At 35.6% G+C, this 60,948-nt stretch overlaps 1 protein-coding gene and 3 non-coding genes across 6 annotated transcripts; 2 read left to right on the top strand and 2 right to left on the bottom strand.

Annotated features, from left to right (window-relative positions):
- Nucleotides 1-485: 485 nt before the first annotated feature.
- On the top strand, nt 486-34,236 carry LOC115442184 (titin). 3 transcript variants are annotated; one of them, XM_037447133.1, is made up of 4 exons: nt 486-763; nt 27,175-27,214; nt 30,356-33,354; nt 33,668-34,236. In XM_037447133.1, exons 2-4 carry the CDS (start codon nt 27,176-27,178, stop codon nt 33,777-33,779), a joined length of 3,150 nt encoding a protein of 1,049 aa, XP_037303030.1. In that variant the 5' UTR covers nt 486-763; nt 27,175; the 3' UTR covers nt 33,780-34,236. The 3 variants fall into 3 exon arrangements, with proteins under 3 accessions (XP_037303030.1, XP_037303036.1, XP_030023046.2); XM_037447139.1 differs by lacking the exon at nt 486-763 and adding an exon at nt 822-931; XM_030167186.2 differs by lacking the exons at nt 486-763; nt 27,175-27,214 and adding exons at nt 28,434-29,143; nt 29,291-30,077.
- A 15,546-nt stretch (nt 34,237-49,782) lies between these two features.
- Nucleotides 49,783-49,855, bottom strand: Trnaf-gaa. The gene has a single exon. It is a non-coding gene; the product is annotated as a tRNA-Phe (tRNA).
- Nucleotides 49,856-52,190: 2,335 nt separating this feature from the next.
- On the bottom strand, nt 52,191-52,263 carry Trnaf-gaa. The gene has a single exon. It is a non-coding gene; the product is annotated as a tRNA-Phe (tRNA).
- A 593-nt stretch (nt 52,264-52,856) lies between these two features.
- Nucleotides 52,857-52,929, top strand: Trnaf-gaa. The gene has a single exon. It is a non-coding gene; the product is annotated as a tRNA-Phe (tRNA).
- Nucleotides 52,930-60,948: the final 8,019 nt, after the last annotated feature.

The following is a 60,948-nucleotide window of genomic DNA, read 5'->3' as shown; positions in this document are numbered from 1 at the left end:
TAATATTGTGGTTTTTATTAATATATTTTTTATGTACTTTATTACATACTGATTTGTGTATATAAAAGTAACTCGTTCAAGTAAGTAACGGGTGTGTATCCAAAGCAACGGTTTTTGACTTGCCTACTGTCTTATAGATATATATTCTAAAGTTGGCAAGTTGAGTACCTTGCAATCTGAAAGCAGTATATCTTCAGACAAAACGGATTGGCAACCAATAATTTTGAAAAACCAGGACTTATGAGTATTATAGGGTTGAAATTTGCGTATTACAGTGTTTCCAATGTATCTCATTCTGTTTACTGATACGGCGACATATTGCACATCGCGACTGCGACAAAATGTCTTTGCCATTGACTTTCATCTCCCTGATGGCGTGTTTTGACACGACATCTGATGGATTGCGAACGTGTGTAGATGCCTTTAATTCGCTCATCAACATCCCTGTTGGACAAATGAAGGTTGGCACGCTTGGATCGCTTTCAGTGTTACTTCAATTCTGAACTGCATCGGGTGGCGACGCTGGAACCGTACTTTAGGGAATGCGAAGAGCCTGGAAATACCGCCATTGGCATTAGAAGTGTTCCGACCGCCGCGCGCACTTGTCGCCTTCGCTGGGTTTTCGCTCAAACAATAAAATTATAAGCGATTCGTTTATAAATAGCCGCCGAGCGCCGACTTGGTTCGTGAAAACTGCGTAGTGGCAGTCTGGAGGATTGGAGGCGTGCGGTGCGCCGGCGCTGCTACGATCGACTGCTCCCAGGTTAGTACACCTGTCCCACGTAAAGCAATGTCATTATCACTATTATTATAATACAGATAACAAAGCTTCATTCATCGGTCGACGTCGCGCCGCGCCCGGCTGCCCACCGACCGCTTGGCACCGCGTGCGCGAAAAAAATCCGTGTTAAAGTTAATTCCGTAGTTTAACGTAAGTAACCGGGAAGCAATTAACGGTCTAATGTGTTGATGGAAGTGACGTGTGTACTTTTCTGTTTAACTCATTCATTTATAAGTGCCAACTCTCGTCTGTCAGGATTCTGAAGTTTAGTGCTCGGAGACACCGTTACATACAAAGACGATTAGTGTAATTAGAACGTTGAATAATACACTAGAGTGTCTCCCGTGATACATTAGATTCACATCGGAATGCTTTAGAATAGCGCTTGATAATAATATTCATTACTATGTAATAGCACTTACTTGAAATTATACGTGCAAATTGGAATTAATTGCGTCCAAGAATGTTAGTTAAGAAAGATTATCGTTTATTTTTATGATAAAGCGTGGGCGCGGGGACAATTTCTAACGTTTCTAGAATGGTACGGGTGTAGTGTAATATCAAATCTATTTCTGTTAAACTGTGACGTTGGTAATGAAGCACTTTAAAAAATTGTTTACGGACCGCATCGCGATAAATCAACCCGAGAGCAGATGGACAAGTGATCGATAGCTCGTTAGAATATTTTGCGGCTTAATTTTTGACATATCAGCATAAAATTCGTTTATATTGTTTTTTTTTTAAATAGTTTCTAATATCGATTAACCAAGATGTCATAATGTGGAGTATTTTTATTAAAACTGAATTAATTTTATTTGGAATTTAGGTTTTCTGTTTCTTGCTGCTTGATCAGCGTGTAATCTAAAGTAGATGAAAACATAACATGAATTTATTAGCTCTTAGAATGTATAAATTCAAGTTAACCTCGAAGTGGAAAGTATTCCCTCAAATAATTATCATAATTAATTGCAATACGTTTGAGAACAGCTGCTATTGGTTAACATTATTTTTCGAAGAAAATCAGTGGTTAATTAATATGTATTAAATATCTATCAACACGTCGAAACTGTAACATATTTCCGAGAATATAAAATTAGATTTCAATCAAGAATTGTTAGAGATTGATAGTTTGTAAACAAGTGAAAATTGGTAAGATTTTTGGCGTAGAACATAGAAAAAATAAACAGCCAACGTCTGTTTCAAAACTTGGACGTACCGACCCACATCTGTAAATATCAAACGAAATCACATGTATATTCTTCAGATTTACTTGTTTGTTTAACTTTGGTTCGGTTAAAAACAGATTACCAACTGTAATTATAAATAATGTTTGATACAATATGTTAATTTTCAGATATTATTTGCGTATAATGGTTTCTGGTTTGTAGTATTGTGATATCTTGCGGTGTTCGTATACACTAAGAGATAAGTAAAGCCTTGTTGGCTAGATATAATACAATTTTTATTGTATAAAAATATAGTCTTTATTATTTTACTTTTTATCAGATTGAAAATTGTTACCATTACATATAATATACCGATTAGTGAAAGGTAAAATATCTTAATAATATTAGGTTTTTACGTTGCATTTTACTTTGCAAACTAACCCTGTTTTAAATGAATTTTAGCGTTACCCAATTCCTGGATATTATGAGATTCATTCATTCGTTAACGTCATGCAAAACTGAATCATTTGCATGATGCTATTGTTTCTGATCGGTCATGACGCTTACCATCTGGAAGCAGCTTGCTTGTCTTGGCGTTCAATAAGAAAAAAATATTTCAGTGGAGCTATGTAGCAGTTTTTACAATCCTTTAAACTTCCCCCACTACATTTATTCTAGATATTTTTTCTTATGCAAAAAACACATTTCGTCTTTACTCCCTATGGGATAGGCAGAGGTGCAAGCAGTGCACCCGCTTTTCGCCATTGGTCTTTCGTCTCATAATGGGATGAGAGGAGAGTCTATCTCCTTATGGAGCACAATAGTTAAAATAAATGGCTACTGGAATAGTGTTTTATCAAAAAAATAGGCAGAGTCGAACACGAATCTTAATTTTGATACATGTTCACTTTGATATTGAGTTGACAATCAAACCATATACTGATCTTTACCTCTGCTAACATTGGGCCGAAAATCATTCATGAATACTTAATATTTTCACCAAAATTCTACTTTTACTTTGTAATTTTTTTTCATTTTGTAATTAGGTACAATTATGGTGTGTGTGTATTTCTGACTGAAAGTGTGATACTACTGTAATGAATTCTCATAAAGTGTAGCGTTAGGGCGTCTAAAATTAAAATAACTATTGATATTATTATTTTCGAAACTTTTTTATTTTACATCAACGGTGTTCGGATAACTTATTGTAAATAGTTTTCAAAAAGATATGTATGTGGTTTGAGGTTTTATTTCATAATCAGCCTATATCTTTGTCCACTGCTGGACATAGGCCTCCTCCAATATGCGCCATTTTACTCTGTCTTCGGACTGTCGCATCTAGTTCTTACCAGCGACCTTTCGCTGATCGTCACTCCATCTAGTTGGAGGGCATCCTTCACTACGTATGCCGAGTCTTGGTCTCCACTCAAATACTCGTTTATCCGTTGTCGGTTCTTCGACAGATATGCCCTGCCCACTGCCACTTCAGTTTGCTAATCCTGTGTGCTATGTCGGTGACTTTGGTTCTCTGACGGATGGCCTCGTTTGATTTTGATTTGGTTTCATTTAACACAATATGAAAATGGTACTGTGCACTTTCTCTAATACTAAACATTTAACACAATATCAAAATGTAGTTGAAGTTTATGATGAATCACTAGTATGCCTATCCCAGACGTATGATATCATCCTTGCAACTCGCTAAACAGATGCAAAATTTGATTCACAGCCTTTGAACCAATGTATTTTAGTCTTCTATCGAATAGCGAAACGAACTTATGTTTTCATGTATGAAAACAACCATATTGTTATATTTAAAAATGGCCATTATAGTGTGGTGCATTGCAACATTTTTATGTTTTGTTATTGATTTTTTGTGTGCGATTAAGAAGTTATTGTAAGTATATTTTTCGCTATATGACGACATTCGCTAACAGTGGTGAAGCATGAAATTTTCTGAAATGTAATCCGACACAACATATGAGTATTAATAGACAAAAATGTAGTTTGCAAATCGTTTTTATAATATGATAATTATAAATTTCGTAAGCTGAGCCGGTACGAAACAAAAAGGAAAGGATTATATGGACTTTTCGCCACTGCAAGCTAGCTGCTGATCCTAAACGACATGACCACCCATAAACAGTAACACCACAGAAATTTTAATCTCGAAGCAGTGCAAATCGTTGTACTTCTCACATCACCCGACATTCGACAATGCTCGTGCACAATATTCATCTGGATAGCGACAATGCACTAGTTGCAATACACATGAACGATAGAGCATGTTTCGTCTATAAACTGTTTTTGTGCCATTAATTTAAAAAAAAGGTATTTGATTAATTTCTTTGCGGGATAAAGACAAATTTGTGTTTCCTGAGACTCGCCGAGTTTCTTCGCTCTGTGTCATAAAATGCGCGCTACTGATCCTGGCTTACAAGAGCTGTAGTGGTGGATGCGAGGGTGAGAAAGTCTCTAGTATTTACTAAGACGAAATAATAATATAATAATATCAGCCCTGCATTATATACTGTCCTACTGTTGGGCACGGGCCTCCTCTACTCCTGAGCGGGAATAGGCCTTAGTCCACCACGCTGGCCTAGTGCGGGTTGGTAGACTTCACACACCCTCGAAAATTCCTAATAGAGAATTTCTCAGGTATGCAGGTTTCCTCACGATGTTTTCCTTTACCGTTAAAGCAAGCGATAATTCACACATTTTTTTTAGAAAAGTCAGTGGTGTGTGCTCTTAGGAAAAGACGAAATACCACCTAATAAATGGTTTGGTATTCTAGAATGATCTCAATTCCGTTAAAAAAGTTGTTGTTAATGTCTCTCAATATTTTGTATTCCCAAATTCCCATTTGGATCAGAGAAGCATATTACCGCCTACATACTAAAGTGTAATGCCCAATCGTCTGGGTTTACGAGCCGAGGTGTTCCCTCACACCTGAGTGCCGCCAACATGACGTCATTACACGTCATATCATTGTCCGCATTCAGCAAGTGAAACTGTTTTTGGCTGAGTTCTGAATTGAAGTTTGTGCCTGGTGTTGTGATCGTCACCTTTCTTATAATAGAAGGGTTAATGTTGTTAATGGGCTTTGTAAAGTGACTACACAGTCCCTGATAGGTTCAGATAGAGTTCAGACAGGAGATGGTTTCATCGCCAGTCGACACAATTATGCCGGCCCGACTGATTGATAACCAAATAATAAGGGTAGTTTATTTTGAGGATTGATTTGGTTGATTGATCATTTTTGCATGTTCTTTTACGGAACCAAAAATCTCTAAAAACTCTTGCAAAAAAAATGTTAAAAGTAAACCATTTGGTCATTCAGAGAAATGTCTATGTTTCATATTCCATTCACATAGATGACGAAGTTCATGCATTTACTTCTACAAACCTACAAAATATAAGCAACATATACTAGGATAGCATAAAGAGGAGAGTATAGAATATCTGCTACTTAATTATAGATCCTATTACAAGACCTTAATCGAATGTCTTTTTAAACTTCATAGTTTTAAAGTAATTTATTCCTCCCTCACTAGGGTAGGCAGATTTTTTTTCAGTCTATAAGGGACAAATGCTTAAATCGGCAAAAATACGAGACTACCTTTTTTGTTTGGGACAAATAAGAAACGAAATTATTTTGTTACATTTTTAAATATTTTTGCGAAGATCGAATCAGTTTTAACGTATTCTTATTCGTTTTAACACATTTGTAACAATCAATACAATTATAATTATAATTAGAAACGTGTATCAACTAGCTTTTTATAAAATTTATTAAAAATCTAGTCGTATTGATATGTATGCGAAAATGAGAACGTTGCGTGCGTGAGTGCGTGTCAAAAAGTCTGGCCCGCCGGGAGATTTAAAAATATGCCTAAAATATGGGATGTCGCGGTAAATGCGGTAAGTCTGGTAACACTATTCCTCACCTTCATTTGCTTATACATTTTATATTGTCTCAAAACACTTTTGGCAAATCTAATGCAGTTTCAACCAACCCGCGCCAAAACATTTTCAACAAAAATACAATAGTTTTGAGTTCAGACACCTCTGAATTGTATATTTATCAATAATAGCTCCATTGTCTATAACCATAGATTATAATTTGGCTTCTAGATCGTTTATCATTGAGGCCGAATGTTCGCATTTCGTCTGTAATCATTTGGCTACTAATTTCGTTATGTGTTTGTTTGTTGAAGTCTATTGCTCGATAAATCGTCTTTACAGTATTTATATTAGCCAGAATATTCCTTTGTTAGCAGATGTTTGGTATATTTTAATTTGTAGTATAAATATATGTGTTTGTATGTGGATCTATTAGAAGAGTTAGTTACGGTATTATTTTGAAAATAAAATAGGTATCACTACATAGTATAAAACAAAGTCGCTTTCTCTGTCCCTATGTGTGCTTAAATCTTTAAAACTACGCAACGGATTTTGATGCGGTTTTTTTAATAGATAGAGTGATTCAAGAGGAAGGTTTATATGTATAATAACATCCATTAAATAGTTGAGAAATATTGCAGCCGTGCGAAGCCGGGGCGGGTCGCTAGTATGAAATATAATTTAACGTAAATATAATTTAAAGTAATCGAGGTATAGTTTCTATGCACACTAATGTTACGGTGTTGGGTTCCATCTATGGGTTTATAGAATCAATTACAATCTATAATTGTTGTACGAAATGGCCAGAGGCTCGCTATATTGCACGAGGTCTAATTTAACTGGCGAAACTTGAGTTACATCTCTACCTACCCCTGAAAAGGGAAAAGCGTGATTCTGATTAACGTTTATATTATTTCAATAAGTTTTAATATATAAGTCGAGGTATTAAATCGAACCTGTATCCTAACATTCTGTTCCTTACCAAGCTATTACGGTACACCAAGTAAATATAAAATCACGCGCAAGTTTCTAAACTAAAAATATAAAGTAATATTTTGTAAAGTTAACCTTGGTGGAATCAAAGAGAGTTTTATAGCGGAAACGGTTCTAAAACTTTGTTGTTGCAAGCTTTTATGCGAGGACGTTGTATCTACTACGATAATGTTATCAGCTTTAACATTAAATCAATACTTTGGCATGAACAGGGACTTTTATCAGTAATATTGGATATTAATATTACATACACTTACATACATCTTTTTATATTGCTTTGAATGATGAGACGAGTTTCCCGTTCGCCTGATGGTGAGCGATACGTCCATAAACAGTAGAACACCATTCAACACCTTGAATAACAAATTATTGTTTGGTATTCCACTGCGCTCGCCATCTTGAGACATGAGATGTTAAGTCTTATTATGTTCAGTTGTTACGCTGGCTGGCAGGCAGAGGTTCAACCAGGACCTTTACTATAGCCTCGTATGTTCCGTCCCATGCTGTGAAAACTAACACGATGACTGCCTTGATGGCTTAGATGTATTGTGTATGCAGTACCACCGCTCTGCAGAACCAAGTTCAAATACTGGCAAAGTGATATTGGTTTTTCTGCTCAGTATTAGTATGGAATTTGGATTTTGTATAGGTACCCATCATGTTATATCGTATGACGGAACATACGTGGTGAAAAGTGGGGATTCTGGTTGCACCTCTGCCATTACCGTCACGGATAAAAGGTGACATCACACGTGATGTGCGTACGTGTGTGTATTTAATGTTCAAAATGGTATTTTTTGTTTCTAGTTTATATTGTGATATTATATTCTTGTATGTTACGAGCGCGTGGAATTTAATTATGTTGTTTGATATGGTTACAAAAATATTTAGAAACTATTCCGACTAACTAACGATAGTTTACCCTTTTTTAATATATAATGCAATACATATATAATAGAGAAAAGAATTATTCCTCCTTACGCAAACCAATCAACGACAAAGGATATTACGCAAAAATTTATCACAAAAATTCTTTTCTTCTACTCCAAGAATTCTTTGATTTATTTCTTTATAATTTCCATACAAAATGTTATCCGAATTACCCGTAATGGCCCTTGCGGACCTTAAATTCTTTCGCTTTTACCAAGTCTATTTCCTTCGTAAAAATGTCCCGAAATTTAGATGTTAAATGGAAAATCCATGTCTATTACTGTACCGCGGAATAAAAATACTCTATGTGCTACTTTTTTGTTCGTTTACGGTTTGAGTGGTTTAATTTTGTTGACATTCGCTCGGATAGCGACCACCGTACACAAGGTGTTAAAACCGGCCATAGTGGCTCAGATGTGTCGCGTTTTGTAATCAGCCTGTGTATATTCGGTTCCAATGGGCCGGCATAATTGTGTCGACTGCCGAGGGGTAATCTTCTCTCATCAGTCGACATTCTATTGGACCCTATTCTACTTACCATCAGGTGCAGCGGGATCATTTTGCCAGTATTTAAAAAAGGAAAAAAAAAAACATTCGAATTAAGAATAAATTGTTTGGTTTTGCTGTATAATGTTTATAGCACCGGTGGGGTTGAACTATATCATTCTTATAAAAATTTCGCAAAGCTATGCTTAGTTGCGTCTTGACTAATCTGTTCTTAATCTTTTAATCACCGATGTTTAATTTTGACGGCTATTTAAATATTTAAGCAATGCTTAACCACCTCTTAACGCTAAAACAAGTTTATAAGTAAAAGTTTTGGTAATCGGTGGCAAAGCAATTGATTAAAACATAAGAGGAGTTTATAAATAAGATTGTAATAAGAGTTTATAAATAAAATTGTAATAAAGAACATAAGAGGTATTTTTCGCGACTTGCCATTCGTGAATATTATTTTCCGATTTCAAAGTGCAAATGTGCAATTTCCAGATAAAATACAGTGCGTAATAATCCAGAAATTGGTTTATATGTATGCCAAATTTCACCCAAAACATAAACAGTTTCTATGTTACAAATAATAATCGCTGTATAAGAAAAAGAATTTAAAAAGGGAGTAAGATAGAGTAGTATACAACTCTTCGAAGCAGTAATCTCAAACAAAATCCGATTTTAAACTCCAGCAATTAAAGTTTTTATTCCTGATGATTCAAAGCTTGGGCTATCCCACAAGTCCATATCGGCCGGTAAATCTAACGTAAGTTCATTAACACTTGGCAATGTTTATAGACTACCTGGACCTTTGCATTTCATTATTGGAACTCTGCCAAACGTTTAAAAACATTCAAACACTGATAAATATTATGGAATGAGTTTTTATGATTTATGATCGAGAACTAAAAGGGCTTTGATTTAATAGGATTGTTAAAAAACTTGTTAAAAAAGTTTTAAATTTATTTAAACACTTTTGCTAGTGGCTCTGTGTGAAAGTTTTTGTGAAATAAAAGTAGTCTTTTCTAGGGTCTCAAACTATTTCCATACTTAGTTTCATCGGAATTCGTTCGATAGTTTTTGAGTTAACGCGTTCAGATGCGACGGGGTTCGTTTTATAATATGTGATTTTTGTTATATCTTAGTTTTATGATTAAAAAAAATAATAATAATGATGTTATATTTCCTAACAAGGCATGTGCAAAGCGATTTTTTAATTTTCATATTTATAATAAGTTTTTGTGAGTAAGTTTCAACGAATTTATTATCTACCAAAGTTTAAATTATAAGTAAAGATTTATTGTTAATATTTTGGAGAGTTTTCTGTGAGTAACCTTCAGACGTATGCCAAAAAGGATTAATAAACATTAGGGCCGACAAGTAAAAATATATTTCTAAAATGATTCGTGGCTTTAATGAAGTAATTTTACATACATTCACCATTAATGGATGGCTTATTGAGAGACGATAAAATCTTCTAATAAATACATCAAGTACATGTTATAAAATTAAAAGTTTATAATTTAGTCTTTGTTTTAGTGTTAAGCCAACAATATCTTGTTTTAATTTTATTCGAAAAACAAGTTAATAAAATAGTTTAATAATGCTTTAAATCTGTGGGACTTTAGGGCTCTACAAATTTAGACTTGTAAATCTGTTTGGAATTGTGAGATTAATCCGTGTGTTTTTGTTGCGTAAGGTGACACGTGTTCAGAAATAACTTGACTCTATATTGACAATAAAGATGTTATTTGTGACATTTTTGTTGATCGAATGTTTGCGTTGTGGTTTTATTTAAATTGACTGCATATGATGACCACTAAATAAAAAAAATACTTATATAAAAAAGTCATTTCGTAAATTATAGTATACGCACCCTATTTTTTGTAAGTTACAAACTTACGCAAGTAAAACCTACAATTGTCTTCCCGCCCTAGTTTTGTAAAAACATTTGCACTAATACTATTGCTGTTAAATAAAACATATCGCATTAGATATATGGGTATGACGTTAGTGTAAAAACGATGATGACTTATAACTCTGCCAAGTTAGAAATAGAAAACCGTGAGAGAAAGCGATATATATTTTTTACTGAAACTTAAATTCAAATTTGTATTGAAATAAAACTATTTTACGAATTTTATCATGGTTTTTTATATTATAATTTTCTCTTGACGTTTCGAAGACTTTGCAGTCTTCATGATCACGGCGTCATAGTTTCTCCCATGACAATACCATAATATTCGTAAAATAGTTTTATTTAAATATCTAACATTCTCGAAAACATAAGAAATCATTATTCGAACTCGTAGATTTCAGATAAACGGTTTTGCCTATGGCAAATGGCATATTATGGCATACTTACATATTTGCCATTCAGGTACCAAACCACCTTGTAGGTTTTCCGTCGATGTGAAAATATTATTTCTGGACATCATGGAGTACAATAATCGGGAGTAACTAACTCACATTGTATTTAGAAACAGATATAACAGTTAACTTTAGCTTCCTTGAGCGTTACTGTGTCTCAAATTCTTGTTTTATCGCAAAATTACGAATTCCCTTTCCCTAAATCAATGTAATATTTAATGATCACTGAGTCTCTTATGAAAAAGCGGCGATAGCCTAGTTCGGTGTGGAAAAATGTCCAGACGAATGTTCGCAGGTTCAAATCCCAAGGCCACACACCTGTGACTTTTTTAAAATTATGTGTGTATTCTTTGTGAATTATCGCTTGCTTCAATGGTGAAGGAAAACATCGTGAGTAAACTTGCATACCTGAGTAGTTCTTAACAGTAATTTTTAGGATTTGTAAATTCTACCAATCCGGTCTAGGCCAGCGTAGTGGACTAAGGCCTAATCCCTCTCAGTAGTAGAGCAGGCCCGTGCAGTGGGACAGTATATAATATAAGGCTGTTATTATTATTTTTATATTTGTCTCTTATCACATTACAGGCCAGTATATAACTAGAAATTTAAGCGTTTGACAGTACCATGTGACCGCGTGTCAAACAATAGTGTTACGGCTGGTGGCGCAAGGCCAAAGTTCTAAAACAAGAGCTTTATCTCTGTGCACTATTGCACGCATATCGGATGCGATAGCTTGGAACTATGTCAAATATAATAATTAGTTTTATATTTTTGTTTAATTTACCTATCATGTTTTTATTGTTATGTATTTTTTGTTCCACGCCATCCTTTACTGTTCTATCATTGTAATTCACTAATCCAAGCGATTAATCCATTGAGCCATGCCTTCCAAATAACATAAATACTCTTTGAATCCATATTTCAAAGATACATTAAAATGTATCGTTGATTCTGACCGACTTAGCACATTTCAATATACGTATAAATCAAAACGCAGACGTTCGGCAGTGGCCCCGACAGTGGAGCTAAAAATATAGCTTCCGCCTTTCTTAGCGTATCGCGGGATTTCTTACGTAGCTCGTTGGCTAAGCTAAATCCGTTGCTTTCGCGATGTCTTTTACCGGCTCCAGTTGCTTTTTCTGGTTGGAATATGCTGTGCAGAAAATATTTAGTTTAGTTTTTTTGCCAAGAAAGTTCTTTGTTAAAAGGCTTAATATAGTTGAGCTGTTATACAATTTCGTTTTTTTGATCGATTAATAAACCTCATTTTGTATTTTGTGAGATAAGGCCTATATCCAAAACAAGGTTTATCCGTAGCAAATTTCATCCAAATGAATTCAGCAATTTCGGCGTTTACTTCTAACAAACATGAAAACATTTTTATGAACTGGATCATCATTAGCCTATACCTCCTCCAATATGCCCCATTTTACCCGTTTCACCATTTAATGAACTTAGAATTTATAAAGTAAGATAAGCTAAGGTATTAACTGTATGTCCCCGAAGACAACCAGTAGTTATTTGCCCCGAAGCAAGATCTATGTTCAAAGTCGTTTAATATTTTCTGGACGTCATAAAAATATCCATTAATATGTCAATTCTAAAAGAAATCTTTATTGTCTCGCTAAAAGCCGGAGGCGATGGAATTTTTTTATAGCGCAAATGTAGGTCGCTCTAAGTTTTCAAGAACGAACATTTTTAAGTAGCCCTGACTTATTTGACATGTTTTTGGGATTTATTATACTTGAATTTACAAAAGACGATGTTTTTTTGTACACGGGATGAAGTTTGTCATTCAAAGATTAAATTCAAGTGAATATTGCTTTGTTTTTCTGTACCATATTTGAGGTAAACGATTGAGAAATAATTTTATTTCTACCAATTAATTAGGCATCTGATGCTTCAAAAACTGTTCAGTAAGGTATTCAGATTTAAGATACCAGAAGGGACTTTATAGCTTTATGCAAAATTATTTACCGCAGTGAAGGGAACCGCTTTCTCTGTGTCGCTATCATTTTAATTTGAAGGCCTTTTTCTTAGTCAGGCACTTTTGACAAAGTAGTAGTGGTTGCCGCTCTGGTAATTCGGAAACATGGCATCATCAGTCGTCTCAGCGATGTTCGCAGCTCTGCTAATCCTTCTCCATTTTTTTTGGTTAATAGCGATGAGTAAACTCTGTCATGGACTATATTGCCATTGACGTAAGCAGTACTGCAAATTTCAAGGCGCTACCACCAGCAAATGTGAAATTTTTAAAGTTATCTATTCCAACTTTATAATGCCATTTATTCTGCGAGAGCCCTTAATTTAATTTATTTTCTAGTAATAGTTACTATTTGGTTTTACGGTATCTTTAGTTTTTTAGTACATACCAGCTCAGAAATCAAATCCACGACCATTGAGCTACACAATTTAAAAACATAATCTAAGAAAAAAAACTGTCGTAAATAAAAGCAGGTAAAAAACCCACTGATGAACCAGAAAACAACTTTGTTATTAAGATTTACAAGAAAACTTTTAAACAGATATTACTTGTCTTAATATTTTGTTAGGCCATTAAAAGAATTACAATAACAAAATAAATTCCACTTTGTAACAAGTTACAATGTCTTGAGTAGAGAGTTAAATCATTTTATCCCGTTTTGTAAACTTGTGAACAAATTATAATAAATTACAGTTAGATTTTATGAATTTTATAACAGGTTTAGTGTATCCATACAGTGCTTAAGTACATACATAAGTACATGCACATAAAGTAGATTTAGAATTTGCTAGTAAATCGACTGAATTGATAATCTTTGTGGAAGTTAAAGAAAACTCGCCAAAGCGGCCGACGTAATTGTGTTGCGGTCCGGGATCAGCCTGTGTATTACCTATTCCAGCTGGCCGGCTTAATTTATCGACTGTCAAGAGGTTATCACCGCTCGTCAGTCGACATTCTATTGGACACTTACCATCAGGCGCAGTTGGGGCACTTTGTTGTGTCCGTATCAAAAACGATGTTGTGATTTATATATGTAGTTTGTGTTCGATTCCGAAATAAGATTAAACTGTTTTAGGTTCAATACGTATTGAGTCCGCAATGCCATGGGCCTTACAGCGGAACCATTTTTGCACAAATATATTACTGGTGGTAGGTTTCTCATATAGGACAGTCGGCCTGGGTAGGTACCACCGTAATGTCTATTTCTACCGCCTAGCAGCAGTGTGTAGTCACTATTTTGTTCCGGTTTGAAGGACATTGTAGCCAGTGTAACTACTGGATATAATGAGACTTAACATCTCATGTCTAAGGATCGCAAGCGCAGTGGCATACCAAACAATATTTTCAAGTTATTGGATGGGGTTTTACTGTTTATGGGCGATCGTATCGCTTACCATCAGGCAAAAAGTAAACCCGTCACATTATCAAAGCAATAAAAACAAATATGTACATAATTATATTCGCTTTCGTCAATTAAGTCTTCAGTTTTCAATTATTCGTAGGAGAATATTATAATGTAAACTACTCCATTGAAAGTTATAAGAATCGCAAATAACCATTATTCAATTACGAAAAGATAACATGTGTTTGAGGTTAGTTGGCGTGTAATACATTTCTAGCGCTTCCTGTTTATTCTACTATGAACCCGCTTCTCTGTGAACTACATTTAGTTTACAATGAAATGGAATAGTATCTTTAAGTTCTGCTCGCCTAGTACTGTTGATTTGTACTAACTACAATAATTTGAATATTTTGACGCAAGATCTATGATTATTGAAAAATAGATATTTGGTATTTAAAAATTAGAAATAAAACTTTTATGAAACTAATAACTAAAAACTCTACGTACAAACATAACTAAAAAAGTCATAAGAAATCAAAAATCGCAGTTTCGTTTACTTAGACGATATAATTATTCTACTTATTTTAGTTTTAAAAACGTATTATTGAAGCGATTTGGAAAACAATCTATGGAACCAATCTGCAGGCATATTCTATGGATTAAAAAATATTTTTTTAAATCGGTTCATAAATGAATGTGTTCTGAGGTAACAAATATTTAAAAAAAATACGTTGAATCGATAACCTCCTTTTTTGAAGTCAGTTAAAATCAAATAATCTTCAACTGTTTTAACTTGTAACATACCCATTTTTTTTGTAAAAATCCCAACATTCGATGTATTTATGATTATGACAGCACTTATTGTTGTAACACACACGAATCACGCATTTATCCCCGAAGGGGTATGCGGAGGCGCAATCAGGACACCCACTTTTCGCCAAATGTGTTATGTCTTATGATGTGATAGAGTATGAGTCTATCATATCGGGCACAAATTCCAGACTCCGGGCTTACACTGAGCAGAAAAACCCAAATAACACTTTGCTAGACCCGGGATTCGAACCCAGGAGCTCAGAGCGCTGGCGTACCGCGCATGCAGTAACTACGCCATCGAGGCAGTCAGATTGTTGACGAATCGAGTTTATATTTAACAGACTAACAGAAACTAATAAATCCACCGCCGGTCGGTTTTGCATCGTATAAATATTTATCGAAACTGCATTTAACATGTATTACAGTACGACTGAAGTGCTGAGGTCTCAGAATCGACGCCGGGTCGGGCAGTGAAATTCTTTTATGTAATCACTATCACACTGGAGTCTGGAATTTGTGACCGATATGGCGATAGACTTTCTTCTTCTCTTCTTTGTGAATTTTTCGTTCGCTTTAACGGTGAAGGAAAACATCGTGAGGAAACCTGCACATCTGAGAAGTTTTCCGTAGGAATTTCGAAGGTGTGTTTAGTCTACCAATCCGCACTAGGCCAGCGTGGTGGACTAAGGCCTATTCCCTCTCAGTAGTAGAGGAGGCCCGTGGCTAGCAGTGGGCAAGTATATAATACAGGGCAGTGGCGAAGCGTCCATACAAGCCGATTCCCACCGGCTTCCCTTTTAGGTTTTCGGTGATACTAAACAATATATTTAATAGGTAAATTTAAATTTACAACATATCAGACTGGACATTAATTATAATAGCTTAACTTATTAATAATGATCAATTAAGAATGACATCTATCGGCCAGTAGCTCGATGTTTGTTAATTTAATTGTTATCGATTACTTATTTTAAATAACGTTAGATGGCGCATCTTGTATTTAGTTCCACAGAAATTCCGTTACCTAAGTGAAATTGTGACGCTACAGGAGCAAGGTAACCCGCTGTCAAGCGGCTTAATGTCGTAGTATGTTTTTTAATATAGATGGCAGCACTTTCTATGCTAGTGTTTGTTGGAATCGTGCGGAAGATGTGGGCGAAGGGAACCCGAGCTAGTTCGGCTTCACATTAACCGACTATATATAGCTGTCACTTTTTGCGTCCATCAATCGTCATAATTTATTATGCTACCAAGTTTCGGTGTTTGTAAATTGTCATATTCATTTTATTTTTTGATAGTTATGTGATATTTAGTTACCAGCGCTTTGTTTATTTATAAACTACAAAAATAAATGTGTATTATAATGGAAATAACTACCTGTGATCAGTTTAATGTCTACCTTTACGTAAGTATATTATTAGTCGGTGATTTCACATATTAGTATTTAGATGGTAAAATATTGGAAGTAGATCTGAAAGTTTTTGATTTTAGACGCAAAATGTTTGTTAGAAGAATATAAATATTATATTTTACTGAATTTAAAATAACACCACGATACAAGCAAAAGTTAACGAATAACCTTTCTTGATTATAATTTTAATTGATAATTATATAAGTTTATCATGTAGGTAGACTTAAACTGTTGGTCTGTTTGGCGATCGTGATACCTATTTTTATTACATTTACAGTTTTATTTTGAAAATAAACAGATACTTTTAGGTAGGTAGTGTGGTTATTATTTTAATACTTACTTTTGTTGCTGTTATAACAAATTAATAGGGAAGTACTTATATTTGTGATTAATGGAAGAAGAATTATCTACGTTTATTGTTCGATTTTATGAATGTTTCAATTATTTAAATATAGGTGATTTAGTAGGTATGTTAACGTTTGTTGATTTCGAATCAGGACTAATCCGTTGTCTTAGTTTTTGTTTTCCGATAAATTGCCCCCGATATCTTAACAACCGCCAATTTTTTTTACACCGGGTTACCTTTTGAAAAATTTCACCCTTCGCCACTGATACAGGGCTGATATTATTATATGGCAATAGACTAGTCACCTATCCCATCACGGGATGGAATACACACAGCGATGGGTGCTAGTTGCATCTCTGCCTACCCGTAGTCGTTAAAGGCGTTCGTGTGTGCATTTTATCACAATAAACCAGGAATCAGTACGCTACGCTTTCATAACGAGTGTATTAAATTTAATGATGGTATAACTCTGTCTTTCGTATAATTGGGATGAAAATTTTGTTTAACAATAATATTTGAAATGATAAAATATGTTATAAATACAATTTTGCTTTAAGTTTACCTTGTTATGTTAGATCAGGTAACTTGTTTGACCCGGGTTCGAGTCTCGGGTCGCGCAAAGTGACATTGGCGTTTCATTTTCTGGTTTTTTAATTTAATCTAGCAATCAGCTTGCCCCCTTTCATATCATGGGACGGATTACGAAACACGTTTGGCGAAAAGTTGGTAGCACTGCTGTCTATTCCTTCGGGGACAAAAGACGTAAATAACATCAAACTAAAATCAAACAAAACACACAAATTACGTGACGTATTTTTTAGATTTGAAAACTTTAACTTTTAAAAATTTACTCCCTTACAGACAGAGTAAAGCTGTGATAACAAGTCTGTTTCTCAGTGCTGACGGCATGGCAGCCTTGAAATATAACAATATTAGCCAATCACAACGGCCCTATGGCTACACACTGCGAAAACATGAAACAGACTTGTCATAGATTTACTAGATTACTACTAGATTTACTCCGTCCTCAGATAAAAAACGTCTATGAATAAGGGGGTATCTTTTTTTATTTTAAAACCCACTTCTGCTCTCCACACATTCACTGGTTTTAAATTATAATACAACGTGAAGTTCCTTGTGTAACCAATTCATTGGAGTTTCATTTTGGCATTGATATTAATTCTGCAATGGGAACCAAGATAATACCTTTTGATCGGATTTTAAAATTGATACAAAACCAACTATTGGAAGCGATGTGCGGAAATGATACGTTTTTGTAGTTTTTATTTTATGTTTTTTTGATTATTGGGTTATGGCGTTCTGAAACAGTGATGCTAGATTAACTTGATAGGTGATGGGTATATATTTTTTCGTACGTGCACAGTAAAATGAACCTTCTGCACCTGATAGTGTGGAGTGGGAGTCCAATAGAATGTCGACTGATGAGAAATGATTACCCCTCGACAGTCGACACCATTATGCCGGCCTGTTAGGGACCGGATATACACAGGTTGATCCTGGAACGCGACACATTTACCTGGGCCACTGTGGCGGGTTTTAATACCTTGTTTCCGCGTTCGCTATCCGGACGGATATAAAATATATCCTACCACCAGCAAAATCTACGTCATTTCGTAATTAATACTGTGTGGCGTTATAAAACAGAAAGAGACAGATATAAATAATTCTTTAGAAATGTAATGTTACGGATTACTTAATAAATATAAATTCAGCCGCCATACATTTGTTATAGCTTGTCGACCTTCTAAAATGTCTTCAGATCTGATTTTAAAATAGATGGTCCACTTCTTTGATATATTTGACTTTTTTATGACACCAACTTTCACGTTTCACAATATATTTACCAACGGAATTTGTACCTATCTTCTATAATTACAAATGTACATATTTGCGCTTATTTGTACGATATTATTTTGTATCACCTTTTTTCGTGCGCAGAACGCATGCAGTTTTTTTTAAATTAAAAAGTGTGCTTAACGTTATCTACGATTTGATCTATTTGATCACTTCTACTACTCTAAGAGAATCTGTCAGAGCGGCAACATCTGGCAGAAGTACACTCACACGCACGACATATTGGCAATAAAACACAAAGTTATAATCAAAAAACTAAAACCAGGAATAATGGTATATATATTATTCTCTAATGATTTTTGACATTATGTTAGCACAGGCACAGACGAGTGTATGGTATCATTTATTAACGCAATATAATCCTGTACAGGGCTTACACTAAATATGACCATAGTTCAATTAAGGCATTAACTTTTATCTCTCATCTCTCATCTCCTAAAGTTTTGTACAAATAAACAACCCTTAAAGCAACAATAAACTATTTCTCAAGACTTAAAGGATTCATAAAAACGTTCAAGTCCGTTCAACATAGGTTGAACACGTCAGTTACAGGAGTTAGTTTCTTGTCTGCAGATTTTTTGCAGCTGTAAGGAAGCCTTCGTAGCTTATAAAGCTCTTTTGTTGGAAATAACTCGCATTTTGCTAAAGAGGTCGGTTATTTTAGTAATATTTTTACAATTCTATTTTCATATTTCGAACAACTTTTTGTTTAAAATTTGAAAATAGAACTAAGTCATGGACATTATTGTTTAGGCGAACTTGGTTCGAATAAAACACACACACTTTTATAACGAAAAAAATATGATTTGGTGATTCGGGGGTTAGAGACGGTAACAAAAGTAAGTGCTAGCTTCCTGAATTAAGAAACTATGAGATTTATGTCATTTAAATATCCCTAGTTAAGGATATAGACCGTAGGATTGTATACATAATAATTATCAATGTTTTAAGGATTATAATCATTAAATATTGCAAGACCAAGCACTAATTTATATGTAAGTACATTGAACTGGAGTAATGGGGTAAGTCTAATTTTATTTTGAAGATATTATGCAGAATATACAGCGATTTGTTTAACTGGTACTGACTTATTCCGTAAATTAAATGGACAGACATTTTACTGGCGGTAGGTCTCTCATATGTGAGAATCCGCCTGGATAGGTACCAACGCAATGTCTATTTCTGCCGCCAAGCTGCAGTGTGTAGTCATTGTTGTATTCCAGTTTGAGGGACATTGTGGCCAGTGTGACTACTGGACATATCTTAATATCTCATGTTTCAGGATGACGAGCGCAGTGGAATACCAAACAATACTTTGTAATTGTGTGAATGTTCTTTCTACTGTTTATGGACGGTCGTATCGCTTAATATTAGACGAACGGCAAGCTCGTCTCGTCATTCAAAGCAATAAAAATAAACATTAGCCATTAATTAATCCAGAAAAGATAACACGGATGGAGCCATGATAAAAACGTATATAAAAGCAAACTCGTAATTCCCAACCTAAGAAAGCTAGTTTCTCTGTCGCTGGAAACCGAGAAAATGTACAATAAAAATTGTTGGATTGTATGCAACATAAATAAACTGATAATTGGGAACGGAAACATTGTTGAGCAATTCGCATTCATAACGTATGTTATTTTTATACGTAACATTTTTGTAAATGTAATGGGACATAAATATTCTTGCGGGGAGGTCGTTTGACGGACTTATGAATTCATTAAGGTCGATTATTGTGGTTGAAATCTTTTTAGATCGGAACGCGAGCAAAGATGAGGGTATATAATCCCAATATTATTACTGAATAATCAGGAATAGAAGATAAAAGTCGCCCCAATAACAATTGTTTTAGAGTGCTGTCTAATAATAAATAATACTATTCATATTTTTATACGGATATGCTAAGTGGAGTGTCTACTGACGAGAGATGATCACCTCTTGCTAGTCGACACAATTATGTCGGCATGTACGTTAGAATAAACGCTCATAATGTAATCGAAAAATGATAAAGTCCTTGTAATAACACGTCAATTTATAATCTGGAGTGCGCAGATGTTTTACATAAAAATATGAGAATTACGAAGTTTCCATCGGATGTCGAAGAGGTATCCGATCGCATTATGCACACGCTATCGCCTTAGGAGATTCCCAGCAGATGAACCTATCTCGCGGAACAGTCTTTGGCTTTCAAGCGAGATTTTCCACAAGGCACGACATTATTTCGAACAAGTTACTGCGGCAACAAGCAAAGCGCTTTTCAAAGGCCATATTTTATCTATATTTTTAAAATCCGAGCAAAAACCCTGAATCGCCGCTGTCTGATATGAAATAGTGCTGCGGACTTCCAATTTATTCGACTGAACTATTTGAAAGATCTTTTCATCGAGAAAAAACGTAGTATATTATGACGTGAACCGTTCCGTTTGTTCTTACTATGCTTTAAACGGGGTTAATGTTCTTGACTGGCTGGATTCTTGCCTAATGCATGTTGGAACTGATTTCTTTTCCAACATAAACTGTGGATTGGACGTTGTGTTTCTTTGGTTTATATTTGCATTGCTTTATGATTCTAATGCTTGTCTTCTATATTACGAGTGGGTTGGTTATATTGATTTTCATTTAGAGTACAACTTTTGTTAAACTCACGAAAGGTTTGATAAGTTGTATTTTTGTGATTTCAGATAGTTTACATGTTTTATTTTTGTTTCTCTTTTTACATATATGAATTTTCAAGGAAAAAATTCTTCGTTCAAGAATCATTATGAAAGATCGATTTTTGTACATGATTGTTTTGCTTACAATAGTTTCGATAGTGGAAAGTTTTTTCAATCAATCAATATAAAGAATGTTGACATATTTTATCAAACAATATTTCAAACCGATCTTTAAAATGGCAAAGCCAATTTCCTCAATATTGATCACTCGCGATGTTTGTTCACTCTAATGGTCGTAAGTTATAGAACGTGTCCAGCTCGCGGCAGACAAATTGTTTCTATTGGCAGAAAGATTTTATAACTTAGCTGTGTGTACTAATGATATAAGTTTAATGTTTCTTAAAAATGTAATTGTGTCGAAATACCAAATAGAAACTAGGATTAGTATCCTAGAGGACTGAAATGAAAAAGATAAAACCTTTCGACTAAGATACTATATAAAAGATGATATAGTAAAAAGTGCCAGCAATATCATGACTAAGTACAGAAATATAGCAGCCATTGAAGGACATTTTTAACCTATTTTAACATTCAACAAAACGTTTTAAAATAATAAAAAGAATTAACAAGTTAATTATTATCACTAATGAAAATTTTATATGTCAGTCTAATTGTGTAAGTTTTGAATAAAGCTTATTATTAATTACAACTTGAATTATCAAGTCCACAAAAACATGCCTAGCTCTGACATCACATTAAAATATGCTATTAGTATCAGGAAACAAGAGAAATCTTCAGTTCAACAATACCGACATAAAAAGTGACCTTAACGAAGGAATGATTGTGAGTCTTCATGAAGAAGTTAACATAATTGACATAAAACTAGACAAAACTTCAAATTTCGTTGACATATAACCATCATCATCCTAATAACTTGAATACTCGAATCACCCATCAAACTTCCCTGTACACGTCAATTAATGAAATCTTCAATATCAGATTAACGAGTTCCCACGTAAGTAACAGGCACCTTCCTATTAAGATGATAAGGATAAGGGTCCTGTCGCTTTCAGCGCAAGCATCTATAGGACTCTAAGTGATTTGGGTACGTTTGAAAAGATTCAAGTTTAGTAAACAAGGTTTCCCTACATAACTTTGGATATAATATGCCACTTACATTTGTGAATATATTCTTACTTATAATATAAATGTAAATAATATACATGCGAAAGTTTGGGAAAATATTTGGATGTTAACAATAAACGCTAAAATAGCTGAACTGATTTGGATCAAACACGGATAGACTATATTCTGGATATATACTTTTTATGCCGGTAATTTGCACTCATGGCAAATTATAGGATATTTTAATTGCATCCTTAAAATGGCATTGGAATCGTAAATATAACATTATGGACCGGTAGACCGCTGACTGACGTCGTGACACGGAATTTCACGCGCAGCGCCGTCAAACATTGGCGCCTATCTTTAAAGTATTTAAGGGACTTTTGTAGTGGAAAAGGCTTTTCACACGGACGGAGCCGCGAGCAAAAGATAGTAATACAAATGCGAAAGTTAGTGAAGATATTTGTTTATTAGAAAACCGAAACCGCTGAACAGATTTGGGTGAAATTTTGCACGCTGATAGACTATGTCTTGTTTTGAGTTCCATGCTACTTTTATGTCTGAATATTTAACACTAATACTTTTGTACCAGAATAGAATGAGGCTGTGGACACTTGGCACTATATTTGAGCCGGAATTCTGGCTCAAAGGCACATTTTTAGAGGCTTAAGTCAGAAATAGGTTGATGATGCTAGTTTCAAAAATAAACTAGTCATTAGTGTAAACGATCTCAGGTAATGTTCTTCAGATGTTAACATATAAAAGCTATTATTTTAGAACATTAATTTAACATAATTTTAAAAGCAACTTTTAAGAATTTAAGAATGATATATTAAAACTGGGTTATGACTTTTCTCATAATATTTTCTTCGGCGAACTGCACAGTTTTTAAGGTTATGTTTGTGGAAATTCTTTTCTCATGTGCAATTGAATCCACATAATCTAAGACTTTCGGCGTAAGAATCGAAGCTGTGATTTAATTTTTCACAGTTGGCTCATCACTAATTGCGATAAAAATATGTTAAAAATAATGTTCATTTAATTACCGTTTATTATTCATATCTTTGAAAACTTAGATATTTTTTGTAAGTCGTATTTCTTAATTCCACGATAATTAGGAATTAGATTATAAAACTTTCCCCACTTTGTACGTCTTAATTGAAATTTATCAAGAACTTGTAAATTAAAAGATAATTGAGAAAAAACGCCGCGGTAACTATGAAATAGGTTGCCAAATTTCTGGAAGATTAATTTGTTTTGATTATTGTAAGCGTTAGCACTTTGTGAATGTTAGGCAAAGTATTGCCAGATAATCATAATGTTAAAGATAATATAACGTTAACACTAACCAGAAGGGTAAACACAGACCTTGGCTTTGATAATTACCATTAGTTTAGTGCATCTGCTCTGCTGGGTAAGGGAAGAAATAAACAAATCGATGGTATACATATTCTCGCCTATGAGAAATGTAATGTACGACAACTAAGGTTAAACCGATCTAATCCATAAGCTAGTCTTCGATTGAATGACAGTATTATTTTATTGATGTGTTGAATCTTACATGTCTTACGACTTGGCATAACTGTTAATTGATAACAAATCTTAGTAGATGCTACTTTGACCGTGTATTTTGATTTTTTTCGTTGTTACATAATGTTTTCGGTTATTACAGTCTTTTTATGCCATCATTACTAGTATTTGACAGCCTCGGTGGCTTAGGCGTGAGCATTACAACACTGCTCTGAGGTTCCGGATTCGAATCTCGGGTAAAGCAGTGATATTCGGTTTTTGTATCAACCTGGAGTTTGGAAATTGTGCTCGATATGGCGATAGGCTCGTTCCTATCACATTATGTGACAGAATATACAGACGAAAAGTGGGTGGACCTCTGCTTATCCCTTCTGGGATAAAGGCTTATGTTTATTTTTTCTTATTAGTGTTTACAGCATTCATATGATCTTTACTGTATTGATTGCACTGATAGCAAAATTGTCAATCTCATTATTTCCTTTTTCTTTATCTAAGACCTCGATTACAAAAAATATTTTTGTTTACTTTGAGAATTTTGATCCCAAGGACTGCAACAGAGGTCGATATTGGGCAGTAAATCTATTTGTAAACGTACTTACGTATTGTGATGTACTATACATTCTTGAACACAGCACGGCCGGGCACATTGTTGCCAGATTTTCTTAATGTGCTCGTTTTCGATTTAATATCTTGTTGTTGGGCGGACTTCTAGAAGGAATTTTGTGGAGAACCGGTAATAAATCTGTTGGCAGCTGGTTCAGGACGATGATTCGAGGTTCAATCGCTGTATAGGCTACTGCCTGGAGAGGCAATTCAGCCGATCGTCAAGAGGTCCCCTTTTTGACGTTATATTTGCGTTGCTCTATATTTATTATATAATGCATATTATCGTACCAGGAAAAAAATCAAAACGTGCAATGATATTCCGACTGTTTATAATTTACATAAATGTCCATTTTATTTGACCTTGCGTGACTATTAATAAAGACGTGGGACGTTCAAAATTCACTTATATAATTTATCATAGTAAAAAATATTACCGTTATTAATCTAATTTCTATTAAAGGAGATAATTTTAATGTACATTTAATTATGCCAAGGACATAAAGATGTTGAAAACGTATATTTTATTTTGTATAATAATAGTAGACCCGTGTTATATAACGTCCCACAGCTGGGCACGGGCCTACTGTATTACTGAAACAATTGTCTTTGACACTTTCGTCTACATTTTTTTTTACGTGCACGATGAAGTGACCCCACTGTATCTAATCGTAGTGGGGTGCAATAGAATTTCGACTGACGAGGGATGATTACCTGCAGTCGACGTAATTATGCCGGCCTGTTGGAACCGGATATACACAAGCTGATCCCGGTACACGACATACGTGGGCTACTATGGGTTTTAACTCCTTGTGTACGGCGCTATCCGGGCGGATATAAAACATATCCTACCACCAGCAATATTATAATACTTATAGCGACAAGGCCGTCAATTGTAGCTCCTCTTTGGCTTCATTGTTTTGAATCTTAAGTACAGAGTTTTTGTTGATTCTGTACAATGAAGCTATAAATGAAATAAAATTATAAATAACTTCACAGTTCATTATTTTTCTACGTTCCCAAAGAGTATACTTATAGAACGGACTTCAGGACCAATTTTTGCACCATAAGTTTACCAATTGGTAATAAGTCGCTGTCTTATTTAAAATGTCCGTGACAATCTATCATAGCTCCCTTAGATGTTACTACAAAAATAACATATTTAAAGAAAATATGCTAATATGCGTATTAAAACGTGCAAATAATGGTATAGCCTAGTTGGGTGTGGAACGGACTGCCGAGACGAATGTCCGCAGGTTCAAACCCCAAGGGCACACATCTCTGACTTTTCTAAAATCACGTGCTTTGTGAATTTATCGTTCGCTTTAACGGTGAAGGAAAACATCGTGAGGAAACCTGTACATCTGAGAAGTTCTCTACAGGAATTTCGAAGGTGTGTGAAGTCTTCCAATCCGCACTAGGCCAACGTGGTGGACTAAGGCCTAATCCCTCTCAGTAGTAGAGGAGGCCCGTGCTCAGCAGTGGGCAAGTATATAATACAGGGCTGATATTATTATTATTAAATAAAGGTAGGGTAATAATATAAATTACATTGGTATTTAGCTATTTCGCGGTAGATTGATTAAGCATCACATGAGCATAATTTTTGTACGACAATCTTACCAATGTCCGCTCTGTATAATCTTAGAACTCTTTGTACGTTCCAAATAAAATATTAAAGTTCTAAACAACGGGATTATTTATTCATCCTAGCATCAACAATCTCGTAAAACATAATCCTCCGTAATCCTCAACTAATTGTTTGCAGATTGAATATTGCTAAACTGAGCTTATTTATAGGCAAACGTAAATCTCCAACGCTTGGATAATGTACTTCAATACTCTGTTTAACTTTACTTTGAGAGGGATATTTTAGCTTGTTAGGGCATACATAGTTAAAGGTTTCTTGGACGGCGTTTAAGAGTTAGCTAGAGAGCGTTTGTTTATAAATAAAACGATTTATTTACACATATAGCGCTCTAGATAAAACACACACACAGCGATAGAGAGAGAAAGAGTGGGAGAAACATGAACACTAATCCATTTTGACTAATTGTAGGAACTGACTGATTACTTGAGACTAGATACATATTGGAAATATGGGGATTTTTCTCCAATATGAATGGTAATTTCATGATGCTTAGTAATTATATCGTATTTTAATGCGCAACGTAATACTGTATGGAAAATGTTGTTCGCCGGCAAGAGTAGACAAAGCTATGGTACTTATATAGACGGACTCTCACATACGAGAAATATAGATTATTTTAAACGATACGAAATATTTCATCTACGCGTCGTTAAAAGTAAATTGTAAAGCGGTTTAAAACTATTTTCAGTCAAACAATATCATGTAATTAACGAATCATATCTAACTTAATCAAGTGAAAGTTTCAAGTAAAAATATGTTGTATTGTCAATGTAATAAGTTGTTTTTACATTGAAAACACATCACATTGTTATAAAACGGGCATTGAAAAGTGAACCAACTGCACCTGATGGTAAGGAGAGTCGGGTCCAGATAGTTTCGACTGATTGACTGACGAGAGATGATTCCCACGCGCCAGTCAGTCAGTCTATATAATTATATCGGCCTGTTTGCGAATATACACACTGATCACGGATAAGGCCTTTATCTTATGCACCTTATGTATGTAATAAGTCAAAACTATATTAGGTACTATGATTCCCACTCGCCAGTCAGTCAACTTATACAAATATGCTGGCCTGTTTGCGAATATACACAGGCTGATCACGTATAAGGCCTTTATCATTTACACCTTATGGATGTAATTAATAAAAATTGAATTAGTTATTCTCGTTCAAACGAAAATATTAATAATGAGTTGTTTTTTCCAGGATGGCGACAGAAGCGGAATCAGCGCGGACTGAAGTTAAAGTGAGTTGAGTATTGATTTTTCCTATTTAATTTCCAATGTATAATTGAATGGACTTTGTTCTGTCTCGGATCTGGTTTAATGGGTTGAGTCTTTTTGTATTAGTCGAACGCGTACTTTGTAATACTTAACAAAATTAGCGATACATATAAAAGGCATTATCGAAATGCAAGCATGTTTAATCTCACACATTTGATTTCAAAGTTTCATTTTTAACTAACCCAAAATAGATAAAAAGCATTATAGAGATGTAAGCAAATACATAACCATTGGCATATTTGACTTCGGAGCTTCATTGTTCTCTAACCTAAAATTATATACTGAATATATTTATCATGAGTTGATAGTAGATCATCATTATTAGTCGCAGGATGATCAATGCTGAACATGGGCTTCCTCTGAAGATTTCTAAATAGATGTATTGGAAGCAGCCCGCGTCCAGCGATCTCCTACGAGTTTTATTATGTCATCTGTCCACCTCGCGTGCTTAGATGCTTGTATTTATTTATATTGATTTGTTAACTATAAGATCTTAATTACTTGGTATGAATTTAATGTATCTCTAAGCTTTATTGTGGTTAATTAAAGTTAAGCAATATGATTTTGAGCTTACATTTTTGTGGTATAAACTAGATTTTAGATTTTACTTAGATAATATGACCTAATGGAATAGTTTTATTGTTATATTATTCTTTTAAGAAATTGTGCTTGATTATTTATTTGAATTTTTTATACGTAAGTATGCAACCAATTAGATGATTTGTGTTAGAGTTTAAAAATCGAAAAGCAAAAAATATAATAATTTTGATTGTTAATGTCCCATTCAATGAAAAAAATTATAGACCTAAAAAAATATATTATAATTTATTAACAAAAAAAAACAAATATATATTTACTCCTCATAGAAACTAAAGAGCATAAGCTCTAATAACATAGAAAAAGAAATTTAAAAAATATTATAAAAAGTAAAAGCATGAAAAGAATTGCTGGTTTTATGGAAAATGCATCCTGTGACGTCATCACATCGGATACAGCAGCGTATGCGAGTAATGTCGATTCGGAAAGTTTTGGTTTGTAGCCAACATTAATAGCACAGTGATATTTGGACGAGTAACCGCTGTCGGCTTTAAATCTCTCTGTAAGCTGCATTTAAATAACATGTTTTATGTGAACATTAATAATACATATTTCATACAAAATCAAAGAAACAGTCCACACAGAAGATCGTCCTTTATTTATAATCTTTAATGAAACTTAATCTAAAATTGATTAGAATTCGGACAAGAATGTGAACGCAAATATCCGGCAATGGAGACGACGACATAAATTGTAAACTAAACGTCATAGTTTGCGACGGAACACCGTATATCACAACTTAATGAATTATTAAAGTGTCACATTAAATGACTTAAGTACTACATCTGTCACTGTGTGTCCGACTAGAGAGCGAGGAGGGAGACCGGCCAGCAATACAGCGGGCATGAATGGAGAGGCGAACGCAATAAATAATAATGGCGAAATTGTCGGAAGTATTCCCGATGTTGTTTTGACGATTTGCTCAAGACAAATTGTAGACGAGGCGCCCGTTAATATTGGGGTCGGTACCGAAATACATAGTGGCGGTGAGGGAACGGCAGTAGGCGGCAGGCGGCGCACGCGCCGACCGCGCGCAGCACCTCCCAGATCTCGATGTACCGGCTCATTTACGACACCCGCGCTATATTTAACCGCTGCGACCAGATTAATATCTGCATGTTACTTCACAAAAATAAGTGATCCATTCCCGAAAAACGACGAGTGTTGTGAAAATTGATCTGCAGTGCCAGCCCTGTGTCAGATATAAATGTGTTAACTGGATAAACAAACTTCGTGTTCTGTAATTCATTGCTACACAGGAAGTAAATAATATTTCGCGGCGGACACCGGCCCTCGTGAGTATCTAGTATCTATTTTTTACTTCTTTGTCAAAATGCCAAAATGTGTCCGGTTCAGACGTCTTGTAGAACGTGTTTGTCATTTTTTATAAACTTTATGAAGGACATTTAGTTTTGATTTGTAACTGGGGTGAACTTTTTCAGTGAAATGAACCCGCCGTCGGCGTTGCACGGCGCGATGAGCCGGGACCGAAAGCCTTTCACGTACACACCCGGCGGGCTCGATCTGTCCGAGATCAAGTCAGAGCGCATGGCCAAAAGACTGATGCGGAATGCGATGAACCAAGGTGTTCCCGACACGCCGGTGCACCACGTACAACAGCAAGCACCTACATCCCCAGTCATAGTTCCAAATTTCAATTGTTTACCTGTGCAAGTTTTTCCATCTTTCAATCTACCGGCAAATCCGAAGTCTTTGTTGCGGACGAGGAGTATCCCAAGTCAGTCGCAGGAACCTCCCGCGCCACGATTGGTTCAACCATCACAGTTTGTAAACAAAACAGAGCCACCTGTTGGGGAATATGACACATACAGTAGGCCCATGCAGCAGTATACACAGATAAACAAAAACAGACCGGCGTCTATGTATGAGTATAGTTCAACGCCAAATAATCCTTATTATGCATTACCGAATTATAACATTGAGTACTCATCGCCTACTCTTCCAGAAATAAGTTATGATGCACAATATTTCAGTACTTCAGTGCCAAAGGTGACCACTGTTGAAAAATTTGAAACAGACACAATTGTCCCGACACCGGAAGTTCCAACGTTAGATGATATAAAAGATGATTCGCCTGACACTGTCATAGAAGTAACACGAAAGTCACCATTGGATATAATAACTGATTATAATATGACGTCAAATTCTCCATTGGAGATAAATACAGATAATGTGCAGAAACCAATAGAGAAACCCGCCGATGATGAAGTGGGTATTAATAACAAACAGGTTCAATTAAAATTACTGTATACTTATTATATCTATATTTATATCTGTGTTTACATTATTTGTTATACGTATTTACTGTACAATATAAAAGAGTTATAGAAAATCAAACATAGATATCATCGTGAGTCATATTTTGTTTTATTAGTGCACAATTTTCAATAATTTTTTTATACTTAAGTATTTTTGTTTGCTTACATAAACTTAAATTTATTTTGCAATTTAATTATAAATAAAAATGTAATGAATTTAATTTTCAGAGAGAAGTGAAAGTTGTAAAGAAGACAGTGAAAAAGGAACAAAAATCTAGCGAGCAAAATGGAGAACAAAATGGTGATGCTAACATAGAAGCAGAGCTTACGGTTAAGTTACCTACGAAAAAATCAAGTGGCAAAACTGAAACCAAAGTCGAAGTAGTCAAAAAAGTTCTTCCTGACGGCTCTGTGGAAGAAGTTAAAACTACAACAACAAAAACAACTATTGACGGTAGGACGGAAATTAAAACAAAGACTGAAACTACTATAATACCAAAAGATGATGAAGAGGAGGTAGAGGAAGTAGAAGAAGAAGAGGAAGAGGAACAAGGAAATGGGGAGGTCGTTGTAGAAGAAGTCCATGATGAAAAAGAGGAAGAAGTTGTTGAAGAACCAGAAATTGAAAAAGTCGAAAAGAAAGAAATTAAAGAAAATGGACAAGATGATCCAATTATTAAGACTGAGGAAAGGTCCGAGTCAACAACAACTACTACGAAAAGAGTAGTGGTTGTACAGTCCGATGAGCCCGCTGAAGAAGTAGAAGAAGAGCAAGTTGAAGAAGAAGAAGAAGAAGAAGTTCAAGAACCTGAACCGGTTACAGTAGTCGTCAAAAAGAAAACTGAAAAGCTTGAAACTCCTCCACCACAATCGGACGAAGAAGAAGAAGAAGAGGAGCAAGTTGTAGAAGAACAAGAAGTAAAGAAAGAAGCCAAAGAGGAATTAGAAGTTAAAAAACAAGAAGTAGAAGAACATGAAGAGGAGAAAGAGGAAGAGGTAGAAGAAGAGGAGCCTGTGAAAAAGGAAGCAGTTAAAGCGTCACAACCAGAAGAAGACGAGGAAGTAGAAGAAGAGGAAGAATATGAAGAAGCTGAAGAGGTTGAGGCACAAAAAGATGTGAAAGTAAATGAAAATGTGGAAAAACTTGAAGAAAAACTAGAGGACAAATCGCCTAAAGAAGAACCACAAACACCAATAGAGGATGAAGCAGAGAAACCTTCCGATGTAACAGAATCTATTAGATCAGAAGAAACAGTGAAGGAACATATAGCTGAACAAAAGGAAGTCAAAGAACAAGAAAAGGTAATTATAATAGAACGCTCTGACGCTGAGCCACAGGCAGAATCTAAAGTACCACTGCGAGAGCCATCCATACCTCTGGACAAAGTGGAAGACATTGAAATTAAGCCCATTGGTCCTCCTGGTGTCATTACCAAGACTCATACAGAAAAAACAGAAATCATCACCCGAACTTCCCCTCAACCACCAGGCGTACTAAGTACACAAACAGAATACAATAAAGTAGAAAATATTGTCACGGTAAATAGGACTATAAATACGTTAGACAATACTTTTGAGGGTATACCACCAAGTGTTCCTGATGTTAAAACTTACTTCGCACCAAACAGAGACAGGGTTTTGGCATCGCCAATGCTATCTAGACCTTATCAGCCCGTGTATCCATCAGAACCAACGACGGAAAGACGGCACAGTCTATTATTAGAGAGGTTGAGTGTGGAACGGCAAATGCCTTCTGAAATTTACCACAATCAAACTTATGAACAACAAAGGCAATGGTCGCAGGAGCCGCAGTCGGAAATTTTGACTATTAGTAATGTGAAGCCGAGCACAATAAATAAACAACAATGGTATCAGCAGAGAGACACTACATACAGCAACGTTACTCCTACTCCTCCTGTTGCTCCAACACCTTCCTGGTCGCAACCGCAACCAAAGCCCCAAGCACAGCCGACTTACAAACCTCAACCGACATACGCACCACAACAAACGTACCAACCGTCACCAACACCACAGATATACCAGCCTTCACCGGGACCGCAGCCAACATATCACACTACACCTGCACCACAGCCAACATACCAACCGTCACCAACACCGCAACCACAATACCAGCCACCGCCAACACCTCAACCACAATATCAACCCGCACCGGCACCCCAACCACAATACCAGTCGTCTTACTCGGATACTATACAAAACAACTCTTCCAGCAATTATTCGTCATACACGCCCAAACCAACTATTTGGCCGCCTCCTAAATTTGAGCAGGCGTCGACACCAACACCCCAACCTGCTCATTACACCTCAGAATCATATCAAAAATCCACGCAACAGTACTCTTCGTCTTACGTGCCACCTCCATGGGAACAGGATTCGTCCTACGTCCCCGACAATTCAAGCCAGAACTACTACCAACCACCACCAGCTAACACGTTTGCTCCCGCCCCAGCACCAGCTCAGAGCTGGAAACCGCCAGCAAGTAAGGGCAAGTTCTCAAAACCAACTCCGACTTCGTACATACCTCCTGCCCCGAACCAATCCTTTGTTAAGCCTGTAAGCAGTGCTGATATTCCGAGAGGGCTTCCTGGCCGTAAAACTTACTACAGCGAGTACGAGAGACGCTACATTAGCGTGCCTGAGGCAAACTACGTACCACCAGAGACCAAGTATCAGCCGCAGCCCGACCCATCACCGCAATACTATTACGACAACAACGAGCCATCGGAAACAGTCGAGCATCAATGGAGAAAGGAGCTTCGTGAATTTACTGAGAAAACATCTCAAACCCAGACTCAAACTGAGCAAACATCGGTAAGGCCACCGTGGGAGGTCGATCCCAAGTATGCGAAGACTCCGGAATCTACATTCACGCAAGCCCCTACGCCAACGTGGAGTCAGACTTTACGGCCCCGCTCGTGGCGTGAAAGGAGTTTTGAATCAGAATTCGTTGGATCTCAAGAATGGCCGAAGACAAGCACTTTGGGTAGAGGAAGGCCTTTGTCCACTTACAGCAAGAACGAGAGTGCCTTTGAAAGGACTAGGGGAGTGTCGGTCGACAGGTACAACCCGAATAACTACCAGTCGCCGAGTTCCTTGGAGCACCCGCCGGTGCAGACGCATACACTGAACCCAAACCCTGCTCCGCACACGGGCTACCATAACCCCAACGTGCCTGCGTACCACGCTCGCGTCTCAGCTGAACCGAGGTCAGTGCTATACTAAAAATATTCCTATTTTCTCCTAAAAAATTCGTTTTTATTTTAAAAATAGAACATTCCAATATCTTAAACAAAAAAAAAAAACCCAAGATAGTAGATAAAATTGGTATTTGACGAGCTGTTCTCTATTAAGATTATATTCAAAACATACCTATTCCCCTCAAACGTATACAGAGCTCATCAGAAAAAGTATGTTACTTCAAAAATATCGAATCACATCGACTTTTAAAATACATTTATTACTATACAAAACAATATCAGTCTTAAGACAGTTGTAATAAGGTCATGTCTAATATTCCAGAGAGCAAGTAAGCTACAAGCAACCGCGTGCAGTGGTGAGGGAGCCACGCGCCAGTCCGTTCCAATCAAGATCCTTCAAGTACCTGCAATGGATCACCGGCACGGACGACTAAACGTTTAGATATAAGTAACCTCCATTTACAATTTACGGAGATTTATATTGATGTTAATAATATTGCTTTTTAATTTAATTACAGCGTTTCTATGGAGGGTTTAGGAAGGATTCGCACTATCGATTTCTGAGAGACTATAACAATGATCAAAAGGAATAATTGGTTTCAAATAGATTAATTATTAGAGAGCCAACTGAATGCATTAAATACCACACGATAAGCATTATATTGCCAGTGGTGGATAATTTATCATCTCTTTGATGCTATTAATAAGTTTGGCCGCAAACGCAACAGAATTGATAGTGTGGGTTCCATCTTAATTAAGAAATGTGATTGTGGATTTATTTTAGGTTATAAATAATTTTCCTTCGTAACTATCCTAAAATTCTTTGAATCGAATTCGAAGAGATTTTTATGAAGCGAAACACATGTCTGGTGGATGTATAGGGTACGAAAACGATATGATCGATTGTATGTATTTGTAAAATAAACATCTGTTACCTTTCTTCTATATTAACTTTCAATTTCATATGGACGATTTTGTGCCAGACCAAAAGATAAAATAAAAATGTTCGAAATAACATAATGGCAACAAAGTCCCAGTAATGTACAGTTTGCTTAACGGACCTTTTATACGTGTTTGCAAAGATTTTATAACAATAACAGTATTTGCTTCGCAATATGTTATGTTTTCATTAACATGAATGTATTTATCACTAGGTACGTATAATTTAACACAAATCTTTATGCGAATGCAATATTTTTTATGAATCAAATAATTTAAATGTTACATTTAAACAATTCTATTTATGAATTTATATTTGTTTTTCAACAATCTTTTATATTTATTTGTAAGTTGATTTGTTTATGTAACGTACTTATGATACATTGCGTCTTTTATAAGAAAAAAACGTTTTATGTTTCGTCTATGTACATTTTGCTTAATTAATTTTAAAAATAAATATATTTTTAAAAGTCATGCCAGCAAACACGAGTCGCGTAGATTTTGATATTTAATTATAAACTTTGAATAATATTAGTTTCATGGTCCATTATTTTGTAACATGTTGTTTTCAACAATTTTATGTTAATTGTGAAGTTATTGTTGAGTTTCGTTTAATAAAAATATTAAATATTATTTTACTTTTAATCCAACTAATATTAGAAAGAAAGTAAATCGATTTTTACTTATAATTTTTAAGTATTAGATGGCTATAAAAATCTTATTTAAATACTTAATTCAAAATTTTTTAATTCATCAAAGTAACAAGAAGTATTATTTAATGTACCAGAAAATACGTTTAGAAACATATAGATTTAAAATACTCTCTCTAATTCACCAGTTTCCGAATAAAAAATTAAATTTTCATCCAAAATCCAATAAAGGAAGCAAAACTCCAATAGAAATGCTCGAAAAATAAACTCACACGAATACAAAAAGTCTAGCGAATCTCTTTTAATGCATTTTTAGAACATGCTTTAGCACTAAGTAGGTCTAATTTAACCTTGCACCCCTTTCAGCTCGGAGCAAGGTTGCGGTCACGTCCAAGACCAAATCAGAATGTACGTCTTTAGTTCCCCCCTTTTCACCCCTTTCCACCTCCTGGAAACCGTAAAAATCTCCTCTTTATGGCTGTGCTACAACGAAAACCTCTCTTCCTGCCACCAAACTACTCTCAGCTTACCCACATACGAGGTAATGTTATAGTATGACTGGAATTTAAAATTCACCTCATTTTATAAATGGTTTGAAAGTTTTTAAGTAAATGGTTGGGATTATGATGATAAAATGCGGAAGAGATAGGTTTTGGTTACTTAATAAACGTAGAAATGTGAGTAATTTATACAAATATTTTAAAGAGCAATTGTAGAAAGGCATCTTGACTACGTACTCTGACGCTATTTTAATATCTATATTAATATAAAGAGGAAAGTTTATAGGTTTGTAGAGGCTAGTCTCTGGAACTACCCTATTAGCTTTTGCTTTTTAGATAAATTATTACACGTGGCCGGAGCCGCTGGCAAAACCTAGTGTTATATATAACGATAAAAATTAATATTTCCGTTAAAATCGATATAAATATAAGCGTAAAACATTTGATATATTTTGAAATTATCGAGTGTTCATTCATTTTGTTCATGTAAACGAATTCTTAAACAAGCATCAATTCAAACCCAGTTCCGAATCGCGTAATACGAACTACAATAAACGCACCAGTACAAATGAGTATCGGATCGCGGGCAGCACTCGCGACACATTGCGAGTTGGCGCGCGCCCAACGCATCCATCACCCTACCACGCCTGTTACCCAATTATTGCCTCGTGTTTCATGATATCAACGTTGTCTTTTGATATTTAGGAATTTGTGAAGAGTGAATAGCTAAAGTTCCCGAGTAATGAGTAGTTCAACGAGATATGATCTATACATGATGTGGGTCAATTCACGAACTATTTACTGTGAATAATATTATAGCACTGAGTTTTGTATAATACGTGTTTTTCATATTTTCTTCTTTTGACACCTTTCTATTACTGAAGGTTAACAGTCAATTACTATAACCTTAGATAATCGGAACAGATTTTCAACTTTATTCCGGTCTACTCTATATTGCAGATACAATATATTGCAGAGCCAGGACTTTCTCCTCCTTCTGACACTTCATTTTCCAGAGATAAGAGAGTAGATTATAATTATGGAGTATATCCAATAGATTATAATAATGAAGTAAAAGAGTTATTATTTAAAATAAGCTGAAGAATATTGATAATTGTTACATATTTCTTTTATTTATTTCTATGAAGGAAATTTCTGTCGCCTAATTCTTGATTTAATACAAAAAGGACGTTATTCTAACAACCAGTAACAGAAGATTACGTTGCTTAATTTAGATACAGAAATTTGAAAATGAAATTCCTCCAGCGTCATTTCCGTTGAAATGTGACGGGTCGTAAATCTAAATTCCAGAATTATTAAAGTGTTATATAATATGCGTTGCAATTTATATTACCTAAAGCACATATTGCCAAAAAATGGCGATATTTCATCAGTGGCGAATATGGCAAAAACACGACACGACTCCGTGTCGTCGTATTGTGATTGGTTGAAAGACTAACACGTGACTAACGCAAAAGTCTCTCGACTAATCACAAGCATCAAAATTAAACATCGACTTATGAGACGCGTTTTCTTTGAACACTTTAAGGAGGCTGAATAGGTTTTTTTTATTGCCTTAGTAGACAAACGAGAAAGCGGTCTCCCTGATGGTAGGCAGCCGCCGCCCATGGACACGCAATGCAAGAGGCACAGCCAAACCGTTGCCTACCGAGTGGAGACCACACTTTTTAAAACTCGTTTAAAGAAGGACAAGTCGCGCTTGGGAAACACTGCAGGGAATTCATTTCAAGGAAGAATTTAAAAAAGGACTGAAGGAGTAATATTAGATACTAGTTGACCCGACAGACGTTATCCCGGCTTAATTATGAATTTGCAGCGCGCATTTTCAATCGCTGACAGTTATTTCAAACAATTGACAGTTATATAAAATTAATATTTTCGTTAAGATTTCTTAAATTTTCTAATTATCCGCGAAATTTTTTGAATTTTTTCTTTCATAAGAACCTGCTCCTGACAATAACAAACGCAACAAAAAAAAAATAGTGAAATCAGTCCAGCCGTTCACGCGTGATGGCGTGACCAAGGGAAATAGGGATTCATTTTTATATATAAAGATTTTGTATTTCAAACATTAAAACATACAAATGTGTCACACAGTTTGATTTACTCCCTCGGGAGCCCGCCGATCCGGGGTCTGTTAGCGGTTGATGCGGGCACCCGATACCAATGTAATCATTATTCAAATCACACTTATTTCACACTTCGTAAATTTCAAATGCTCTGTGTTGCCGTTGTGGTGCACCACATGTTTCGGTTTAGGGTTGGGTTTGTTCGGTGTCGGCCGAAAGAAACGTATGGTTTGTCTATTTTGATATTTTAGCATTAAATATATTTCTTGGCTTCATGTATAAACAGTAATGGGATGAATTGACACTTCCTAAATATCTTTAAATGGTGTATTATCATGTGAATTGTTATGGTCAGCATTTCACTATCCAATGAGTGTTAAGCAAGACGTAACCGAAAATAATGCGCCGGTATTACCTCGGTGGAGTAGTTGTATTACAGTACGACTGTCGTGCTGAGGTCTCGGGTTTAATTCCCGGGTCGAGCAGTGATATTGGGTTTTTCTACTTAGCATCAGCAATATTTTGGAAATTTGTGACTGATATAGCGATAGGCTCATCGCCTATTACATCAATGCACACGGCGAAAAGTAAATGCAGATGCACTTCTGACTGCCCATTTGTGGGCCGATACCAGATATTCCGAATGGTGAAAATTATCAACGCGAAAAATATTGTTTAAACACATTACCCATAAAATGTTACAAAATACAGACTTTATCCAAACTGGACTCGGCTGGCAATAAATTTATTGCAGCGTATTGCTCCGCTATAACTTATCAGTGTCTGGTTGACTGAGTTTCGGTCGCAGAAAGAAATAAAATTCCCGCTCAAAACACGATAATCGTTACTTTGATGACAGATTTAGGAGGTTTGGAATATAGTGCCGCTGTTAATGCAACCCTGTCGTATTAAGAGTGAAGCTATGTACAAAAAACCGGCGATAGCCTAGTTGGGTGTGGAACGGACTGCCAAGACGAATGTCCGCAGGTTCAAATCCCAAGGGCATACACCTCTGACTTTTCTAAAAAAAATCATGTGTGTATTCTTTGTGAATTTATCGTTCGCTTTAACGGTGAAGGAAAACATCGTAAGGAAAACTGCACATCTGAGAAGTTCTCTATAGGAATTTCGAAGGTGTGTGAAGTCTTCCAATCCGCGCTAGGCCAGCGTGGTGGACTAAGGCCTAATCCCTCTCAGTAGTAGAGGAGACCCGTGCTCAGCAGTGAGCAAGTATATAATACAGAGCTGATATTATTATTTATTATATACTAGCATTAAGTACTGATTTTTTTTATACGGCCACGAAAAAGTGACCTTACTGGACCTGATGGTAAGTGTAGTTGGATCCAATAGAATGTCGACTGAAGAGAGATGATTATCGGCATTCGACACAATTTTGCCGGTTTGTTGGAACCAGTATAACAGTACACATGCTAGTTCGAAACGCGACTTACTTATGCGGGCCACTATGGCGGGCTTTAACACCTTGTGTACGGTGGTCGCTATCCGGGCGGATATAAAATATATCCTACCACTACTGTCACTGTAGTGTAGTGTCCCCGTGACATTACAATAAAATTAAAACCAGGTGGTTAAATTATAAGAAAGTCAATTGATAATTTACCGTTTAATTATAATATCACTAGTGAAATTGTAATAGCTTTGACAATATACCTGTGACATAAATATGATAATACTGAAATTGAAGTCATCGAAAACTGTTCGCATGACCATTGCAATAAAGACGAGAATCAAAATCATTTTTAATAGCAAGTTCACGTACCCGTACTTCGACACTAAGTCCGAACCACTCAAAATCACTTACACCGCTCGTAAATAAAGAACGAAACATCTCTTTGCGCATCCCTAATCTACACATTTTTGGCAATGCGCGCGGCTTAAAGCGCTGTGATATACCGACGTGACAGTTTTGATATTCGAATCCTTTGTGGGTTTAACCTGCACTGCATGTGTTCGTGTCACGTGGATACACGAACACTATTTACAATTCCAGCCGCTGCAGCGCTGAAGTTGACACGCGTGCATTAAATTGTCAGCTCGAAATGAATGACTCAGTTGGATTTTTCTTATTGATGTAGAGATTAAAAATAACATAAATACTCTATGGTAACAATTACAATGGCCGTACTTATATAAGTGATTTTAATTGTTATAAAAAATATTGTTATGAATTGTTTTGAGGAATCATAATGGCAACTTTATTCGCCTACGTGATAAATAAAGTTTTTTTTTTATTGTTAAAAAGGAACACAGAAACAAGATTAATACATTTTCTTTAATAAGTATATTTGTGTACAAGGGGTGGTCTTATCGCAATTTTCTTCTCAGGCAATTTTTGTATGGAAGGACTCAAAAATCACAAGCATAGATAGCGGTGTACAACAAGAGAAAAAAAACAAAAAAAATACTATAAAAATATCCTAATACTTATACAAAAATATGAAAAATTTACATTAAATTTACTGACGAGATATACGCGTTTATTTTCAAACGTGAGAATGAAGTGAGCAGTCATTTTTAAGGGAAAGCAAGAAAGGAGTAAATGGTGACGGCGATGACCTAATGATAAGTGAATACTTGTTTCAGAACATCGACACATGCAGGAAATTATGTATGCGTTCCAAACCATAAAGGTAAATAAAAAAAAAAATGAAATGAGTGTGACCTTAGGAAACTTATACGACCGTACTGTTAGGCGACCGATCCTGACTGTCTTTCTTATTTAAAAGAAACTACAATGTCCACGAGGTCACAGGTTTAATTAGAAAAATTAAACTGTTACAATTTTTACACAAATCCTGACTTCCTGATTTCTTATATAATGGTGACTGCTTAAAAAGCGAGTACCATAATGATTTCTTATATTTACGCGAATGTTAGACATTGAAATTAAACTAATTTTTCGGATTCTATCGCGGTTTTTTGTTTTTTATTTTTCTCCCGACGTTTCGAAGACTTTGCAGCCTTCATGGTCACGGGGGGGACTGAGGTGTTGTTCATCCGCAAAGTCAAAGTTACAATATCTACCTACATTTTACAATTATACAACTTTTTAAATTTTTAGCTGTTGGTGGTCCGATCTACGCAGAATGAGCTCACAGTGTCTTGAAGTCTGGCAGCCGGTCTTTTGGGTTCCGATTTAATTAAATGTAGAACTGGATCCCAGGCTTGTGCAAGCTTCCAACCATCTTCCCTATTGAAATTAGGATGTTTTTTAATTTCAATAGCCTCGCGAATCATCCTGGGCAGGAATCGGTGTTCTTTGGCGAGGATTTGTGGCTTGTCTAGTCGCAGATAATGATTGGCGCCTCCTTCAGAGTGTTCAGCGACTGCAGACTTCGTCGAGCGTCGGTGTTTCACGTCAGCTATATGTTCTTTTACGCGGGTCCCTATATTTCTTTTTGTTTGCCCGATATAAGACAGACCCATACTGATAAATATCTGAACGGTGAATCTCATCACCATCCAAAACAGTTAGCTACCGTGGGCAAATCTTTGTTTCAGAGAGCACAAGGAATCTGTGACGAGAAACACCTGGCCGCTGAGCTGCAACATGTCAAGCAAGTACTGCGAGACAACAAGCTCCAAATTCCACGCCGCCGTCACAGAAACCGAGTGAAACCAGCCACAGTTGAACGTGTTCCGGTTGTATTACCATATGTAAGAGGAGTCACCGACAAGATTGGCTACATCCTGAAGCGTGCTTCCATAAAAACTTATTTTAAGCCGCCTAAGAAGATTAGTCAATTTTTACCACCTGTCAAGTGTCATATACCTCTACAAGAACCGGGAGTATACAAAATAGATTGCAACTGTGGCCTCTCTTATATCGGGCAAACAAAAAGAAATATAGGGACCCGCGTAAAAGAACATATAGCTGACGTGAAACACCGACGCTCGACGAAGTCTGCAGTCGCTGAACACTCTGAAGGAGGCGCCAATCATTATCTGCGACTAGACAAGCCACAAATCCTCGCCAAAGAACACCGATTCCTGCCCAGGATGATTCGCGAGGCTATTTAAATTAAAAAACATCCTAATTTCAATAGGGAAGATGGTTGGAAGCTTGCACAAGCCTGGGATCCAGTTCTACATTTAATTAAATCGGAACCCAAAAGACCGGCTGCCAGACTTCAAGACACTGTGAGCTCATTCTGCGTAGATCGGACCACCAACAGCTAAAAATTTAAAAAAGTTGTATAATTGTAAAATGTAGGTAGATATTGTAACTTTGACTTTGCGGATGAACAACACCTCAGTCCCCCCCGTGACCATGAAGGCTGCAAAGTCTTCGAAACGTCGGGAGAAAAATAAAAAACAAAAAACCGCGATAGAATCCGAAAAATTAGTTTAATTTCAAGCGAGTACCACTCGTCGCGAGGCCAATAACTAACTGATTAAATTAAATAGAATTAAGTATATCGGAAAAAATCACAACTCAGCATTATTGCAATGGAATATTACAAAAGCAGTCAAAAGAGTCTAACAGTACGAAATGCAACAACAAATCCTAAACAAGATGAATTTGGGAATCATTGTTCTCAAGCATTAAAATCCTATTTATCTGGTGAGATAATTACGCAATCAAAAGATAATATGAGATAAACGTTACTTACTTGTATCCCGAGGGATACCAAATTCCTCATTAGCGGATTACTCGTTTAATGTTTTTATCCGAAAACCGTTCGGATACGCGCCCAACAATTTACAGACGCGCATCTCTGAGGTTCGTTATCTGCCGCCAAGGGATGCCATTACCATTGAGGAGAGAAGAAATATCCAAAATTGGTCTAATTTATACAGAACGCGTGGAGGTATTTCGTTACGTGGTTTTTGTGAGGTTTTGTTGTGATTTTTGGAGTATAATGTTATGTGGATGTTTTATGCTCTTGGTAGTAAGATTTTTTGCTATTAAACGTAGTTTATTCATGGAATTATAAAGAAAACTAATATTTTCCCGCGGTTCTCGTTTGATACAGTTTTCCGGGACAAATATTTTCCTAAGAGCCTATAGCAATCAGGAGTAATGTAATATTACTAAAAAATATTCAAAATCAGGTCAGGAGTTCCAGAGATTAGCCCCTACAAACAAACTATTCCTTTTTATATTAAGTAGTATAGATATCAAAATAGTGTCAGAGTTAGGATGCCTTTTTACAATCAGTAACTCTTAAAAAATATAGGAATGACATGATAACGATGACTTTATCGCTAAGATATATCATTTCTATAAATAATGTTAACGTTAACGATTGTGGAACGCACCTTGGTTATGAAAGTTTATGTCTAGTAATTATAATAACTAAAAACACATTGCGATCTGAACACACCAGTGTTAGATACTAAACAACAGGAAAGAATAAGGCGGTAGTATATTTTCCAGAGGCATTTTAGTACACACTCACGCTTTATCTCTGAAGGTGTAGGCAGAGGTGCAACTGGTGCTACTTTCCGTTGTAGTTGTTCCGTCCCATGATGTGACAGGGGGCAAGCCTATCACTATTTTGGGTACAAATTCCAGACACCTTGCTGATACTAAGTCGATCCAATATAATTTTGCCCGACCCAGGAATCGAACAAGACGTCACCAGTCACCACTGCAGTCGTACCATACAACTACGCCACCGAGAGCTTTTAGTCACTAAATATATTAAATCTAGTACAGACGCTCGGTTTCATGCAAGAATTCGCTCACCCCTTTCATTAAGGCCACTGAATTAGTACGGATCCCTGCCTCCAAGGTCATGAGAGCGGCCGCAGTGTACGACACCGAAATAACTCCTCAAAAAGTGTCACGTAATTTAAATATTTTACTAGTACAGCTAGCAGAATATGAAACACATCAATAAAAATATATCTAGTGATTTTTTTATCAATGAATGTTCAGAAATGAAATCGTTTATTGAAAAACAGACTTAAAAAGACTTTTTTTCTACTTAAATTTATATAATAGTATCAGATCTTTAATACTAGAATTTCCAGGAGTACCCAAACTAGGCATAGCTTGTATCTTGGGCTAAGATGATGAGATGCAGAATTATTTTATAAACATATGATATTTATTTACTTTTTTACATAAATAATATGACACTAGAATTAAAAACGTGATGACAATACAAAGTATGATTTATATGTAAAATACATATTTAAATGAGAAGCAGTTTAACTATAAAATATCATCAAGTTTTTAAATAAGTTTTCTTCTATAGCCAGGCTTCTCACAAACCTTACTTTTCATATCAAACACAAAGGATTTGTCTGAGAATCGAAGCCAGAGATACCAGGGGCTCATATTTCAATTCATGGCTGACATGGATTGCGTACATGCGTTTTCGTATGAAGTTACGGCCGCCCATAAATCTTCAGCCGAAGCGAGGTGGAAGGGCGTCATCGGCGTCAGCAGGATGGGTATAGAGGGCTTTAGGCTTTCTTCCTTGATATGTCTATTTTGTAGGAGGCAAATGTTATACGAGTATAAGCCCAGGCAAACAAAAGTAAGCAATGTCTGATTTTGCCTTCTAAGAAGTGTAGTTTAGTTTTGTTGAGGTCTACTTCTATATACTTTTTATAAGGCTGCCGGATACGGGATTCGGTTTGGGTGGGTACCTACATCATTAGTGCTTAGTCTGTAGCTTTGGTGCTTATGTCAGAGAATGCCACTGTCAAATCTGATACAGTCACATTGTCACGTATACGAAAAATATTCCATGAAAAAGACATTAAACAGTATAGTTAGTTATAGACCGGACATTATACCAACATTCTGATCCAAAAGTTATTACCGATTGGTAACAAGTTGGCTTCTTAGAAATGTCCGTGTGACAAGATGTCAAAGCTTCCTTTGATATTAATATAACAATTTTAATAACATATTTACAGAAAATATGCTCATTAAAACGTGCAAATAACGACATGGAAAAAATATAAAGTATTTTCATTGGTGTTTTGCTATTTTACAGTAGATCGAGTAATTATCATATGAGCGTACATTTTTTGTATGATATTCCCAGTGTCCACTCTATAATCTTAGAACTCTTTGTTCCATGACTATACAAATATGTTCCATTGAATCCATGTGTAACAACAAATTAATCTTTCGCTGCTGACTGTATAATGTAACTAGTAACAGAATTGTTTTGAAACAATAAATTCATGTTTTACATACAATGTCCTAGATTATTATGTTGGCTACATTTCATCGGTGTAACACGAAACAATCTTTGGAGATGGGAATGTTATTCGTGTTTATACGAAATGAAATATCTCAGTATATTTTGGTAATATAGGAGTTTAGGTTAGGACATATTGTTAAATATTTCATTATTGTTCTGGTAAAAGTAACTTAAAATAAGTATAATATTACTTTTTAAATAAGTATGAAACTGCCGCGCTGTTGCGATATGCTCATCGCCCTGATATTTTTTTTAAGTCTCCATAGTACTTAGTAATTATAATTATTACAAAATCCTTTAAACCGAAAAACAAAACAGCTGTTTTGCACAAGTAGACAATGATATGGCACTTACTAAGCTGGACTCTTACAGATCTCGAATTAAAACTAGTTTTCAGATTTTATCGTGGTTTTTTATATTTTAATGTTTTCCAGTTTCGAAGACTGCATCCTTAAAGATCACGGGGCGGACTAATGGTCCTCCGAAAAGTAAACTTTACAATATCTACTCATGTAATAAATTTTATAATTATAATAATATCAGCCCTGTATTATATACTTGCCCACTGCTGAGCACGGGCCTCCTCTACTACTGAGAGGGATTAGGCCTTAGTCCACCACGCTGGCCTAGTGCGGATTGGTAGACTTCACACACCTTCGAAATTCCTATAGAGAACTTCTCAGATGTGCAGGTTTCCTCACGATGTTTTCCTTCACCGTTAAAGCGAACGATAAATTCACAAAGAATACACACATGATTTTTTAGAAAAGTCAGAGGTGTTTATAATTATATATTTTTTAATTAATTCATGACGGTCCGATCTACGCATAATCAAAGACACTGTGAGCTAATTCTTAAAATGCGAAAACTAATTTTATTTCAAAGTCTAATATTCGCGTAAACATAAGAAATCATCTCATAGATCTACCTTTTTTTGTCTAGAAATCAAAAATACCGGACCCTCAGAATAATCTCACCAAGAACCCTTATTTTGTATACATCAAGAATCTTTTCGTACATTTCACACTCGAAACAATGTATACATATTATAAAACAAACTTCCTTTTCCGTCTGTCCGTACGTTATCGATTTCTTAAAAATCTATCGAACAGATTTTTTTTAAGTTATGGAGATAGTTTAAGATCCTGGGAAGATTACTGGCTTGGTTACTCTCTATCCCGGCAAATTATAAAGCGGGACTTTTATCCCGAAAAACGAAGCCGCAAGCAAAAACATTTACTATTTTAAACAATCAGCAACGAATGATAACACGTTCTTCCACTTATATTAACTAAATGCGGTCAGAATGAGTTACGTTAACGTCTTGACAGCCCGCCTTTGGGAAATCTCAACTGTGGAATCCAATTAAGAGTGGGGAACCAGTTTCCCGCACTATGTCGATAGATTTGGATGGAAAATTCACGGCATCGAAGGATACACCCTTCGTCTCCTGAGGGATTGGAATATTTATTTGAATCAAATGATTGGGGTTCGTACCTTTTTCCATGTGACTTGGGACGTAGAGATGGTTCGGGTGTCGATTTTGGGCTTTAATTTTAGATATCTTTTGTAGTAAAAAAGCAGGAATGACACCAATTAAAAATGAGACGAAGTAAATAAAGATATGGTAAATTTATTTTAATGTTTAAATTATTTTACTTAATGATATTTCTTAAAGTTGAATAGTATTTGTATAATGGTTAACAGATATCAAACAGCATTTGCGTATCGCATCACCTTTACATAATATACTGCGTCAATAAATTTCACAAACAAAATTCATTGAAATCATAAATCGCATGATTTGTTTATATTTAGAATAATGCTGAGCGATGGCAATCGATGCTATGAATAATGTATCTGTTTCGAATCAACCGTCGGGGTAAATCCAAACTGCAAATATATCATTATAGATCAATAACAATGTGTGATGAAATTGGATTTAGAAAGAATAATGCGATTTAGAATAATTTATATGTTTCAGATAGTAGTTTAGTTTTTATCTAGATTTAAACTTTGTTCTTTAACGTTAAAGATGAAGTTTCTTTACACATAGGCCAGACAAAAGCCGTATTTAGTTAATCCCCGTATGTGTACAAACATCATGACGCGCGTCATGTTGTGATTTATAAATATGCTTACAATAAACAAAATAAAATACTTTATTTATCACGTAGGCGAACAAAGTTGCATTTATGATACATTAAAACAATTATAAGCATAATTGTTATTATTTATAAATCACTAAGTATATAACTTCGGATATTTTAAATTAGTGATAAATCATTTGCGTGATATAGATCATTATTATCTTTAAACCGCAATTGTATCGATATTTACAATTAAAAAAGTCGATACCTTCCCATCTCTTTTATAACATTAAGTGTCGATATCCCAATTGTAATGCTTTGCTTTATTTAAGGTTTTGTTTTTATATTTTTTTGTGATACAGATTTTGAACACCTGTGTACTAGTGTGATAATTATATTTTTTTATTGAACTACTTCACTGTCGGTCTGGATAAATAAAAAATACTTTGAATGACGAGACGAGCTCGTCGTTCGTCTGATGGCAAATGATAAGACAGCCTATAAATAGTAGAAACACAATCCAACACCTTGAATTATAAAGTATTGTTTGGTGTTTCACTGCGCTCGCCATCCTGAGACATGAGATGTAAGTCTTATTGTGTCCCGTAGTTACACTGGCTACAATGTCCTTCAAACAGGAACACAACAGTGACTACACACTGCTGCTTGTCGACAGAAATAGACATTGCGGTGGTACCTACCCAGATGGACTCCACCACTACCAGTACTACTACTACTACTAGCTGTTACCAGTTGACCCATCGACAGTCGACATAATTTTGCCGGTCTGTTAGAACCGTATACACAATTATATGTACTATATAAATAAGTAAATAATAATGCATGTGGAAAGTTCGTAAAAATATTTTTCTGAGCAAAGTTAATTTTATTTGTATTTTCGTGAATATTTTTATATTTCCTGTTCCATAAAATATATCGTGTTTTTAGTAGCAACATTTTAACAATATAACCTTATTTATTTTAAACAGCTTGAACAACTAAAGTTTTAGTAAACGAATTAAACCACAGGCTATAAGGTTACAGATTTAGTAAGTCATGTACATACGTATATTTAAAACTAACCTGAGAAGTAGGTACTTAATCTACGAGCTAGCAGATTCGATTAACATGCAAATATACTAATATTTAATGCAGCATGCAGGTTGAAAGCGCCAAATCTCAGCTCCTGGCAGCCTTTCGCAGCCTGTCGCACCATTCCAAGCCGACATTACGCTTGCAGTAAGTTATTAACACTCAAGCAAGTGATTTAGGGTTTTCGTTGCCTTACTCTGATTGTATTACGTAAGCATTATAGGTTTTAGGCGGTGTTTATGCGAAAAATAAATTACATAAACAAGGTTTTTGCTGGAAAGTATAGTAAAATTCTTTACTTATTATATATCAAGATCGTTTATTAACTTAATCTAATGTAGTAGAATCAAATCAAATGATGTATGGAGGCTGGGCGGTAATGGTAACGCACTTTCTCCGCGAAATAAATAAAAAAGGTATAGTTATCGGTAACACAGAAAAATGCTGGTGGTAAAAAAAAATTGGTGGTGTTTACTGGTGGTAGGTCTCCCATGTGAGAGTCCGCCTTGGTAGGTACCATCGCAATGTCTATTTCTGCCGCCGAGCAGCAGTGTATAGTCACTGTTGTGTTCCGGTTTGCAGGACATTGTAGCCAGTGTATCTACTGGACATAATAAGACTTAACATCTCATGTCTTAAGATGGCGGACGTAGTGGAATACCAAACAATACTTTGTAATTCATGGTGTTGGATGGTGTTTCTACTTTATGGGCGGCCGTATCGCTTACCTTCAGGCGAACGGCAAGGTCGTCTCGTCATACAAAGAAAGAAAAAAAAATATGTTAACCTTAAATAGTTTCCAAGAGATGCAGTCTAATTTGTTGCCGTCTAAAAATCCTGATTTAAATGCCTCAAGATACCGTCGAAGTAATTTTTCGGCGCGGTGTCACTTGTGTTGCCAATTTATCGGTCTCATTACCGATAATGTACGTGACGTTCCAACGATGAATCCGATTTGCGTGATGCGATGGACCGAAATATATAAGGAGAAAATGTGAAACAAGAATGAAATTATAAATTGATAGTATATACATACATACATAGTTTCAAGCCTCTAACGCATAGGAGGAGCACTGAGGTAGTGTCTATGGATTGTCATTTTGCATGGTTCTGGCATACTTCTCTGGCTTCCTCCACCTTCATCAATCTTTTCATGCATTCCCACCGGTTCTGGGTACTTTTGTCATATATCTGACATTCGAAGGTTCGGTGCGGTAAGTATAAAATCCGGAAAATAGTTTTATTACAATGTCTAACATTCCCATAAACTTACGAAAAGAGATTAAAAATGTTCATGTTCGTAAAAATATAATTTATGTCCCTTCTTTATTTATCTTTTAGGATTACTGTAATATTTACCAAGAAAGCCTTGGAATCATGTTAATAAATTCAATTGCTCATCAAATATAAGAGGACGAAATACGTATGAATTAGCGGAATCTCGTCTTCCCCCACTAAGTGAGAAACAAAGTTATATATAACACAGGATTACGCTGTAACAGAATGCATTGGCACATATTTGTTCACAAGTTGATTCTGAGTTATGATTGGTTATCGACATTGTACATTTTGTTGTTTAGTTACGAATTATATAAATGTAGTTTGTTGCCTACTAGCGGCAGCGTATATTGGCTGTGAGAGATCCCGAGTTCTTCAGGTCAGCCCTTTTGGAATAGCTCAAATAATGCGACTCGTAAGTCGATGTCGTTTAATTTCGATGTTTGTGATTGGTCGAGAGACTAATGTGCCAGTCACGTGTTAGTTTTTCAACCAATCACACTAAAACGCCAGGAATCGTGTCGTGTTTTTTGCCAAATTTAAAGCAGTCTGCTAAATTTTGATACGATTTTAGAAACATTTTGTTACATACAAAAAGTAGATTATGCCGGAACCCGGGATTGAACCGGGGACCTTTAGATCTTCAGTCTAACGCTCTCCCAACTGAGCTATTTCGGCTGATGGTGAGAAGGTTTTTTATGGCACCACTCGAAATATTAAAAGTAAATTCGGTCACGTTATAGGTTAATATCAGGTTGGATAATATTATGTATTGCCGCACCTTACATCAAGATATAACATAAATATTCACGGAGTCTTCGTAGGACTGTTATATTTGTCAATAGTTATTTTATTGTAGACTAGTTTTTTCCCACCACTTTGCCTATGTTATAGTCCGTTATTTAGAAAATTTGTATCTTGTTTCACTTAGATCGAATAGAATTTTTGGATCGTATCAGTAGTCTTTGAGATTAATTCCTAAATATAATTTACTTGTTAATATTGAAAAAAATATTGTTTTAGCATACGGGGCCTTATTATCTCCTATCTCCTTGATGGGTGGGACTATGCAGGCACATTAGGAAGGCTGCAGTCTTCGACACGTTTGTAAAAAAATATATTATAAAAAACCGCGATAAAATTCGTAAAATAGTTTTATTTCAATGTCAAACATTCGCGTAAAGATAAGATATCAGAATATTGTATATGCAAGTTGTATAATTTCCAAAAAAAAAATGGGCAAGAAATCATCAAATTTTCCGGGATAATTAATTCAAGGATGTCAGTATCAATATATCCGGGGTAATTCATTCAAGACTATCAGTGTCAGATGGAAAGTAATTGAAATGCATTAAAACGTCAGAGAGTATGTCGGTATTATTAAAGTATGGGCTAATATATTTAGCAATGCAGCTGTGCTGTCTGCCACTCACTATACAGCCGTGCTAAGCTGAAAAGCGGTATCTCAAAAAAAATGAAAGTCTTGATTTTTATGTCGTCAGATATCTTAAAGAAATACGCATCCAATGAACTTACTTAAATAACGGTATCTTGTTTAGAACTTGTTAAAAAAACCTTAAAAGAGTTTCTTTATATCAGTTTTACATACAAAACTATAAAACTATATTTACAAAACTTCGATTATCTCGAAATTACGTTTCCCTGACATACCGCTTTTGCGTTTAGCACGGCAGTATAGCATACGGAAAATTATAATGTACTAGATACATGCGTACATTAATCGTGAAAAATGAAAATTGTCATTAGTTTCTCGTATCTTCTTAAAACCTAACAAATGTAATGCGGGAAAAAGAGAATATTTTGAGGTATATGACATTAAAATAATCCATAAAAAATCTCATTCAATACATGTACGAAAAAAGGTATAATTTGTATGTACTGGTGTTCTTCCCCTTTTTTTGTTAAAATTAAATGAAATTATTTATTTGAAACTCTAATATGATTTATATTATTTACATTCCGTCAATATTAATTCTATCATTAATACGTAAAGTTCCCACCAGAGACGAACGGGTAAGAAACTCTGTTTTTGTTTTCAAAATTAGTTTAAAGTATTGGTAAACTGCAGTAAAAAAAAATATTTTTATATTACAGTTGATAGAGTAGTTCATTCATATGGTCGCAAAAAACATTATAAAGTGCGTCAAGATGTTGTATCCACTCCGCAGTATGTTAAACAGTATTACTTCTTATCTTAGGAATATTATAAATACGAAAGTTTGTGAAAATGTTTGAATGTTTGTTACTAGTAAACACAGAAACAGTTAAACAGATTAGGATGAAATTTGACACACGGGTAGACCATGTCCTGGGTAAATATATAGGATACTTTTTATTCCAGAGGTTAGCTAGGAAACAATAGAGTTTTTAATCGATTGGTTCAATAGATGGCGCTAGTGTACAGGTGGCAGTGTTTTAGGCACTTTTTTAGCAGTAAAGGCTTTCACGCAAGCAAAGCCGCGAGCAAAACCTAGTTCTAAATAAAATAAAAAGTAACGTTTTTACATAACTTGAAGTCAGCACCTACTGTATGTTTAAAAGCAAACTCATGTCGGTCTCGCTCCACCTTCCGGATATGCACTCTATTAGCATTTTATGTGGAGTGCAACATATAAAAGCCTGGGCATAAGCCACGTCACTCTTTATAACACCCTAAGAGTTTCGAATTTTCGCTGAAATGTGCTGAAGATATGTATTAGATCGCGTTGGAATGTACGAGAGTTTTTTGCGTGAGAGCCTTAGAATAAGAGTCTTCAAAGATACATGTTTATATTTAGAAACGGTTTTAAAAAAAATAAATGATTTTAATTCTTTAGTATAAGAAAGGTTGTATTAGCCTGGCAGTATCTACACTATAATAGTAGTGACAAACAATGAAGTTATAGAGCATTAAAAGGAGTAAACATGTGGCTTTGTACACAAAACCAACATGAAGTAACTTACTGTCGCGTTTTGTATGGTGAATGAAATTTCTGGAGACTAAAAAGTCATTTGCCGAAACCCGGGATCGAACCAGGGACCTTTAGATCTTCAGTCTAACGCTCTCCCAACTGAGCTATTTCGGCTGTAGTATCTTAGTAGAAATAAGGTAACGTTATTTTTAAGCCTTTTAATTATAACTTAATGAAATATTTTTTCTATTGTTTTCATACTTCAAGAAAATAATACATAAACACTTTTAAGAAATAAATTAAGAACAGATTCTCTCCATATAACAATATAGGAGAAGCTCCTGTGCGCGTACATTAATAGAAAACTATAAAAAGAAAAGGAGTGACTAAACAAGAGTTATGGAACAGAAGCCAGCGATTTTTAGACTTATTTTCTGTGTATTTATTTCTCTGTTTGATAGCGCACCTTTTAGAAACCACTGATTTTTAATGTGGTTTTTACAGTGAGACAGAGTGTAATTGGGAGCAAAATATAGGGATACTTCAGTGATACAATTATTTTTTATAATATCAAGATTTTATAGAAGCAAATGTTTGTTTTTCTAAATGGTATAGGTAAAAACGATCAAGATTGGTCACCTGATATTGATTGATCTCCTCTGTCATGAACACCGATAGCTCCAGAAGATTTATGGATGCCTCGTCTCCTTTAAAATAACGAAATAGGGATTAGGAAAGGCATAAGTCAAAAAGCCTTTCTACCATCAGCCGAAATAGCTCAGTTGGGAGAGCGTTAGACTGAAGATCTAAAGGTCCCCGGTTCAATCCCGGGTTTCGGCAAATAAATATTTTTTGACATTACAAATTCAAAATGATCTGGTCTTTAAGATGGTTATGGATATGTAGCGACAGCGTCGCACATAGTATCACGTAGAAGCTTGGACGAGTGTTAACTCACGTACGTCACGTACCACATTAGTATATAAGCACCATTTGTACATAGAATAAATCAGATCAAATACCCGCTTGTGTCTTATAGCAAAGATAAATATGATCGAACCAGAGATTTGTAAGTCCAAAAAACCGTCATCAACCACAGTGTAGCTAGACATAAATCCCCAGATTTCTAGACCCACATATTACTAGATGCATCCAACTATTCACGATCTATCTATCTTTTACTGGTCCAAAAACAACATTTTAAAATTGTAAGCATCTTGTAAACATCAGTTAAACCAACAGACGTATTATCAAGCATTGCAGATATCTAAGGAAGCGAAGTAATAGAAACTTGGGACGTTACCTTCGAACATAAAAACCAATCACCTAAGCTTCCTCACAGAAAGTTCACAAGTAAACGAGATTGAAACAATACTAGACTACGAACGATACGATTTTGTTATAACCACTCGGATTATTGCATCCGCCATCTTGTTTCTGGCCGTTTATTGAGTTGACTTGGAAGTGTTAAAATGAGTCAAACTGTGTGAGGCTGGTGAATTAGTCACTGGCTTGGTTGCGTATTTATTGATGGTAGATCACATATGCGAGGATTGCAGTACGACTGTAAATTACTTTTACCGTTACGCATGAGTGAACATGGATTTGGCTGTTTCGGTTTGAAAGACTGTATCCAGCGTAATTACTGGACATTGTGAGACCTAACATCTAATATCTCATGACGTGCGCAAGTGACTGTCACGCAGTACCTTGTAATTAAACTTTCTGTATTGTGCTACTGTTTATAGGCGGTCGTATCGCTGACCATCAGGCGAGCGGCGTACTTGTCTCGTCATTAGACTGATTCAAAAAATTTGCTGAGTTCTTTGCTATGAGATCCGGGTCACGTGATATTTGGAATTGTGCCATTAATGGCAAAAGGGTTGGCCAATATTATATGGGACCTTACATAGCTGGACAAATTTGAAGGTGCCTATCCCCAAATTTGGGAAAAAGCTTGATGCTATCTACCTAGTCTTGCCATAAATATTGTAATAAAGAAAAAAGAAAATTGTTAACTGCAAATAACATTTATTACTTTTACAGTGTGTCAGTTTAATACATAAATATAAAACAATTAAAAATATAAAAAGCTTATTCGAAGTGGTCTCCATTGGCTGCAATACAGTCCTTTAAACGATGAGGCCAGTTATCAATAGAAGCACGCACTCTTTCCATGGGAAAATTCTTCACTGCCAATCGTATAGATTGTTTTAGGGACTCCAAATTATCATGGCGTTTAGAGCAAGCTGTACTCTCTAAAACTGACCACAAATCATAATCCAGCGGATTAAGATCGGGACTAGACGACGGCCAGTCTTCAGCTCTGATGAAGTCCGAAACGTTCGATTCCAACCAAGACTGCGTGGACCGAGCTTTATGACCCGGCGCCGAGTCTTGCTGGAAGGACCATACTTGGTTATTGAACATGGTGATGTTAAGGGGCTTAACTACCTTCTCAAGAATGGTATCTTGATACACTTGTGCCGATGTTTTGATACCTTTTTCACAAAAATATGGCTCAGTCACTCCTTCATAGCTAACACCCCACCAAACCATCACTGAAGTCGGATAATGTCCACGTTGCACTCTGTCGACTAATTGGGAAGCTTCCTTAGAGCTTTGAGCATAAATACGGTCATTTTGTTTGTTAAAATGTTGCTCAATTGTAAAAATTTTCTCATCCGTAAACAAAATTTTTCTGTGACCTCCCTTTGCGTACCGCTTCAGTAGTTGTTTCGATTTTACCACCCTATTCTTCTTTAAATTATCAGTTAAGAAATGGCCAGTGCGTCTCTTATAGGCTGCAAGTCCTAAGTCATCTTTTAAAATACGCGACATGGTTCTAGGTGCTATCTTCATTTCCCGAGATAAAATCTTTTGCTTTCGGACAGGATTTCTTCGAATTCTTTCCCTTACTGCTTTGACCACCTTTTTCGTACGAACACTACGTGGACGGCCAGATCTTTTCTGTCACAAACAGAGGAGGTCTCATTGTACCTATTAATAGCCCGGTACACAAACATTTTACTAATACCAAGTGTATGGAGAGTTTTAAAAATTGCATTTGGCTCCATACCTACTTTGTGTAATGCTATCACAGCGATTCGGTTCTCTTTATCACCCCACACCATTTTAATATCGCAAAATATTTTACAATGTATTGGCGCCAAAATGAGAAAACACAATGAACAATCGTATAAAAATGACAGATTCGAAATTCAAATGTAATATTTTTTTATAATTAAGTGTAACAGTATTTATGGCCAGACTAAGTATATATTGTTTGATCGTATTATGGTATACTAGAACATTATTGCAACATATTAAAAAGAACTGTTAATATTAAAAATAATATCACATCCACCAATATATTTGTTTATAAATACTGTCTGAATTAATTGAAATTTAAAACGTCCATAGTTATATAAGTAATTTTAATGATTATTTAGAAATAATAATAATTATACCTTTACATTGTTTTGACGTATCATAAGTGCAACTTTGTTCGCCTACGTGATAAATAAAATTTTTTAATTATTCAATTTTAATTCCGCATTTTTACGTGCATATAAACCTTACTATAAAATTAAATTCTCAACCCTCACATATTTCATTAAGCAAAAATTCTAGAAACTTCACTGAGCACACAAAAATATTAAGCTGAATGTGAATAAAGGCGAAGAGGAGCGAATTAGGACGAGACTCGCTCGGTAACTTGCGAAATTTTCGCTCCACCACTAGACACAAAAATAGTTAACCGAATTAAGTTTAGCGTGAGTGGAATCCAGAGTTTCTAATGAAGCGTGTTCGGTTAGTGGGTATTTTATGTTCGAAATATGAGGACTACTTTGAAAAATAATAACTGGCTTGTGTTTGTTGTTAAACATCGTGGAAATTTTCAAATGTATTCCAGATTAATGAGGATTAATTACACGTGTTTATGGTACCATGAGAATAATGGTGCTGAAATATTTTTGGTGTAAATTTATTTTATTACGGTCATTGACCTACCTTTTATAGATACGAACGTCCATATAAACTTCTTCTTCTGCTTGCCGATTATCCTGGCCTAGGTGCCAGGGTCGGCCTTCCTACTTCGACCTTTCCATTTCGCCCGATCTTTTGCATCCTGCTTAGTGAGACCATTGACTATCTTATGTTCCCAGAGAACGCCAAGCCAACGCTTCTAGGGCCGTCCCCGGGAACGTACACCCGATAATTACGGCACTGTTTCGTGTATCTGGTCGAGAGTAGATGCTGCAGAATCTTGGCTAGCTTTGGCTTTGGTGAGGAATTGGACAAAATCAAAGCATTAATAATTAGTATGTTCCGTGTTTGACTAAATCAGCTCAGTACAGTCATTCCAGAATAGAAATAAATCATTACACTTCGAAATGTTTACTTAAAACAAAGTACTGTAAACGATCACATAAATATAAAATATCGACTAAAGTTATTTAAAACACGAATAAATAAAGCTTCAATAAATCCTGAAAACAATAAAATATAAACCGAAAATAAAACAGGAATCGTCAATCTAACATATCGCCAACGCAATCACACACACCATAACAATCCAATCCATTCCAATAATGCCAAACTTGTAAAAAATACACGGCCGCCATCAAAATCATGGAATCTGTTTGTGCAGCGGCCGCTACATTTTTTTAAAATTCGAATTCCGAACAGCAATCACCAGGAAGTGACACATCAAAGTGACGCGCAATAAAGTGCGCTGCGTACAGGTTTTCGGTAGTGTTGCTGTATTTATTACGATTTTTATCGGTTATCGGCAAATTGGAGGACTACGCGTTGAGTTATTTGACAATTTGTAGATGTAGATATCAAGAGATGGATGTAGACGGAGTGTATATATATCCCACTAATATAATAAATGCTAAAGTTTGTGAGAATGGATATATGTATGTTTGTTCCTCTTCCAAGAAAAAACTACGAAATGGATTTGAATGAAACTTTACAGTAATATTGGTTATACATCGAATAACACATAGGATACAATTTCTAATGCTTTTGTGTAATTTGGTCATAATATAACGATACATATCAAGAAAGGCGGAAAAAAATGCTATAATGGCGTAAGCTGCCTAAACCGTTGGAGTTAGACGAACATGACGTACCGTAGGATTGTTTGTCTTAAATAGTTTGAAATAAAACTCCGCGACAGCATACATCTATCTTTTATGTGGAAGCCACTATGACCAAAAGAGTAAGCCATAAATATAGTTAAATCGGATACGTTTTTAGCGGGACTTTTATCCCGAAAAACTCCTTCACGCGGGCGAAGTCGCGAGCAAAAGCTATAATATAATTTCGGAAAAGTAACTAACCTAATTAATCACTAAATTAACTTTTACATAAGAATCGAACTCAAATCGATCGTTTGTTGCTTACAGGCTCGACGTAAACAATACAAGAACTAATCCTAACTTTTAGTTAGTTGGGCAAATTGGCAGAAATCGGCACTGCCGCCGCTTTGGGCTCAAGTTTTGATTAGCCCTGATCCGCAGTATATAAGAAAAATAAAGGTGTTTGCACCTACAACTATGTGATGAATTGAGACTTACTAATCTTTAAAGTAAAAGTAACCTTTACTGGTTACTTTTCTGACAGGTTGGTCTAGAAATCTTTAGAGTTAGGGTTACTTTTCTGACAGGTTGGTCTAGAAATCTTTAAAGTAAGGGTTACTTTTCTGACAGGTTGGTCTAGAAATTTTTACAGTAAGGGTTACTTTTCTGACAGGTTGGTCTAGAAATCTTAAGAGTAAGGGTTACTTTTCTGACAGGTTGGTCAAGAAATCTTTAGAGTTAGGATTACTTTTCTGACAGGTTGCTCTAGAAATCTTAAGAGTAAGGGTTACTTTTCTGACAGGTTGGTCTAGAAATCTTTAAAGTAAGGGTTACTTTTCTGACAGGTTGGTCTAGAAATCTTTACAGTAAGGGTTACTTTTCTGACAGGTTGGTCTAGAAATCTTAAGAGTAAAGGTTACTTTTCTGACAGGTTGGTCAAGAAATCTTTAGAGTTAGGATTACTTTTCTGACAGGTTGGTCTAGAAATCTTAAGAGTAAGGGTTACTTTTCTGACAGGTTGGTCAAGAAATCTTTAGAGTTAAGGTTACTTTTCTGACAGGTTGGTCTAGAAATCTTTACAGGTGGCCTATGTTGTACTCGACGATAAAGGTTCTGATAATAAAAAATTTATAACCTCATTTAATTCTTATTTTCTCGGCTCCAATTCTAGTTACTTGGTGATGTTTCATCCAGGTACATATATCTCCTCAAGATCTCTTTTCGTCATCTAAGATTGTTGTAATTTATACTGTATTGATTGGGGCCTATGAATTCTTGCTAATTTAAGCTGTTGACGCTTCAGTTCAGCTAATTTATTTGTTTGCTATGTAGCATTTATAAAAGGGCCCCTTATTGATGCTGTTTATAAACTCTTTTAAAGAGATTCAATACCTGTATATTTTAGTTATGAATCAATATTTTACGATATATTTAGACTCAATTAGGGACCATTCAAGTATTATGAATGCAGAGTTTTAGTATATTTTAACTCCTCCGTCACTCTTGTGAGCAAAAGTAAGCAAAGGTCTTACCCCGCTCCGATGCTTGCTGTCGAAGAAAAAATGATATATAGTGAACAATCCTTAAATAAATGAATGCCGCTCTCAAATTGAATGAAGATTACCTTACCCCTAACCAGCAGGTTAACTTATCGATGGTCTGATCTGTCAAAAATGGACTTTATTTCATTATTAAAATGGTCTTCAAAGGGCTATAACCATTAATTAGTTGACAGCATACCCCTAATCAGCAGGTTAAGCCACGTATTGTCCAGGCTGTCAAAAATTGCTTAACAAAAATAAACTTTACTTCATTATTAAAGTGGCCATTAATTTGCTGCAGACCCTAATTAGTCGAACTGGTGTGTTAAATTAAGAAACAATAGACTTATACCACTGATCCAACCTCCACTGCGACAATGGTCTTCAAGATCACTAGTTCTTACTTTTGTTTGTTTTGGTGTTCAGTGTGCGTTAAATAAATGGGATTTGTACAACTCAATTACGTTGTCAGATGAGATGTGAGACTGATCGAAGGTATTTCTGTAGCATCGTTTTTGATAGCACAATTTGGTACTACTTTGTCGTAAATAGCGGAGGAAGTTGCTTGCCTGATGTTACAATTATTAAAAGAGGTAACGGTATGCGAAGTTTGAATTAAAAAGAGTTTCGATGCACTGTTCTTGTTACCATTGGAGATTCATCATCAACAACCGCAGGATGTTCTGCTGAACATGGATCTTAAAGATCACCCTTGGAATTAAATGTTGAGTATCATGAGCCTAATAACAATGTGTTGCAAATTGGAAAATAACATAGTATGCATAATGCTCTTAGCAATAAAAATAGTAATACGTAGGCTAATCGAAATTTACAAAATGAGAGGTTTACTGTATAAAAAAATGGTACACACTTACGCCTTTTATGCACAAAAGGTAGGTAGAGGTGCAAATGTGCACCCACTTTCCTCTGCGTGTATTCCGTTCCTTGATTATAGGGGCGATCCTATCGCCTATTAGGTACAAATTCTAGAATCCAGGTTGATGCTGAGTAGAATAATGCAATATATTTGCCCAAACCGGGGATCGAACTCGAAACTTCAACACTGCAATCCTACCGTAATACAACGCCACCAAGGCAGACTTTATTAATAAATAGCAATATTATTAAAAAACAGCTCATTTGACTTAATAAAAACCTCATGCAACGTCCTTCAAAAATGACAAATAACCCGTCACTGGACATGTGAAGCCAAACAAAGGGGTCGCTCAGGCCAACCCGTGTCCTCTTAATCTCACCAATCAAGCGACGTGCTTAGTGTACCGAAATAAATGGTGCCATCCAAAGCTACTGAGCCACGGTCCATTGCAGCCCGTATTGTATCAGTAACTATCTACACCTTTACAGGTTTAGTTGTTTTATCTATTGTTTAAGGAACTTTGGTGCTATTAATTTTGCGTTTTGTTTTGTTTTTTGAGTAGGAGTTTCTGCAGTGAATAGCGAGGGCAACCTGCAAATGGGATACTGGAGACTCCCGGCTTCGTGATTGCAGATGTCGGGAGAACAGAGGGCGAAGAATGGGAAGTTCCTTAGGATGGGCGGAGAGAAGCGAATAGGATACTGAAGATTCCAAGAAAGTAATAGGGGAAAGAAGAGTGAGGAAAGATGGGCGGCGAGCAAAGGTGGTGAAATGTTCGCGGACCATTATAGGCCTCAATGTGAATTTTCAACCAGAGGTATACACACTTAACTGTGTGACTAAGGCTGCTACAAATATCCCGCGAATAGGCATAGGAATAGGTACGTTCCATGTGATAACCGAACGCACAAAAATTGCTTCGGGGTGGGGAGTTTGTGTTTGGTTTTGGTCGTTTAGTAATTCCAAATATGGATCTATAATAATATGTGTGCCGTACATTTATATCCATATCGCTGTCTACGTGTTAACTTCTAGGAAATCTTAAAAGATGATTTGTATCCTAGGTCAATAAATTTATAATACCTATACAGGAATTAATAGCGTTCAAATTCTAAACCCAATATAACAATTAAACTTTTTTTTATTGGGGCACGATAATTTGACTCCACTGCACCTAATGGTAAGTGAAGTGGGGTTCAATAGAATGTCGACTGACGAGAGATGATTACCCCTCGTCAGTCGACACAATTATGCTGGCCTGTTGGTACCAGATATGCACAGGCTGATCCCGGAACATGAAACACTTACGTGAGCCATTATGGCGAGTTTTAATAACTTGTGTACGTTGGTC

This window comes from Manduca sexta, chromosome 6 (assembly GCF_014839805.1).
Source record: "Manduca sexta isolate Smith_Timp_Sample1 chromosome 6, JHU_Msex_v1.0, whole genome shotgun sequence".
Classification (NCBI taxonomy): Eukaryota; Metazoa; Arthropoda; class Insecta; order Lepidoptera; family Sphingidae; genus Manduca; species Manduca sexta.
This window is presented reverse-complemented; position numbering and strand designations above follow the sequence as displayed.

Coding starts and splice junctions, on each gene's coding strand:
- LOC115442184 (XM_030167186.2), top strand. CDS start 29,295: ATGAACCCGCCGTCGGCGTTGCACGGCGCGATGAGCCGGGACCGAAAG. Junction 30,078..30,355: donor AGAAACCCGCCGATGATGAA/GTGGGTATTAAT, acceptor TTTAATTTTCAG/AGAGAAGTGAAAGTTGTAAA. Junction 33,355..33,667: donor CGCGTCTCAGCTGAACCGAG/GTCAGTGCTATA, acceptor CTAATATTCCAG/AGAGCAAGTAAGCTACAAGC.